The sequence below is a fragment of the Aquarana catesbeiana genome, linkage group LG01, assembly GCF_042186555.1.
Source record: "Aquarana catesbeiana isolate 2022-GZ linkage group LG01, ASM4218655v1, whole genome shotgun sequence".
NCBI lineage: Eukaryota > Metazoa > Chordata > Amphibia > Anura > Ranidae > Aquarana > Aquarana catesbeiana.
The window spans coordinates 866200779-866272867 of record NC_133324.1 but is presented as its reverse complement, the minus strand read 5'-3'; the positions used below and the strand labels follow the sequence as shown (position 1 = coordinate 866272867).

The 72089-nt window shown below is 43.8% G+C and overlaps 1 protein-coding gene across 2 annotated transcripts; it reads right to left on the bottom strand.

Moving 5' to 3' along the window:
• Window positions 1-18325: 18325 nt before the first annotated feature.
• Window positions 18326-61785, bottom strand: QDPR (quinoid dihydropteridine reductase). Of its 2 annotated transcripts, none has more exons than XM_073609618.1 (7): window positions 61702-61785; window positions 49776-49868; window positions 46971-47067; window positions 40900-41040; window positions 33740-33848; window positions 23722-23805; window positions 18326-18772 (listed from the first exon to the last, which is right to left on the bottom strand). In XM_073609618.1, the coding sequence occupies exons 1-7, from the start codon at window positions 61702-61704 to the stop codon at window positions 18667-18669; spliced, it is 633 nt and encodes a 210-aa protein (XP_073465719.1). In that variant the 5' UTR covers window positions 61705-61785; the 3' UTR covers window positions 18326-18666. The 2 variants fall into 2 exon arrangements, with proteins under 2 accessions (XP_073465719.1, XP_073465710.1); XM_073609609.1 differs by lacking the exon at window positions 61702-61785 and adding an exon at window positions 50040-50243.
• Window positions 61786-72089: the final 10304 nt, after the last annotated feature.

Below are 72089 nucleotides of genomic sequence, written 5' to 3'. Positions count from 1 at the left end.
GGAGGTGGGTGTTGCTAAGTAGCCAGTTCAGTGTAGAACTGTCTGCCTGGGCTATTAGGAGCATAGACATTTGATATCACTAGCTTCTTGGAACCTATTTGGATATGTGCCGTGATAAAACGTCCCTGGTTGTCTGATTTCACAGACAAGACTGTGCAGGGGAGGTTTTTGTGTATCAGCAGGAGAACACCCACTTTGCGTCCAACCGCATCCCAGCCTAAGACAGTGCCTACCCAAAGCTTCTTCATGCGATGAAAGTCTGGGGTTAGTAAGTGAGATTCCTGAAGTAAGGCTATGTCAGTTTTGATTCGTTTGAGATGTAGGAGAGTTTTCATCCTCTTGTGGGTGAATCTGAGACCTTCACTGTGTAAGTGATGTGATAAAGTCACAGCTATATCAGGAAGTAGGATATTGTTGACATGATGGGAATGTGGAGGAGAGAGGTATGGAGGTTTGCATGAGCCCCAGAGGAAAGGGAGAGGGGAGGGGGGGATATGTCAGGGGGGAAACCTGAAAACAAAACAAAACATTCAAACATGTGAACTTCTCTTTTTTCCGCATGGAGTCACTGTGTAGGTCAACTCCCAGGACAGGACCCTAATGATACGACCTTAGAGAGCCCATGGCTGGGTAGAGGGTTCCTGTGGGGCTTCTTTCGGGCCGTGTATAGGGGGAGGATGAGTTAAGCTGTACACAGTGAGGCCAGTAGGGTTTGTAGAGCATATTAGAAGACATTTGTAAAAGAGGATATTTGATAACTTAACAATGTAACATAGTAACATAGGACATATTGGTGTACATACCAAAGCCTATATAAAATAGTGATATGTAGCAGGTATAGGTGGTGAGGTGAGAGGAGGAAGAAAAAATAAAAAATAAAAGAAATAATGAGATAACGATAATAGTGTGAGTGCATGAGCACAGAGACAAGTCCTGAAGTGGTGCAGTATGAGCTACCTTAAAATAATGGTTATCCAAGAACGTAGTCCTTTTTCAGCGAGGGGAGAAGCGATGCTGATCCGGGACCGATGATCTGAACGATTGGGGGAGTCTTTGTGTGGGCTCCTTTGGTCCAGGGAGCGATTGATAGGAGCAGCTTTGGATGGGGTGTGCGGGTGAGGGTTTGTATGTAGAGACCGCAAGTAGGCTTCCGCTTCAGAGGGGTCTTGAAAGGATAGCTGATCGCCGCTTGGTGTCTTGAGACGGAGGGTGGCCGGGAAGGAGTGTGAATTTGATTTGTTGTTTAAAGAGTTCTGTGCAAACCTGCTGGAAGGCTTTTTGTTTCTTAGAGACCTCAATGGAGTAGTCGGCAAATATGAGAACCCTTATGCCATCAATCTGGAGTGAGCAGGTTTGTCTGTACTTTTGGAGGATAAGGGCCTTGTCAGAGTAGTTTAGGTATTTAGCAATTATAGGCCGAGAGTTCTTCTGTTCTGTGTTGTAGGACCCCATACGGTGGGCACGTTCCACTGTGCAAGAGCCTGGAAGGCCTAGCGCTTCCGGGATGCATTGTGAGCAAAATTCAGATAGAGCAGGTGCTTGTAGGGATTCAGGTATATCCACGAATAGCAGGTTGTTCCTTCTGGATCTGTTTTCCAAATCGTTGAGTTTTTGGATAATATACTGATTTGTCTTGTCCTGTGCTTGTTCTGTGGCCTGGGCCTGGTACATCTCCTCTTCCATGCTGGATAGGCGGTGTTCTAGCTCGTTCAGCCTAGTGGTGTGTTCTCCTAGCTGGGCCTTTATTTGCTTCATCCCCGCGTTTACTGCCTTTTTCCACTGAGGCAGAGATCATAGGGGACAGGAGGACTGCCACAGCCTGTGCTCTGTGCTGTGATCCCCATTATGCTGTGGAGCGGAGGCTTGTGGGGAGAAGGCCTGTAAGAGGGAGGCTTGTGGAGAGGAGACATGGGGAGGTTGTGGCTGAGTAGAGGAGGCATGTAGGAAGGTATGAGTGGCTGTGCAGCTGCTACCTCCATCTCCGCCATCTGTGAGCCTGTGTATGGCTCCGTGTAGGCCGAGACCGGGGCCTCGATTTGCGGCTGAGCCGGCGGCGCCGTCTGGGCCGTTTGTGTGCGGGAGCCAGTTTTCTCCACAAACCAGTCCATAGGCTGGCGGATGTCACCTGGAGGTAGCTGAGGGTGGATGAGGAGGCTCTAGGTAAATTTTACAGGCAGATTCGGTCCGTAGTGCGGGAGCTGAGGAGAGGAGCAGCTACTTCATGCCGCACCGGAACCGGAAGTGTCGCAATTTTTCTTATTAGTTGGCACTTATGTGTATTCAGCTTTAGCTATTGAGCTCCTAAAACAACAGGCTTCACATCAAAGAAGCAAATGGAAAGTTTGTAAAATTTGAAAAGGGGCATAAAGATCCACGTGCTGGCTCAGAATGAGAATTCAAATTTTTCATGTGCAATATTTCATTTCTACCTAACCTAAGGAAAAAAAAATTACTTTATTTAAAGTAGGTATATATATATTTATATATATATATATCTCTTTCTCTCTCTCTCTATATATATATATATATATATATATATATATATATATATATATATATATATATATACACACATACAATGTACATGTCTTGATTGCCTCAAATTGTGTAAATTACCCCTATTTACTGCCTGCTGATTTTACATTTTGCAAATGCTAATTTTCTGGCTGTCATATTGACTTTCTGGCTTTAACATTTTCTGCGTTAGTGACCCAAAACAAGTATGCAGACCAGGACAGTCAGAGCCAATTGAGAAGTCCATGCTTTCATTTTTCTGGGTAAGTGAGAAGAGTCAGCAAGCAATCAAGGCAACTAGTTTTATATATATATATATATATATATATATATATATATATATATATATATATATATATATATATACAGTGGGGCAAAAAAGTATTTAGTCAGCCACCAATTGTGCAAGTTCTCCCACTTAGAAAGATGAGAGAGGCCTGTAATTGTCATCATAGGTATACCTCAACTATGAGAGACAAAATGTGGAAACAAATCCAGACAATCACATTGTCTGATTTTTGAAAGAATTTATTTGCAAATTATGGTGGAAAATAAGTATTTGGTCACCTACAAACAAGCAAGATTTCTGGCTCCCACAGACCTGTATCTTCTTCTTTAACCACTTGACAACTGGGCACTTAAACCCCCTTCCTAACCAGACCAATTTTCAGCTTTTGGTGCTCTCACATTTTGAATGACAATTACTCAGTCATGCAACACTGTATCTTTATGAAATTTTTGTCCTTTTTTTCACACAAATAGAGCTTTCTTTTGGTGGTATTTAATCACTGCTGGGTTCTTTATTTTTTGCACCGTAAAAGAAAAAAGACCGAAAAATCTGTAAAAAAATACATTTTTCTTCATTTCTGTTATAATATTTTGCAAATTAGTAATTTTTCTTCATATATTTTGGCCAAAATTTATACCGCTACATATCTTTGGTAAAAATAACCCAAATCGGTGGATATTATTTGGTCTTTTTGAAAGTTATAGAGTCCAAAAGCTATGGTGCGCATATCTGAAAATTGATCACACCTGAATTACTGACGGCCTATCTAATTTCTTGAGACCCTAACATGCCAGAAAAGTACAAATACCCCCCAAATGACCCCTTTTTGGAAAGAAGACATTCCAAGGTATTTAGAAAGATGCATGGTGAGTTTTTTGAAGTTGTCATTTTTTCCCACAATTCTTTGCAAAATCAAGGTTTTTTTTTTACTTTTTTTTTTTTCCACAAAATTGTCATATTAGCAGGGTATTTCTCACAGACCGCATATGCATACCACAAATTACACCCCAAAACACATTCTGCTATTACTCCCGAGTATGGTGATACCACATGTGTGAGACTTTTACACAGCGTGGCCACATACAGAGGCCCAACATGCAGGGGAGCACCTTCAGGCGTTCTGGAGCAACCAGGCCGATTCTGACATTTCTCTCCTACATGTAAAAATCATCATTTATTAGCTAGAAAATTACTTAGAACCCCAAAACATTATATATGTTTTTTTAGCAAAGACCCTAGAGAATACAATGGCGGTCGTTGCAACTTTTTATCTCGCACGGTATTTGCGCAGCAATTTTTTTAACGCGTTTTTTTTGGAAAAAAAAAAGTTTTGTGCTTTACAAAAACCAAAACAGTAAAGTTAGCCCAATGTTTTTGCATAATGTGAAAGATGAAGTTACGCTGAGTAAATAGATATCCAACATGTCACCCTTCAAAATTGCACGCGCTTGTGGAATGGCGCCAAACTTTGCTACTCAAAAATCCCCATAGGCGACGCTTTAAAATTTTTTACTGGTTACATGTTTTGAGTTACAGAGGAGGTCTAGGGCCAAAATTATTGCTCTCGCTCTACCGATCGCAGCGATACCTCACATGTGTGGTTTGAACACCGTTTTCATATGTGGGCGGGACTTACGTATGTGTTCGCTTCTGCATGCGAGCACACAGGGACAGGGGCGCTTTAAAAATTTTTTTTTTTTTTTTTATTGTTCATTTTACTTTATTTATTTTAGTTTGATGCTTTTTTCCAAAAAAAAAAATTTTTGACCACTTTTATTCCTATTACAAGGAATATAAACATCCTTGTAATAGGAATATGGCATGACAGGTCCTCTTTACAGTGAGATATGGGGTCAATAAGACCCCACATCTCACCTCTAGGCTGGGAAGCCTGAAATTAAAAAAAAAAAAAAAAAAAAAAAGATCCTGGCTTCGATCGTAGCGGTGAGTCGGTAGAAGCACCGCAAGGCGGCGGGAAGGGGGGACGTCCCCTCTCGCCTCCCGTAAGAACGATCAAGCAGTGGAACAGCTGCTATGATCGTTCTCATGGTGTAGGGAATCGCCGGCTGAAAAAGCTGATATCTGAATGATGCCTGTAGCTGCAACCATCATTCAGATATCTCCGCACAAAGTCAAGGACGTTGTATGACGGCCGGCGGGCGGGAAGTGGTTAAAACGCTTTTTTTTTTTTTTAACACAAAGTTGTCCATTTATACAATATTTCTACCACATAACATGTACATGCCAAAAATAACACCTCAAAATAGATTCTCCTGCTCCTCCTGAGTACGGCGATACCCCATGTGTGAGACTTCCACAGCCTGGCCACATACAGAGGCCGAGTACAGCTGAGCATGGCTCAGCATGGCAGGGTATGGCGGGGTATTGCGGAGTATGGCGGGGTATTGCGGAGTATTGCGGGGTATTGCGGGGTATGGCGGAGTATGGCGGGGTATGGCGGGGTATGGCGGAGTATGGCAGGGTATTGCGGAGTATGGCGGGGTATTGCGGGGTATGGAGGAGTATGGCGGGGTATGGCGGGGTATGGCGGAGTATGGCAGGGTATGGCAGAGTATGGCGGAGTATGGCGGGGTATGGCAGGGTATTGCGGAGTATGGCGGGGTATTGCGGGGTATGGCGGAGTATGGCGGGGTATGGCAGGGTATTGCGGAGTATGGCGGGGTATTGCGGGGTATGGCGGAGTATGGCGGGGTATGGCGGAGTATGGCGGGGTATGGCGGAGTATGGCGGGGTATGACGGAGGCATTGCAGAGTATGGCGGGGGGCATTGCAGAGTATGGCGGGGGCATTGCAGAGTATTGTGGGGGCATTGCAGAGTATTGCACAGCATTGCAGAGTATTGTGGGGGCATTGCAGAGTATTGCACAGCATTGCAGAGTATTGTGGGGGTATTGCAGACTATTGCACAGCATTGCAGAGTATTGTGGGGGCATTGCAGAGTATTGCAGAGTATTGTGGGGGTATTGCAGAGTATTGTGGGGGTATTGCAGAGTATTGTGGGGGTATTGCAGAGTATTGCACAGCATTGCAGAGTATTGTGGGGGTATTGCAGAGTATTGTGGGGGTATTGCAGAGTATTGCACAGCATTGCAGAGTATTGTGCTGGTATTGCAGAGTATTGCACAGCATTAGTAGTGAGGGATGGCTGAGCATGGATGGATGGATGTCTCTGTGCAGCGCTGTGGGCACTACACATACAGCCCACAGCGCTGCAGACATCCATCCATCCCCCTCCCCGCTCACAGTGTACCGATCGGTACACAGGAGGGGAGGAGAGGAACCGGCGTCATCAGATGATGCCGGTCTGTTTACATGTGATCGCGCCGTCATTTGACGGCTCGATCACATGGTAAACGGCCGCGATCAGCGGCCATTTACCGGGATCCGTGATGCGCCGGGTCCCCTGGACCCGGTGGTCACGGATGTGTTCGGGTGCGCGCCCCAGGGGGCGCGCGAGAGGGGAATTCTGGGAGGACGTCATAGTACGCCCTCCCAGAGTTATCCAACCGCCCTGCAGCCGTCATTCGGCTATGGGCCGGTTGGTAAGTGGTTAAGAGGCTCCTCTATCCTCCACACATTACCTGTATTAATGGCACCTGTTTGAACTTGTTATCAGTATAAAAGACACCTGTCCACAACCTCAAACTGTCACACTCCAAACTCCACTATGGTGAAGACCAAAGAGCTGTTGAAGGACACCAGAAACAAGATTGTAGACCTGCACCAGGCTGTGAAGACTGAATCTGCAATAGGCAAGCAGCTTGGTGTGAAGAAATCAACTGTGGGAGCTATAATTAGAAAATCAAGACATACAAGACCACTGATAATCTCCCTCGATCTGGGGCTCCACGCAAGATCTCACTCCATGGGGTCAAAATGATCACAAGTACGGTGAGAAAAAATCCCAGAACCACACGGGGGGACCTAGTGAATGACCTGCAGAGATCTGGGACCAACATAACAAAGGCTACCATCAGTAACACACTACACCGCCAGGTACTCAGATCCTGCAGCGCCAGACGTGTCCCCCTGCTTAAGCCAGTACATGTCCGGGCCCGTCTGAGGTTTGCTATAGAGCATTTGGATGATCAGAAGAGGATTGGGAGAATGTCATATGGTCAGATGAAACCAAAGTAGAACTGTTTGGTAGAAACACAACTCGTCGTGTTTGGAGGAGAGAGAATGCTGAGTTGGAACCAAAGAACACCATACCTACTGTGAAGCAAGGGGGTGGCAACATCATGCTTTGGGGCTGTTTCTCTCCAAAGGAACAGGACGACTGATCCGTGTACATGAAAGAATGAATGGGGCCATGTATTGTGAGATTTTGAGTGCAAACCTCCTCCCATCAGCAAGGGCATTGAAGATGAAACGTGGCTGGGTCTTTCAGCATGACAATGATCCCAAACACACCGCCCGGGCAATGAAGGAGTGGCTTCGTAAGAAGCATTTCAAGGTCCTGGAGTGGCCTAGCCAGTCTCCAGATCTCAACCCCATAGAAAACCTTTGGAGGGAGTTGAAAGTCCGTGTTGCCCAGCGACAGCCCCAAAACATCACTGTTCTAGAGGAGATCTGCATGGAGGAATGGACCAACATACCAGCAACAGTGTGTGACAACCTTGTGAAGACTTACAGAAAACGTTTGACCTCTGTAATTGCCAACAGAGGATATATAACAAAGTATTGAGATGAATTTTTGATATTGACCAAATACCGTATTTATCGGCGTATAACACGCACTTTTTTCCCCTTAAAATAAGGGGAAAATCGTGGGTGCGTGTTATACGCCGATCCCCGCTATTTTGTGATCTGTCGGAGCGATCGCCGTGATCGCCGCCGACATTCACATAGCTTGTATTTTTAAACATGGCGCCGCGGAGTTCGGAGGGACTCGGGGGCGCTCGTTCAGCTGAACAAGCGCCGCCGAGGACACAGTGACTGGGCGGAGCCGAGATACACATAGCCGAGGGTTCTCGGCTTTTCTCGGCGCCGTTCACAGTCACGCCCAGTCCCGCCATTGGACCTCTGTTATGTCCATCATAGGGACTGGGTCCCTCCGAACTCCGCGGCGCCATGTTTAAAAATACAAACTAAACGTTTGTATGTCGGCGGCGACAAGGCTGCACGGACCACTGGGGACAAGGCTGCACTGGGGCAAAGCTGAACTGGGGCAAAGCTGCACTGGGGACAAGGCTGAACTGGGGCAAAGCTGCACTGGGGACAAGGCTGCACTGGGGCAAAGCTGCACTGGGGACAAGTCAGGATAACTTAACCACTTTGCGTCCGTGATTTTGCTATATGGTGGGTGGGAAGTAGTTAAAGTGGTAGAAAACTCTGCTTTGCTACTTTTACCTACAGGTAAGCTTATAATAAAGCTTACCTGTAGGTATAATAAATATCTCCTAAACGTTTAGGAGATATTTAACTGTTTTGCATCAGGTGATGTCACTGGTGCATGTGCACTGCACTCTAAATTGATGGCATATTGAATGTGCTGGCAATTCAGAGAGCTGTGCCCTGACTCCCATGCACATGCACGGGAGTGATGTCGTCATGGCTCGGCCAAACAGCCACAGTCCACAAACCCAGACAGAAGATGGGTGAAGATGGAAGCCCTTTCAGCATCAACAGTGCACCAATGGAAGGATCTGGTTTACAGGTAACTCTTTACATACTAGCCCATTATGCCATTACTTTGTGGGAACACCCACCATACTCCCACACTTATTAATTAAAGTGTATTCATCTATTAGGGTCCATGAACTCTGGACTTAAAAAATCGCCAGTTCACTTGGCAGAAAAAAACATTCACATAAAGCGTTTTTGTACAAGCATTTCGGAGTAACACAGTACTGTCCTGGAAAATGAACATACAAACTGAACAGAAAATAAGACACTCAACCTCTTCATAGCTCAGGGACAGAATCATAAAACTATCAATCATGGAATGTATGAGGTTGCAGGCTTCCATCTGAGAATGGTGGTCAGCTTGCTGTCTCTTGCATCAGGACTTTCTGAGCACTGATGTGGCATGGATGAGCATGAATGGGCCACGGCTGGGCCATGGATTGGCACGGATGAACCATGGATGGGGATGGTTGAGCATGGCTGGAGATGGATGGGCATGGCTGAGCATGTATGAACAGAGATCAGCGCTGTGGGCACTTCAGATCCAGAAAGACCCGGCCGTCATGGACATTCTCGGGTGCGTGATTCTGGGAGGACGTCATATGACGACCTGCCAGAGTTATCCGACCATGTTGTAGCCATCATTCGGCTATGGCCCGGTCAGCAACTGGTTAAAAACCGATTCTGAATGCGAGTGACTTTTTCATTATTTATCAGCTACATAGTTATATAGTAGGTGAGGTTGAAAAAAAGACAAAAGTCCATCAAGTCCAACCTGTGTGCGCTTTTATGTCAGTATTACATTGCATATCCCTGTATGTTGTGGTCATTCAGGTGCTTATCTAATAGTTTTTTTAAATTATCAATGCTCCCTGCTGAAACCACCTCATGTGGAAGAGAATTCCACCTCCTAACCGCTCTTACAGTAAAAAACCCTCTACGCAGTTTAAGGTTAAACAACTTCTCTTCTAACTTTAGTGAATGGCCCTGTCTTTTTAAATTCCCTTTCGCTGAAAAGTTCTATCCCTATTGCGGGGTCACCAGTATGGCATTTGTACATTGAAATCATATCCCCCTTTTAAGCGTTTGTTCTCCAGAAAGAATAAGTTCAGTGCTATTAACCTTTCCTCATAACTAATGTCCTCCAGTCTCTTTAATAGCTTTGTTGCCCTTCTCTGGACTCTCTCCATCCAGTTCCAGCACATCCTTCCTGAGGACTGGTGCCCAGAACTGGACGGCATACTCCAGGTGCAGCCGGACCAGAGTCTTGTAGAGTGGGAGAATGAATCATTTTATCTCTGGAGTTAATCCCCTTTTTAATGCATGCCAATATTCTGTTTGCTTTGCTTGCAGCAGCTTGGCATTGCATGCCACCGCTGAGCCAATCATCTACTAGGACCCCCAGGTCCTTCTCCGTCCTAGATTCTCCCAGGGGTTCGTCCGCAAATACTGAGATTGAGCTGTTTATCCCATCCTCCAGATCATTTATGAATAAATTAAATAGGATTGGTCCCCGGATAGAACCCTGGAAGACCCCGCTTTCCACACCGGACCATTCCGAGTACTCCCCATTTATCACCACTAGAGGTCGACCGATATATCGGCCGATATTTGGCGTTTTTTAATTAATCGGCATCAGCCGATTGTGCTGATAAAAAAAGCTGATTATAACTTCAGCGCGACTTGCAAATGACTTCTGTAATAGAAGTCAATGCAAGTTGCCTGAAGTCTTCGGTGGAGCGACTTCTCTCCTCTCTGGGCAGCCTGCCAAATCTGATAAAAGAAGCTAAAAAGATGCAATGTTTCTTACTTATCAATGGACTGAACTACATGTGTAGGATTTTTCAGTTTAACCATTTAAAGACTAAATCTTTTCTGACATTTGTTGCTTACAAGTAAAAATCCTGTATTTTCTGCTAGAATATCACTTAGAACCCCCAAAAATAGCAGCGACCCTAGGGAATAAAATAGAGGTTGCTGCAATATTTTATGTCACACGGTATTTGCGCAGCGGTCTTTCAAACGCAATTTTTTTGGGAAAAAATACACTAATGAATTGTTTTGATGAACCTGTTTTTTTTTTTTTTATCTAAATTATACATACAAGTGAACTGATTGGAGGTTTGTTTTGTTTAATAAATGTTTAAATGTAAGAAATTTTCCGTATAACTTATTACTTGAGGTTGCTTTCACACTGGAGCGGGCAGGCGTTGACGGTAAAACGCTGCTAGTTTTAGCAGCGTTTTACCATCATTTTAGCGGCGCTATTCGGTGGCTAGCGGGGTGCTTATAACCCAGCTAGCGCCCAAGGAAGGGATTAAATGCACCGTGAAGCGCCGCTGCCGAATCGCTTTGCAGATGCTTCAGCAGCGGTGCACATTCATTTCAATGGGCAGGAGTGGTGGAGGAGCGGTAAACACCGCTCCAAAGATGCTGCTTGCAGGACTTTTTTAACCTCCTGCCAGCGCATCGCCTACTGCAGGGTAGCTGTTTTGCAGGCACTTTACAGACACTATTTTTAGCCCAAAAGGGCCTGAAAAACGCCCCCATTGTGAAAGAGGTCTAACTGTTAGATTTTATGAGATGAAGGGAAAAAAAAATCGGCATCATATATCGGCCATCGCGATTTCTAAATATCGGCATCGGCCAGAGAAAAACCCATATCGGTCGACCTCTAATCACCTGCCTCTGAACTCGCCCCTGTAGCCATTTTTCAATCCATGTACTCAGCCTATAGTCCATGGACAAAACTCACATATATTGTAGTGGTGTTACATTCCACGAAAAATTTAAAAACAAACATAGACAGGACTGTGTCTCCGGACATGTAACACCACTACAATATATGTGAGTTTTCACATTTACGATGATTCTTCTCAAACCACTATATTGTAGATACACTATCAATCCTCTTATGAACCCCTAAATAAAGAGTTATCCAATACGCTGAAATGAGTCAGCTGAACCTAGAGAATTTCTATGACATCTATGTGGTGATTGTGTACAGTTACTGTAACCATTCCAGTATATATTATTGTTATACTATGTTCAAAAATTGTATATTTTTTCAATAAGACAATACATCAGTGCCTTTAAAGTCCTTTTAGGGGGTTTTCTCTTTTGTGTATATAACTGTTTTGGATGTTGGCACTCCATAGGAATTTGATCACTGATACAATCTTTCGGTGACTTATTAATGTTAAGTTTCAAGTCTATTTCTAATTCTGTCCTCTGTTAGCCATGAGGGTGCTTCCTGTGACATGTCATGAGGATAAACATTGCAGTTTTGGTTACCGAAGCCCCCTTTTCCCTCGTGAAGACTGAGGAGAAGAGTAAATTCAATACCTTTGCCATCTCTCCATCCTTAGTAACCAGATTCCCTTCATCATTCTTTATGGGACCAATATGATCTGACCTCCCTTTCTTACTATTTATATACTTAAAGAATTTCTTGGGATTTTTTTTACTCTCCTCCACTATGTGCCTTTCGTGTCCTATCTTACCCGCCCTGATTGCGCTCTTACATTTCTTGTTGCATTCTTTGTAAAGATGGAAAGCTGATGATGATCCCTCAGCCATGCATTTTTTGGAAGGCCTTCTCCTTTGCTTTTATATGCATTTTTACATTGGAGTTAAGCCTCCCAGGACTTTTATTAGCTCTTTTAAATTTATTTCCCATTGGTATGCACTGGCTAATACTCTTATTTAATATGCTCTTAAAGCATACCCATTTTTCCTCCGTGTTTTTTGTTCCTAAGATTTTATCCCTTCTAGCAAGGATCGTAGTTTAGGGAAGTTGGCTTTTTTTAAAGTGGTGTTCCGGCCAAAATTATACTTTTTAAATAAAAATACCCATATAATACACAAGCTTAATGTATTCTAGTAAAGTTAGTCTGTAAACTAAGTTCTGTTTTGTTCGTTTATAGCAGTAGTTTGTTATTTTATAAACTTACAGCAGGCCGTGGCCATCTTAAGTGTGGGCATCTGAAGCCAGACTGTATTTCTTCCTGGATCTCATCCTTGCAGATCTCGCACATGCTCAGTGCAGCACAAGCAGTGTAATAGGTTTCAGGTCAGGTTTCCATAGCAACGGCAGTGTCAGAGGAAGTTGCCACCCCTTCCCAGAAGGCATTGCAAACAGGAAATGATGCGATGAGCCATGGCTAGGGAGGAGGAAGTGAAAAATGAATACAGCAGATATACAGTAGGTGCTGAGAAAAAAAAATTAAAAATATCCAATTCATTTACAGTGCACAGTTTAGTGAGGGATGCTGAAGAGTTGTAAAAGTGGGTGGAACTCCACTTTAAATTCAGTGTCTTTGTATTCCCCTTACGTTTCCTATTTGTGTGATTTATACGGAAACTAATTGACCTATGATCGCTGTTTCCTAAATTGCCCTGTATTTCCACATCCGTAATAAGGTTTGTATTAGGGATGTCCCGATACCGATACTAGTATCGGTATCGGCACCGATACCGAGCATTTGCCCAAGTACTTGTACTCGGGCAAATGCTCCCGATGCTTCCACCGATACCTGGAAGTCAGCTGTGATCGGCGCATGGGGGAGATACAAAGATTCTCCCCCAGCGGCTTTCAGCTGCTTTAGTGACATACAGCTGTGATCGGTCACAGCTGACTGTCACTGCATCTTCCTCCGTGCCCCCTCCGTTCCTCTGTGCCTCTCCGCTGTCCCCTGCATTCCTCTCTCCTTATCTGTCCCTCTCAGCTGTCCCCTCCGTTCTGCTCTTCTTATCTGTCCCCTCCGTTCTGCTCTCCTTATCTGTCCCCTCCGTTCTCCCCCTCCGTTCCCCTCCTCCTCCTTCCTTTGTGTATGGAGAGAGTCAGCTGACTCTGTCCATTCACATAACTGAAACATTGTAATCTCCTGTGATTACAATGTGTCAGTTTATGAATGGAGAGAAGCCGCTGTCTCCTCTCCATTCATTCTCAGTGCAGCTGACGCTGTAGAGAAAGGGACTGGGGAATCTCTATCCTCTGTCTCTTTCTCTGTCTCAAGGGGGAGATATCAGAGGTCTGTTAAGACCCCTGATATCTCACCAAAGCCCCCCAAAAGGGCTGATTAAAAAAAAAAAAAAAAAAAAAAAACAATAAAGAATAAAAAAAAATTATTGTAAAAAAAAAAATTGTAAAAAAAAAAAAATAACACACACATACAACGTTCACCCCCTCCCCCTGACCCACCCCCCCCCCCCCCCAAAAAAAAGCAAGCACTGTTAAAAAAAAAAAAAAAAAAAAAAAAAAAAACTGTCACGTGACATTAAAAAAAAAGTATCGGTAATCGGTATCGGCGAGTACTTGAAAAAAAGTATCGGTACTTGTACTCGGTCCTAAAAAAGTGGTATCGGGACAACCCTAGTTTGTATTGTTGGTAATCAGTAGGTCTAGTAACGCTTTGTTTCTAGTTGGTGCATTTACCATCTGACCCATGAAATTGTCCTGCAAGACATTTAGGTAATGGCAAGCTTTAGATGAATTTGCAGTTCCTTCCACCCAGTCTGATTCTGGATAATTAAAATCCCCCATTATAATGACACTTCCCATCCTTGCCGCTAATCTAAATTGTGATAGGAGGTCCGCCTCCCTCTGATTAGGGGGCCTATAGCATACTCCCAGTATTACTTTCCCCTTAGTAGCTCTACCCATAGGGATTTCACCTCCTTCTTTAGTGATGTCATCTCTCGCATTCACTTGTACATCATTTTTGATATACGGGCATACCCCTCCCCCTTTTTTAACCCTGTGATATAGGGTATACCCTTGAATGGTTGCCAGCCAATCATGGGAGCTGTTGAAGCAGGTCTCTGAATTTCCTACAAATTCTAAATCCTCATTGTACAACAGCAGCTCTAGTTCTCCCATCTTGTCCGCCAGACTACTGGTATCGTCAAACATGCCACGTAGTTTAGACCGGTTGCATACTATCTCCTTAGTGGCTGTTCTGAGGTTGCAAAAATGACTTATTGCTGTACTTACCTTGGCTTTAGGTGGTTTAGTCAACCTATCACTAATGCCCCAAATATTACCCTCTGGAATTCGTTCCGCACTATCTCTACCTCTGGACCAACCCCCCCCCCGTCACCTAGTTTAAAAGCCCCTCTAACTTGTCAGCCATCTTCACTCCCAGCAGATCTGCACCCTCCTTATTTAGGTGCAGTCAGTCCATGCTATGGAGCTGGTAACTGACTGAGAAGTCAGCCCAGTTCTCCAGGAAACCAAAACCCTCCTTTCTACACCAGCTCCTCTGCCACTTTTTTACTACCCGAATCTCCCTCTGCCTTTCTGGTGTGGCTCGAGGTACCGGTAGTATTTCTGGGAATACTTGGAGGTCTTTTTCCTCAATTTAGCTCCTGAGTCCCTAAAAATCATTTTTAGGACACTCCATCTTCCTCTGACTTTGCCAATGTGCACCATGACAGCCAGGTCTTCCCCAGCCCCTCCCAGTAATCTGTCCACCAGATCCGTAATGTACCGAACCCGAGCGCCCAATAGGCAAAATACAGTTCGGCGCTTCAGGTCTTTGTGACAGATTGCCCTCTCTGTCCTTCTACGAATCAAGTCCCTACCACCAGAATCTGCCTTTCCTTTCCCTTGGCTTAACTCCCAACCTCACTGGAGGAGTTATTCCCCTGGCAGCTAGGGGAGTCACTCAGCTCCAGCAATGCTGTTCCCTGACTGGTTTCCCCAATGTCACGCAACGGGGCGTACTTATTGGGTTGTTCCAGCCCAGGAACGGCCTCCCTGGCAGTTTCCCCTTTACCCTTTCTGACTGTCACCCATCTACTCTGCCCCTCTTTATCTCCACCCACCTCTGTGCTGGCCCTACCGGGTAAGATCCCAACTCTCCTTTAGTATGAAGAGTCTTCTCAATGTTGACAGTTGCTTCCCTGGATTCAGAACCTGGGAAACAACGTGCTTACATTTTGCACAGCAGTATTCGCCCTTGATTGGATGATCAAGGAACGCATACATGCCGCAAGGTGTACACCGAGTCGCACCTCGTACAGACTAATTTAATGGGAATTGGCGATTATGCCCTGCCCAAATTAACTAACAACTAGCTTCCTAACACTAATACACAGGTACTCAACAATACAATATATACTTAATATACTTGCAGAGCTCCAATGAGGAATGCTGCAGGCAGCAAATTACATTTCTGAGGAAGATCTTTACAGTAACTGTGTAGAGAATGCCTCCAAAGGTGGCATATTGCATTGAATTTTACAGCACTGCAGAGCTGAAAGGAATGCCAATTTTTCAATTTGCTATATTTTAGTTACCATGAACTTATTTGACTCCTGCAAGTGTGCTTCCCCAGCCCCCCCCCCCCCCCCCAAAAAAAGTAAAGAAAATGTGTTGTGTTTACACCAGAACACAGTGTTTCACTGCATTTCAGAGATGTGCAGTATTATGCAACATGTTTGCATATCATCACAGACATCCTAACCTGCAAAAACTCATTTCAGGGAGGTGGGTGTGGCTTAAACCATGCTACATATTAAGCGTGGCTTAAATAGGGTGTGGTTTTATAGAGTCTGTGATTACTACATTCTGCAATATGTAAGTCGTGTTAAATAGGGAATGTACAGTGCGGCGTGTATGGTGGGTAGTATGTGCAGGAGAGGAGTACAATTAATTTGTTGTTTTGCACAATGATTGGGGGTAGTGGACAGTGTCAATAGAGCAGTGTCAGTAGTTTGTTTTTATTATTTTTTACAAATTTGTTGTTCATTATTTTCTTTAAATAATTTTTTTAAATATTTTTTTCAAAGTGCTTCTGGGGATGGGGTGGGGAGTATGTGGCGGTGATGGTGTCAGTAGTTTTTATTTTTACATATTGTTTATTTTTTTACTTTTTTTATAATTCATTTTTTTTATAATTTTTGTTTACAATTCCATTTAATATTTTTTGCATTTGTTTTTTAAATCAACCCTGTTTTTTTTTTTTTTTTTTGGGGGGGGGGGCTTTGGTGAGATATCAGGGGTCTAAACAGACCCCTGACATCTCCCCTGTGAGACAGAGAAAGCAGCTGAGGACACAGATTCCCCGGTCCCTTTCTCAGCATTGAAGATGAATGGACAGGGGACAGCAGCTCCTGTCCATTCATAAACAGTGCAGAGTAACACACAGGTTACTCTGCTCAGTTTTCACAGGACACAGGAGTGATCACGCTCACTGTGGCCAATTCAGAAAAGGAAGGGGCTGGTAAATGACCGGTCCCTTCCTCCGCTCTCCATCCTGACAGATCCCCACAGCCGGTGGGAGAGGAGAGGGAATCCGGCTTTGGGGGACGAGGGGGGGCAGAGGAGAAGGAGAAGATAGGGAGCTGGAGAAGAACGGGGGGGGGTGAAGGACACATAGGGGAGCTGGAGGAGGAGGGTACAGGGAACAGTACAGGATGATTGGGGCAGCAGGAGGGACAGTTGTGATCACCGATCTCCCTGTATAGCTTTTTAGCCGACAGCCACGGGAGGGAGAGAAGGAGAAGCGGATGTCAGCTATACAGGGATATCGGTGTTCACAGCTGTCCCTCCTGCTGCATTGATCATCCCCGACTGTGAATCAGGGGACCATCCAGGATTAGCAACGGGATATCGGGCAGCACTTGCGGTTTTCCCCCAAATGCAGGGGGCTCCCGCACCTCTCTGGAGGGCCCTGCATGTCACCGCACTGTGGTGCTTTGTGCATTTTACATAAAATTCAGACAAATAAAAAAAAAGAAGGGGAGAGCTGTGTGATGCAATTAAATACACATAACACTGCCCCCTACTGGCTGACAACTGCAGCTGGGACGGACAGCTGCTGCACACTAAACCACTGATATAGTGTACAGAACATTGTACATGGGCCTCAACATTTGATTTCATAATTTTCCATTCTAAGTCTTGGCATAGTTTAACTTTTCTTGAACTGAATAAAAAAGTTTAAAATCTGATTGATTAGTCTGGATTATTGCACTCACAATGAGTAAGACTAGTATTATAATTATGTCAAGATAGGAAAAAAAAAAAAAAGTGCTTTTTCCTGGATCCTATAATTCAGCGCATTATTATTAAATCAATAGCATAGTATCCATTTATGACTGTATATAACAGTCTGGCATTAGGCTGCCTTCACACTGTTCCATTTTCTAGATGCGACCTGCATACACTTGTAAAAACATGGACATGTGACAAAAAAAAAAAAAAAAGGCACTGTGCTTTTCATTAACTTCAATGGAGGAGGTGCATTTTTGGTGTGGTTTTGAAAAGCAAACCAAAGATGCAGCACTTTTCAAAACACACCGCACCCGCAGCATAGTAGAGTGAAGAGCCCCATAGGATTTAAAGGGAAATATTTTTCTTGCATGTTTAGCAAGGTAAAAACAAAACAAAAAACAAAAACACAGAATAAAAAGGATAGTGTAGCGCTGCACCTTCATTTAAAAGGAGAAGTATAGGAATTTTTTTCCCCCCACTCATACTTACCTAGGTGGATGCAGCATCGGTCTGATGTTGCATCCGTCGCCCGGCCCCTCTTCACTGAGAGCCGAGCGATCGAACATAGTCGATCATTTGGTTTTCAGAGCTCCGTAAGCAGAAAGCTGCAGACTGTCAGTCACAGCTCTTTGCTCTTCTCCCTCCTCGCTCACTGGAGCACTGAGCTGTGAAAGTGGGAGCAGAGCGGGCCGTCTCGGGCTCTCAAAGGCTCGCTGAGAGGCTGAGACGTCCATCAGTCCAGGTACCTGGCGGATCCAGACTTGATGATGTGGTGCCTGGACTGATATCCGTGACGTTAGCAGAGACCGGACTTCAGAACGCTCTCTGCTGAAAGTAAAATTTTCCAGAGAAAATAAAGCAAAATACACCTCAAAAGGCCAAAAAAGGAATGGTTTATTTGAAAACGAAGTTTAGATTGAATATCCAAATAATTCCATTGACAGCTTAAGTGGTATGAGCTAATAGAATACTTTAACAATGCATGATACAGGAAAAGGTCAATAAAAGCTTATTGTTTTATGTTATTGGTAGTACACATCATAAAAAGGAGGCTAAAATATACATTTTTTTAGCTTTTTTCTTTATATCCAGAATGGTAACGAATTATACTTAAAAAAAAAAAAAAAAAAAAAAAAGAAAACTAACTAACTATTAAAAGGACAACATTGACTAGTTCCTAGACAGACTCCCTTGTGGCAGAACTTCCTCTGTCTTACAGTTGTGCAGGAACAAGTTCTGTTTTTCCCTTTTCTGTGACCACCGTAATAAGGCTGCCAGACTTTGGCCTGCTATCCCCAGTGGTCCATTTATAAAATGTTCTGCAGAGGAGAAAAATAAATAATAAAAGGGTCAGTTATTGCATGATGATTAGACAAGAACAAACAGCAAGTTACATCAATACAGTAATACCAACAATAAATATAATTGAAATTAAAAAGAGCAATAAGTTATTCAGGCGTTACTGAGCTAATATATATATATATATATAAAAATAAATAAAAAAATAAATAAAAATCACATTGATAAAAGAAAATGTGTTAAAATGCATAAATATATGGTCAGCATTAGCCCTGCATATTTAATTATGTAACATGATCTATACTACACATTATTATTATTATTATTATTATTATTATTATTATTAGGTACACCTGGGTTGAACTCCCTTTTGCCTTCAGGTCTAACTTAAAGTTTATTGTAAAGTCTTTTTTTTTTTTTTCAATAAAAATAACAAACATCTTATACTTACCTGCTCTGTTGCAGTGGATTTGCACAGAACAGCCCAGATCCTCCTCTTCTCAGGTCCCTCTTCTGTGATCCTGGTCACTCCCTCCTGTTCAGTGCCCCCACAGCAAGCAGCTTGCTATGGGGGCATCCAAGCCAAGTCCCTGTATCCATTCAGACACGAAGCTGTGGCCCGGCCCTGCACCTTCTCTCTCCTGATTGGCTGACTGACTTTGATTGACAGCAGTGGAGCCAATGGCGCCGCTGTTGTGTCTCAGCCAATCAGGAGGAAAAGTCTCGGAGGGCCGAGGGACTCCTGACATTACTGGAAAAGATGGACAGAGATGGGGCTCAGGTAAGTATTAGGGGGGTGCTACACACAGAAGGCTTTTTATCTTAATGCATCAAGATAAAAAAACCTTCTGACTTTACAACCTTTAATTCTTCGTGGCAAGGTGTTGGAAACATTCCTCAGAGATTTTGGTCCATATTAACATTACTTGGTTTTTAGGATTTATGTCAAATGTTACATGAAAAATGTAAAATTACCCTTTTGCCATATCTTGTAATGTAATTTCCATCAATAAAATCTTTTTTTTTTTTTTTTTTTTTCAAAAAACACATGATAGCATCACGCAGTTGCTACAGATTTGTCGGTTGCACATCCATGATGCGAATCTCCCGTTCCACCACATCCCAAAGGTGCTCTATTGGATTGAGATCTGGCGACTGTGGAGGCCATTGGAGTACAATGATCTCATTGTCATCTTCAAGAAACCAGTGGTGAGAGGATTTGAGCTTTGTGACATGGTGCATTATCCTGCTGGAAGTAGCCATCAGAAGATGGGTACACTGTAGTCATAAAGGGATGGACATGGTCAGCAACAATACTCAGGTAGGCCATGGAATTTAAACAATGCTTAATTGGTACCAAGGGACCCAAAGTGTGCCAAGGAAATATCCCCAACACCATCACACAACCAGCCTGAACCGTTAATACAAGGCATGATGGATCCATGCTTTCATGTTGTTTACGCCAAATTCTGACCCTATAATCTGAATGTCGCAGCTGAAATCATAACTCACCAGACCAGGCAATGTTTTTCCAATCTTCTATTTTCCAATTTTGGGGATCCTGTGCGAATTGTGGTTTCAAGGTTCGATGTGTTGTGCATACCTTGGTCGCAACGATTGGTTATTTGAGTTATGCCGCGTACATGCGAGCAGACTCATCGACTGAGCTGGACCGAGTCCGGCGGACAATTTGACCGTGTGTGGGCTTTAGCGGACTTTTTCGGTCGAAAATCTGACGGACTTTAGATTTGGAACAGGTTTCAAATCTTTCTGACAGACTTGAGTCCGGTCGAAAAGTCCGCTCGTCTGTATGCTAGTCCGACGGACGAAAATCGACGCTAGGGCAGCTATTGGCTACTGGCTATCAACTTCCTTATTTTAGTCCGGTCATACGTCATTACGTACGAATCCGTCGGACTTTGGTGTGATCTTGTGTAGGCAAGTCCGTTGGGAAAATCCGCTGAAAGTCCGTCGGATAGACAGTCGGACCAGTCTGCTCGAAAAGTCTGCTCGTGTATACGCGGCATTACTGTTGCCTTTTTATCATCTCAAACCAGTCTGCCCATTCTCCTCTGACATCAACCAGGCATTTTCCTCCACACAACTGCCACTCACTGGATATTTTCTCTTTTTCGGACCATTCTCTGTAAACTCTAGAGATGGTTGTGCGTGAAAATCCCAGTAGATCAGCAGTTTTTGAAATACTCAGACCAGCCCGTCTGGTCCCAACAAGCATGCAACGTTCAAAGTCACTTAAATCCCCTTTCTTGCTCATTCTGATGCTTGGTTTGAACTTCAGCAAGTAGTCTTCGGCACGTCTAGATGCCTAAATGCATCGAGTTGCTGCCATGTGATTAGCAATTTGTGTTACGAAGCAATTGACCAGGTGTACCTAATAAAGTGGCTGGTAAGTGTATAAATCCCATATTTAGGTGTATGTAAAAGGCAAAAAACATTCTTTTGTTAATTTTAGATATAGTGGTTTAAGTTGGCCATAGATGGTCTAATGATCAACTTCTTTCGAACTGGAATGTTGGAAAACTTTTTTCGTCAGCAGCTGCAGCCACTGATCAGTGTATTCCGACAGCTGAGGAGTCCCGCTGTCAGAATCCTCCGTCCATCTCCCTTGTGTGAATGATGGATTCTGTTTGAAAACACCACGATCCATCTATGGCCAACCTTAAACTTCTTTTTTTCCAATCCAATTTTTGCAGTGTCACCAAAAGCAAGTGGAAAAAAAGGTAAATCTTCCAAAAGAAGACCAAAAAAAAAAAAAAAAAAAGAGAATATTCCTTATTAGGGACATCTCCTCATGTCTCCAAAACAGGAAGTGGAGGAAAATCTCCCAAGCAGGTGAGACACCAAAAAAATAACCCAATACAGTATTTTGCAATTCACTTTCTATATCTAAAACAATCTCTCTGCTGATGTCACAGATATCAGTCTGAGCACCGCATAATCCCGACAATGGAAGTCGGGATTTGCCAGGTGCCTGGACTGACACCCATCTCAGCAAGCTGCTGAGAGACTGAGCCGGCCGCCCCCACCCCTCCACAGCTCAGCACTCTAGTGAATAAGGAGGGAGAAGAGCAGAGAGCTGTGACTGACAGTCTGCAGTTCTCTGCTCACAGAGCTCTGAAAACCGAGTGATCGGAGATGTTTGATCGCTCAGTTTTCAGTGCAGAGGCGCCGGGGGACAGATGCAACATCAGACCCATGCTGCATCCACCTAGGCAAGTAAAAATCAAAAAAAAAAAAAAAAAAAAAGTGTAAGGAAGGAGGATTCCTTTACTTCTCTTTTAATGTATATCTGCTCTGACAATTACGATTTTGCTGCTCAACCCTATTGAAAAAAAAAAAAAGACAACACTAGCATGTCCAAAGGATAAATCTCATATGTTCCATATGTAGCCTAATGATGGCTACTGTATACATTATCCATAGGATAGCAGATAGTCACACAATATCAGTGGGGATCTCTGCCAATTGACACTGCATTATAGACCACAACTACCATATTCACTCATGTAATGGAGGTCTCTACATGTATTCTGGCATTTGATAAAACTATTGAATTGGTCATACAAGTACAGGCAGTCCCTGAGTTACAAACATACGATTACATCCGACTTTCATACATCTCATATTAACAAGTGGAGGGAGACAACAGGAAGGGAGAGGAAATCTACCCCTAGGAAGAGTGTCTTCACTGAAATTTTATCACCAATCTTTTTTTCCATGACAAAACCCAACTCATTTTCAAAATCCAATTGTCACAGGGGCAGAAAATGAGGTGAAATCTTCTGAACGGGGAACAGACAGAAAAACAAATATTACAGGGGTGTTAACTCTTCCCTATGCTATACAAAAAAAAAAAAAAAAAAAAGTACCCCTTCCAACTTGCATAAAAAGTCAACCCAAAAGTGAAAGCACTGCTTACATGACTCCTCAACCCCCCCTCCGGCGCCACATTCACATTGGGCACCTTTCAGGGAGAGCGGTACCTGTCCCCACTTTCGGGAGATCACTCAGAAGTTCGGCCCCCATCCTCTTTCCCCTGCCGGGCCATTCAGAAAGTGCAGCACGGTTCGAGCATGTGCAGTATGGACACGGCCGGATTCCATTACTACGAATGGCAATGGCAGCACCCGAGAGCAAATGGAAACATGGGCTGGGGTGCTGACATCGTTGGATTTCAGAACAGGCAAGTATTCTGATATTTAAAGTCAGCAGCTACAGTATGTAGTCATTTTTTGCTGGGGGGGGGGGACCTCCTCTTTTAGAACAAACCTAGAGAACCAATCTTGTTTGTAATCCCAGGGACTGCCTGTGCAAGAAATTATAAAAAAATAATAACTGTGCCCACATTTTAGATTGGTTTCACGCTGCTAGGCTGCAGTTTGGCCACAGCGCAGTGTTCCCACAGTTTTCGTGCAAGTTACCTGCAATTTCCTATAGACTTATTTGATCGCACATTTTTTGGTGCATTGTCTGAAAGTGCACCAAAAGTCTTCTATGCTGTATCTTAGGGGTGCTTTTAGTAAACGCACCAAAAATGCACATTCTGATAGAAATCTTATGGGAAACCGTGGATAATCTGTATGAAATCCATGGGTACACAACACTGCACCCGCGCTGAGGCCAAACCGCACCACAGCAGTGTGAAACTACCCAGTGTTTAAGGTGCCTTAACTACTTTCAGTAAAACTGCAGAAATATATGTGATAATTGGAAGTGGTACAGCAGAGCATGTGTAATGTTCATACATGCTAAGAGAGTATGTAAAAGGAATATATTACACACCTTATCTACATACTGGCACTTTACAGTGCAAGGGAAATACTGTCACTGCATACAACATCCGACAGTAATTGTGCCAACCGGAACATTACAAGGTAAACAATATAATGAGAAGAACATAGTCTGGGGCGAGAGGCTGGCAGCTGATAAGAGGATACTGTGTACTCACTCCGCGATAAAGTCTAATGGTGTCCAAGAACTGAAGTCTGCATCAGGCATTGAGGCTCTGTTGGCTGGCGTATCCAAGGTAACGCTGGCAATGGAGAAAGATAACGATTATTAAAACACACACTGTACACCTAAAAGCAGCATTGTATGTTAACCCTTCTCGGCATCTCCAACACAGTGGCCAATATATTTATAAATGTTTTTTTTTTGGTTTGCTTTCATTTGAATGCTTTGAGCTTACATTATGCTTTAGGCAAGCCTGCCAAGCGTATACTATTGCAAAATCAACATCATTCCCTAAAAAGTAAAAGAAAAAAAATAAAAGAAAAAGAAAGAAGGAAGAAGCTTGCAACTACTTTGGGTTCTCACACTCCTTTAACGAACCGTGGCTTCAGCTACCACCAACCACCTCCTCCAACGCCTTGCTATTTGAGAGACAACTGTGTTGGCTGCTGATAATCCTCCAATTGGAGTTAAGTTGGGGAGGGAAGGATGCCAAAAGTTGAATTCCAGGCCCAGAGTTTGGGGACTTGTCAACTGGCTGAGAACTCCAGTGGCCTTGTGGTGGATGTTTTTGTACATTTTTTTTTTTTTTAAAGGCCAAAACATATATTTTTCTAGATAAATACAATAGAAGAAACATTTTAGCTGCATTTCTGATTTAAAGCGGTTGTAAGGGTTTACATTTTTTTCCCTAAATTAATAAAACCAGTTATAGTTACTGAAAAGATGACCTGTTGGGGCGCCTTGAGGACTGGAGTTGAGAAACACTGAGTTATAGATTTCTCTGGTGATCCCCTTCTTGGACGTGGTATGAAGCGGTAACCTGGAACTCCTGGGAGAAAGGATATCATTTCTTAGCAACCACGGGACACCGACCAAGAGGACGGCATTGGGATCTTAAAGTGTCTATCACCCCTGCAGGGGTACTGGGAGCTGGTGAGTGGGGAGCCAAAAGGGGAGCACAGAAGTCACGGATATTCACCTTTGTGGGCACTACAGTCACTAAAGCTCTTGGAACTTTTTTACAATTTGGGACGTACCACCTTTGAACAAACTTTTTGCGATTTGGTTTTTTCTTTTATTCCATATAATTTTTCGTTTTATTTTTTGGATTTGATTGGATTTGTCATCCACTTTTATAACACACTGTATTCATCACATTAGCTGCATAGTGTATATAGCAGCAGCACCTAGTGGTCACTTTTTGCCACTACCTTACATTTGTTATACATGTGTATGCAATATATATAAGGGTTCTTCATCACATGTTTTTTGGTTCACACTTCCTAATAATGTTTTAGGGTAATCCATTATGAGTTATTGCACTCTTCACCCTTTGTGTATGTCACATACTATATATTAATTCATTCAATTTTCTTCAGCACTTACTGTATCACATATACTTTATTCACTCATACCCCTCACAAGGGAGCGCCATACCCCCACTTACATTCCTTTACAGTGGCCAATATATTTATAAATGTTTTTTTTTTGGTTTGCTTTAATTTGAATGCTTTGAGCTTACATTATGCTTTAGGCAAGCCTGCCAAGCGTATACTATTGCAAAATCAACATCAATCCCTAAAAAGTAAAAGAAAAAAAATAAAAGAAAAAGAAAGAAGGAAGAAGCTTGCAACTACTTTGGGTTCTCACACTCCTTTAACGAACCGTGGCTTCAGCTACCACTAACCACCTCCTCCAACGCCTTGCTATTTGAGAGACAACTGTGTTGGCTGCTGATAATCCTCCAATTGGAGTTAAGTTGGGGAGGGAAGGATGCCAAAAGTTGAATTCCAGGCCCAGAGTTTGGGGACTTGTCAACTGGCTGAGAACTCCAGTGGCCTTGTGGTGGATGTTTTTGTACATTTTTTTTTTTTTTTAAAGGCCAAAACATTATATATTTTTCTAGATAAATACAATAGAAGAAACATTTTAGCTGCATTTCTGATTTAAAGCGGTTGTAAGGGTTTACATTTTTTTCCCTAAATTAATAAAACCAGTTATAGTTACCTGCTCTGTGCCATGCAATCGCACAGCGTGTCCCTGAACCTCCTATTCTGGTGCCCCCCACCGGCACTCTGAGCTCCTCCTCTTCTGTGTCTGCCACCATAGCAAGCAGTTTGCTATGACGGTAGATGTGCAAGCTTGCAAGCCAGGTTGTGTGCATCCATAGACACACAGTGCTCCTAAGCCCTATCCCCCCACTCCCTCCTCACAGGATTTGATTGGCTCCTGCTACTGTCTGTTCTGTGAATGCAGGGAGAGAGCTGCTGCAGATGGGCATAGCGCTGGGTTGAGTATTTAGGGGTACTGCTAGTGGGACTTTTTTTTTTTACCTTACCTGGGTTCACACTATTGCACACACAGACATCGCATGTGATTCGCACCTGCACTGCTGTGCAGATCACATGTGATGTTTGTGCAATGCGAGTTCAACCATAGAACACTGAACTCGAATTGGATTCGCTTAAAAAAGGTGCAGGGACTTTTGTCCCACACTGGAATTGGATAGTATGGGCGTAGACATGCGACACTTGTCTGAATCCCCAGTTCGCACTGTGATCTGTGGACCAATCTGAGGGTGTCATTAACATTGTATTGATACCTGCAGTGGTTCGCAGAGGGCAGTGTGAACTGCCTGCAGGAGAAAGGCGATGTGGGAACCAGCGCTGGTTCCTGCATTGCTATAGTGTGAACCCAGGCTAATAAAGGGAATGCAAGAAGGTAAAAAATGTCTACCCTTTGTAACCACTTTAACTGTAGTTTATAATAGAACATTCTTGTCGATTATTAATATGCAGACAATTAAATCATTAGCAGGGGACCTCTGAGCCAACAGCATACCTCCCAAATTTTGAACTTCAGAATGAGGAACACCGGAGGAGTAAAAAGACCTGTAGACTGGAGACATAGTACATGACATTACAGATAAGTGTCTGCAGGGGACCAATCAGCCATACATAAAGGGGAATGGGCTACATGTGGCCCTGGGCACTAAGCACTGCACTGTACATTTGAAGGGAAGTGCACATTCTTTTTTTCCCCAAAACCCCAAGAGCTAGCTCTCTTCTCCAGCTCTGGCAACACTGTCAGGATGCTTGCTATGAATGAAATACAATCTATTACAGGGAATATGGCGGTAGGGGGGCGATTTGTCGGGCGAATGGCTGGTGTAACAAAAAAAAAAAAACAAAAAAACAAAAAAACAAAAAAAAAAAGATAAACAGCCAAGACTCGGTTGAAATAGTTCTTAAAGCAGTTAGATTAACAATTAGCAATGACAAGTAAATGATACCAACATATACAGTGATAAACAGTAATAGGAGGAGTTCCTCAAACAAACTATTGATTGCTGTAGGTATTACTACTGCTGAAGGGGAACCCTAGGATGGCCTATAGTACCTTAAAACCCAATAAGGAATAAAATATAGAAAATAAGTAAACTGTCCCCTTTAAGAGCAACGACAATGATGTTCTAGGAGCAAGGCCTTGCACCATCTTCACCGGCAAGTTGGAGCTCATAAACAAGAATTCCTTAGTGTGGTAAAGTGATAATGAACAAGACAAGATAGATGATTCTGTGTTATAGCAATCCTCTGTGTGATCCAGGTACAAGTTGTCTGTGCAGTGTTCAACATGTGATGTGCATGAAAAGGTAGAATCTAATAGAATCTGTGGGCAAAGGCCCCCTCACCAATCCTGACAACAGTCGACAGTTTCCCACGGGGGAACGATCAACTATTCTCCTTGCTACAGAGGGACAGAAATGGTGATCGGTCTGCTGTCTCAGTGAACCAGCCGCTTCCACTGTGTTCAGCACTGCTGCAGACTGTCCTTCAGGAAGCAGGCGACGTCTGGACCCTCTAGGGCTGGAGCTGTGGGCTGTAATCCCCTCACACAGCGGCGAGATGGTGCCCATGTGATGGGATTTAGAAAGCAAGAGAGGGTGGGACCCAGTCCGCAGTCCATTTTATAGTCTCTCCCATAATTCTCCTCTCCTTCTGCAATGCAGACTGGGCTTTGTAGTCCCGCCCATTTTTTTTTTTAAGTCAGGGGGGCCGCTCGTGCTGGGACTTCAAGTCCCATGGTCCTCTGCTGCCTCTTTCTCCCTGCCAATAGACTTACAGGGGAGAGCGCAGAGCGGACAGATGTCTGTGTGTGAGCACTGCTCGCATTATATTCCAGTCAGGAGGAGAGGGAGGGGGGAGATCCCCCTTGCAGATACTGCCAGATGCGCTCTCCCTATGCAAGCCTTTAGCCCAGCAGCTGCAGGCAGGGACACAGGTGATAAAGTGGCCCCTGCTACATACATTTGTTAGGCATCTCCTATTCCAGCCTGGCTACATATGTTTGACATCATCTGTTGCACAACAGAGAAAACAGATGTGCACGGTCTTCACTCTCCTCCATCATACACACCTATGCAAACCATCCTTTTCCTTATTTTCACCCTGTCCTCCAAACTTTCCATAATCGCTTTGCACAGGTCTGATCCACATGCAGTCTTTTGAACCTCTGGCAATCAGTTTTCACACATCTAAACCTTGCACTATCCTCCGAATGGCTTGCAACCACTTTGTACACATCTGATCTCAAAGCGATCCTCTGAACCTTCTGCAATCCCTTTACTAAGTCAACCCCAATATTTAAATCTGATATGTGTAAAGGCAAATAGGCTGTTCACTTTGAAAATACGTTTGCACCCAAATATGTTACATTTCCTGGAGGTGATTGGCAGATTATTCTATTAAAAATACAACTTTGGTAGTATACTACTGCATCCCTTGATAATGTTCGTTTGAATAAAATGCATCGGAAGCTACAGCAGTTACATTATTGTATCTGGGTTCCTGTATGTGATTTACTGCACTATATGCAATTGTATCCATGCCTGTTTGTAAGTAGTTTTAACCTTCATTAAAAAGCTTTGAACTTTGAGTTACTACACTGAGTTTCTCCTTGTCTTTCCCTTTGACTGAGCTCACCGATGATCTTCTTTGTATGAGACAACCCACCCTGGAATCCCAGCTCATGCTATCCATACATCCCATGAGGTTATTGGGATAAGGTCTCCCATCCTGGAGGCAAATTGTCTGGGAAGCAGCTTGTGAGTGGGGTGTATTAATGAACTGTTCTGCACACAAGCATATCAGTGACCTTATTGCATCTAATGTATCTGGGTGCCTGCATGCGATTTACTGCACTAGATGCAATTTTATCCCTGCCATTTTGTATCTTTAATGGACGTTTTGGGAATTTATATGAACGCTCTCTAATTTAAAGTAATTGATTCAATTTTGCACATATGGATTATGTATACTGATTTTTCACTTGATTGGATGTTTTGTTATGAATTTATGCACTATTTATAGAGAGCGCAACACTTTCAGTTTGAATAGTTTAGTTATTGTTTATGTGGACATATTGTGAGTGCAGCCATCACTGAGTTATTTCTGTTCTACAAAGTATTGACCCAGGGGGGCTAAATACAAATGCATGCCACACTTTTCACATATTTATTGGTAAAACAATTTAAAAATTATGTATCATTTTCCTTCCACTTCACAATTATGTGCCACTTTGTGTTGGTCTATCACATAAAATCCCAATAAAATACATTTGGGTTTTTGGTTGTAACATGACAAAAGGTGGACAATTTCAAGGGGTATGAATACTCAAGGCATGGTATATACGTTTGCACCCAAGCTTAGTGAATATGCATCAAGTGCAAGCAAAAAAAAAAAAAGTGCTTTCTCTTGATTGATGATGGAAGTCTGCAAAGTTTCTCCTCATTCTCTATGCTTTTGCAAAGTTAACAGCCCATTTGCCTTTAGTAAATCAACCCCGCTGTCCCCTAAATCTCCCACAATTCAACTTCACACTACTGCCCCCATTCCGTTCTCTGAACATCTGCTTATCACTTTGCACACATCCAATCCTCACTCTGTGCTCTGAACAGCCATGCCGGATGTGGAAGGTTGCTGCAGGTAATTCTATTGTAGAGCTGATAAAAAGAAATGTTTGGATGCTATGATCGATGTGGAGGGGTACTGAAAACAAAAAAACCCTGTTTAGTTAGAAGTTATCACCCCACCCTGACCAGGCTGTACTTTGTGCTTCTTGCACCACCCAAAACACTGTATATGCAGATAAGCAAGCCTGGCCATTTAACTTGGGGTGCACTTTGGAATCTTGTGTGCCAGGAGACCTTTTCCGCCACTGCAAGTTGATCTTCCTATACTCTTCACAAGTCCTTCAAATTGCATTTGTACTTCTCTGCTTTTTATATATATATTCACGCTGCTCTACTTCACTCCTAAACTCCATCCACAACATCTAAGCCACCTCCTTTGGTCTCTTATGCTTTCCAGGATTATTTAGAGGCACTCAAGCTCATTCTTGACAGACATGCTTTACAAAGTATTGAAGTTATACTGCTGCAGTTTTTCCTAGAAGGACATACTGTATACTGTATGATCATAACAGCTGGCCATTGGGTTGCCACCTGTCTGGGATTCACCCAGATAAATCCGGCTTGGGTTCCCCCTCCACCTACCTTTCCTCTCTACCCCCCCCCCCCCCCCGACGTCTTCATTTTAATTATAACTGTCCATTTATAAGCAGTGTACTGTTCAATCATATATGTTGATTTTTCTGCAGGTTTTTGTTTAAAAAAAAAAAATTGTATTTTTTTCAAAAAAGGAGTGTATGGTAACAAAGCATCATGCATTTTGGTGCAGCACAATTTTTAAAATGGTTATACAGGTTTTACATATATTTGTACTACATTTTGTTACATGTAGCAGGGAGCTGGCCATCTTACTTGCAGTATCAGAAGACACTCTTGCAACATAGTTGCAGTGAGACCGTTTCCCTCTAATGCCAGCAAAGGCTCTGTCATCACATCCTGCCAGCAGCGATTACCACCAGGGAGCAAAGCATACAGGGAATTGTAGTCCCAGGACTCAAGTTTCACATTCAGATTGAACTGTATGGAACTACAAGAGCCTGCATGCTCTGGATAAAAGGAACCAAAGACTCCATCTTGTTTGTCTGAGGAAATTCAGTTCCCACGAGGCAGGGGAAGGGACTGGACTTAGGGGAGAAGTGCTGCCTCCGGGTCAGTCCACTGCATTGTTTTGGGCATCCACAGCCAGTCGGGGACATTCAGCCTGAGAGAGGGGGGATCCCAGGTGCATATTCAGACGCACCTGCACTGACGGTGTGAAGTGTTCCAGTGTGAAGTGACCAGTCAGGTCACTAGAAGAGCCTGCCTTTTCCAGGACATTCGTTTGGGCCTTAACTGCAGGATTTGGTGAAAGGGCTTTTGCCCATTTGCAGGAAACAAAGCACACTGCACACAGAGAGAGCTGAATGGACACTATACACGGACATCATTGCCATCCCTTGTAGTCTGCCTCTTTCAGTGCCTGGGCTGGTGACATCACTTCCCTTCGGCACAGGAAGGGCTCAGCTCTGCTCCCTCCCTCTTGTCAATCATCTGGGACCCATTACAGGTCCCAGATGACTGAGCGGACAATCACGGCACGTGGCGCCGCTTGCGCATGCCCGGCTGTGCCACAGCCCGGCGCCCACAGTTGCAATGCCGGCGCCGCCGAACGGAGGGGGAGACGAGCGGGTCTTTGATCCCCCGCATCGCTGGACCCTGGGACAGGTAAGTGTCCGATTAAAAGTCGGCAGCTGCAGTATTTGTAGCTGCTGACTTTTAAATGGGAACCCCACTTTAAAGCGGCTCCTCCAGGGGTAGCGTTACATGTATACTACAAAAAAAAAAAAAAAAAAAATTGCCACGCATCTCGTGTACGAGTTAGGCTTGAAGAAAAGGTGGCAGCCCTAGCTGGTCTTAAAAAAAATGTATAAATACTAGGAATCTATTTCTTGTTTGTGATCAGACATATGATGCTTATATTACATATTAGAGCTGCACGATTCTGGCTAAAATGAGAATCACATTTTTTTGGCTTAGAAGATAGATCACGATTCTCTCAAGATTCTCGCGCATAAAAAAAAATTGGGCTAACGTTACCGTTTCTTTTTTTTTTCTTCATTGAAGTGTATTTTTTCCCAAAAAATTGCATTTGAAAGACCGCTGGGCAAATACAGTGTGACATCAAATATTGCAGCAATTGACATTTTATTCCCTAGGGTCTCAGCTAAATATATATACACGTATGTATGTATGTATGTATGTATGTATGTATGTATGTATGTATGTATATATATATATATATATATATATATATATATATATATATAAAAAAAAGAGTTAGACTTTAAGTGGTTAAACTTCCCACATTTACACGTTGTTTAAAAACTTGGCAGACTGCCTGGATTTACACCCAAAAGTTTCCATTTGATCTAAGAAGGAAGTTAGTTACAATGTTTCATTTTAAAAACTTGGCAGACTGCCCAGATGTTTTCTTTTGACAGCTGAGTGAGCAGATAAATCTCTCCACTTGTTATATAAAAGAAAAATCGGCAAACTCTGCAATAGAGATGGTCAGAGGGGTTGAATTGAGATCACGATTTTTTAACGATTAATTGTGCAGCTCTATTATATATGTGCATGCATGTGCAATGGTAGGAAGTAGATCCTTTGTAACAGTTACAGGCTTTAAAGTGAGAAACATTAATGGTTTCATTGGCACCTGAAAGTTAGTGGGAAACATGTTGTACATGTATCCCACTAACAAATGTAAGGATTTGAGCAACTTTGAAAAGAGCCAAACTAATGGCTAGATGACCGGGCCAGAGTATCTCCAAACCTGCAGCTCTTGTGGGATGTTCCTGGGCTGTAGTGGTCAGAACTTACGAAAAGCAAATTGGTCACAGTGTCATGGGTGGCCAAGGCTCAGTAATGTATATGGGAAAGAAAGGCTAGCCTGTGCAGTTTGATCCAATAGAAGAGCTACTGTAGATCAAATTGCCGAAAAAAAAAATGCTGCTGCTTCCTATAGATAAGTGTCAGAACACACAGTGCATTTTTGTTTGTTGGATATGGGAGCAAGTAGCCGCAGACCAGCCAGGGTGTTGACCCGTGTCCCCAGCCAAACAACGGGCACATGAGCATCAGAACGATGGAAGAAGGTGGCCTGTTCTGATGAATCACATTTTCTTTTACATCAAGTGGATGGCCGGGTGCCTAGGAGTCTTCTACCTGAAGAAAGAAACAGAGGGCACCAGGATGCTCTATGGGAAGAAGGCAAAATGATAGAGGCAGATATCACAGGATTGAAAAAGTTAATTTCATCACAGGATATCTTCAGGGGTCTAGTGGAGTCCATGCCTCAATGGGTTGGGGTCGTTTTGGCGGCAAAAGGGGGATCTACTCAGTATTAACTGGATGGTCATAATGCTATAGCTGATCAGTGAATATGTTGAGGGTTGACATCAAAAATTTAAATATGATAATCAAAAGTCTCACTGGCCACCCAATGCATTAGGCCTTCCAAGTTTAAATCCCCTTTTACTGCTACCTTGGCCCCCCAAACTTATTACATCATTCCTTGCACTCTCCTGCAGTGTGATAATCTGTACGGTTCTCAGGGACCAGCACATGCATCATGTCTCTTTGATACAATTTGTAGCAGGTGCTGGCCCCTGGATCAGGGTCATCCCTTCTATTGTCAATGAATCCAAACATTCTAATCTAGGCCTATTACAATTTCCTGAGAACAGACATACAAATCTAAATGACATTTTATTGAAAGGAAATTCTCTGTTGAATGAAATACAGGATATGCAGGGGAGGTTAATAGCTTGAATTATTTGTATACGAACACACGCAGAAATATAACAACTTGTTTCACAGTAAAGTCAGGTTTCCCTACTCCATACAATATCAGAAATGGTTTATTTTCACATGATCAATAAGACCGGCGGCTTGGCAAGTGTATGAACAGTAACAGCATCCTCACGCTGCCGCGCAGTCAGTCTAAAAACACATTCATATTCAGTGTGGATCGAAATCTGTAACAAATAAATAGAAGACTTACGGGAGTACGGCTACGGCAGCAGAATTTGCTGGCAGTCCACTCTTCTCACCGCCAAGACTCTGACACAGCTGGTGAACGGCTGCCTTTGCCATGCCATAAGCAATCATACCTAGGTCCAAGAAAGAGAAAAGCATGCAATCAGGTTAAAGTGCAAATCCTGGCAATTTTTACTTTTTAGTTTTGGATAGGTGTGTCATATTTTTTATTGATGCAAGTAGGGATATTTCCCCTCACTTGCTGTCCTTGTGGTGTTGATACCAGCTAGTAATTTACTGGCCTGGGTTGTAAAAATGGGATTTATAATACCTTTCCTATTAATAAAACAGGTAAAAATGAGGTTGGTATCTAAAAGGATAAGGCTTATGTCCCAGTGGCACTGTTGCCATTTATGACAGGTATTTTATACACATGACATATACTCAGTGCTTTACTTAAAATGTGAAAAAAAAGAGGATTCCTCCATCCACGTAAACAAGATAGATGGCATGGATGGGAGAATCCCCCTCCCCCCAGAAGGACAATGTTTCTAGATTGTAAGCTCTAACGAGCAGGGCCTTCTTATGCCTCTTTTATTGTAACTGTACTGTCTGCCCTCATGTTGTAAAGCGCTGCACAAACTATTGGTGCTATACAAATCCTGTATTATTATTATTATTATAAATTCTGACAGAAGCTCCCGCTGCTCTAAGAATTATTTAATTAAAGGAAAGTTTTCACAACTTTTTTCATGCGACAGAAGTTGATTTAACAGAGAGGGCCACAAGCCGATTGAAAGTTGTTCATTCCTCGCTTAAGGCCCTGTTCAGACCGGAGCGTTTTTCAGCTTGTAAAATGTTCAGCTCTCAAGCTCCAAAACACCCAACAAGCAAAATTCCATTTGTTTCAATGGCCCCTGTTCACATCTGAGCGTTCTGTCGCCTGAAGCTCCAAAAAAAACACATGAGCTTCTTTTTGGCAGATTACAAGCGCTGTACTTTAATATTGGCTTAACAAAAATGCTTGAAGCTGTAAACACTTGTAATACACTTCTAAAACGCTTTAGAAAAACCTTGTAAAAAGCTGCAAAAAAAATAAAAAAATAAAAGGATGGCCGAAAAACACCAGTAGATCAATACGCTCAGATGTGAATGGAGCCTAACCATCTGAATTTCCACCCGTCTATAGCCAGCTATACTGTACAAGTCACGTCAGTACCTGCCCTATAAGCACACACATACTAGGGCCAATTTAGTTGGGAGCCAAATAACCTACCAGTAGGTCTTTGGTGTGTGGAAGAAAACCGTTGCAAGCCCAGGGAGGAGAATAGACAAACACCATGCAGAGTCCTGATTGGAATTCTAAGAAGGGATCCAGGTGCTGCAAGAAATGGGTGCTTACCACTTCGATGTTCCATAGGACAGGAAGTGAGAGGTAATTCCCAACAGCAACACATACAGGAATAAATAGTTGATGAGGATTCTAGCCTACCACCAGTTTACTAAGAGGATTGTTTTCTCTTCTCGTGTCCCCGAAAAATAGATTTTCCCACCCCTACCTCCAATGTTGTACTGGGTCAGGAATTGAGAGATGACCTTCTCAACAGGGTTCGAGGAAAAAAAAAAAAAACCCACACAACAAACACCACCACACACCTCTCTCCAATAGATACAGAATATTTTTAATTAGGCTATATTTACACTGTTTAATAAAAAATGAAATTTAGGATTTGACAAGAAGCAATCTGTTTTGCATGCCAGCAGATCAAGGGCAAGTGGATTTTTAACGTCCTCTGCAATAAATATTATGGTAGTTAGAGAAGAGAGCAGATTATTTTTGATTACCCTAAATCACAGGCTTTCATATCTTACATAGATCCCCTTTAGTGGGCCTGTTCCAGAAATGCCCATCCTGTAAACCCAAAAATACACTGCAGGGGCGTTTAGACTTTAAAATAAGGCAATGTAAAATTCACAGTTCAGGAAACCAAAGGAAAAGATTTACCTTTCCCCCGTACAGAGCATCAATTATAATGTAATCTTATGGGTGCCAAATGGGAGCAATGGGTTCATTGCACTTTGCAAATAGTTCTTTGCTTTACTAATCTGTTCAGATCATACTGTCAGTTTTTCTGTGTATTGGTGTAAAGCAAGTAAAGATATCAGAGGAATAAACAGACCCCAGTGTTTCTGTTGTGCTTAGCATACAGAACCCTAATGTTTCTGTTGGCTTCTACTGGATTCAGAACACCGACAGTGAACCCAGACGTGCTCAAGACCATCAATGTAGAAGTCCCAGCACCTGTATGGTGAGAGAGCTTTCTTCTTTACATTGAATGTAATCGCATCGGCATGTATTCATTGCAGGCGTCCTCCAGGTTGATTACAAGCGTCAGTTGTAAACCAAAAGAAAATCCAAAAGGCATTGATTATACCGCAGTGGCAATTTGGAACACGTGCCTTAAAAAAGGCCTGGGCAGTGGAAGGGAAAATAGGCAGTTTATAAAATATCTGCAAATATTTTTTAAGTGTAGTTAGTTATGGAAAGAGGCAGGTAGAGAGAGAGAGAGAGAGAGTCAAGCTGAAAAGCTGAAGGAATTAAAAGGATGCTTTTAACATGTACCTAGCTCCACATACCTAGCTGGAATCAGCAGCAATATCATTTAACCACATAGCTACCAAGGCTTTTTTTTTTTTTACACATATGGTAAAATCAGATTTTTGTTTTTTTTTTGCCAGAGATTACTTTAAACCCCCAAAACAATATATTTATTCAGAGACTATGGGGATAACAAAAAGTGGCACTTGCAGTGTTTTATGACACACACTATTTGTGCAGCCATTTATCAAATGCACATTTTCATTTTAGTGCAAACACATACAATATTATACCTTTTTTTGTAAAGTATAAAAGATGGGGTGGCAGCAAGAATACAGATTAAAAAAAAGAAATATAATGCCTTAAAATTGCAACCATTGTACCCAAATTTCTCTATAGGCCACACAAGCCTATCCAGGTTATGGCTGATGGTCATGGCAATGTCTCGCATTTGTGGCAGAATTTATGGGTACACATGCACACCTACACTGTGCTTTTGCAATAGGGGTGTGTAAAAAGGCAATTCTAAATTTTCTTTCTTATTTTTACTCAATTTAAACACTTTTTTTTTCTTTATTTAACTTTATGCTATCACAGGGATGCCAACACGCCAACTATGTGATGGCATGGGCTGGTGACAAAATCTCTTTATATCTCTCTTTAAAGGCACAGATTGTGCTTGACTAGCTTCTACCCTAACTACAGAGGGCAGGCAATGACAGTTCTGAAAATGCAAATGATGGAATACACACATCCTGTAAAGATGATTGGGTAGCTGTAGAGCCACCTTGATCCCTTTTACCTAAAAGCTCTTTACCTGTGCTAAAAAAAAAAAAAAAAAAAAAATCAGTACCAAGCTCATGGCTGCAGTAGCAGCCGCCATAAGATTGCTTTATCCTCCTAAAGAGGACATTTATAAACATACCTTGGTAGACAAGGAGTTAATAATTAACAGCGGACACAAATTGGTGTAGAAGACTAGAGCTGGCTATCCATGGACCAATATTTGCTCAGTGGTTGGCCCTGTCAACTGCCTCCCACCCAACATCCCTCAATGGAAAATAAATAATTGGAGTTGAGAGAAAAATATACAGCTAATCTGCACCTGTATCCAATCAGATGCAGGCACTGTCCAGGTAATTAGAAAGTGGGCAGGGCCGCTTATCAAAATATATTAGCTGTGGCAGGGGATTAATCAATTTGCACTGTGTAGCATAGATGGAGAAATCTATTAGTTGGAAAAAAAAAAAAAAAAATCTGTGTATGATCACCATAAGGCTGATTTACTAAAGGCTCTGTGAATGTGCAGAATAAATAAGTAAACAGGGATTTTCTTTTCACATGATTGCATTATTGAAGTGAATCTTCATACATTGTATTAGGTGAACACTCTCGAATCCTTCAGTAAATCATCCTCAATGTGTACACACGTTTGTCTTCTCACCAACAGCTCGTCTTTCTGCAGGCTTTGTTAAATAAGCCAGATCATCCCAAGTAAGAGGTTTCCCAATCCTTGTTTTGCAATACTCCTCTAGTCTATATAATGTAAGGCACATGTCTGCCAAATAAAAGGCATTCCTACAAAACAAGCGCCTTATATGTGGTTATTATGATGCAACAACATACTATAGAGTTCCTGGTAATTTGTAAGATCAGAGGTCAGCAGATGTAATATAATAAGCCCCATATAAAAACATACAGCACTGCGTGTAATTTTTCTTTTTCGTGGAGTTCCGAATGAGACTAATCATATCTCTCCAGGATCAAAGGACAAATATTGCAGAACATCTCTCAAAACAGCAAAGGGATAAATGTCATAAGGCAAAGGTCTTCTGTACAATCTGATTCTTTTACAGTGTGAGTAAATCTAAAGCAGCAGTGATCAAACATGTAGGTCTATGGTCATAGCACATGAGAGATGACAGCTAGATCGTTTAAAAAGGGGGGGCGTCATTATTTCTTAGCATTCAGTACTCCCTGTTCTATATCAGGACTCATTCCCAGCACCTGTAGCTGCAGTCCCGCATTCATCTAAGCTGTCAGTGATGCCTCATATGGGGAGGAGAGGGGGAGATGATTGCTGCCAAAAAGAATAAATTCATATGAACCAGACTGTAGTGTTATATACAGTCATGGATTCACTGAGCACTTTTGTGTTCTCAGCCAACGGGCACAACAAATATTTTCTAGCTTGATCATTAGTTATGGTGACACCAGCATCTTCAGGGTCTTAAAGTCTGCACAAGCAGTCTTGGTCCCCATGCAAACTGGTCATTTAGCGCTGCTGCCTAGGGCACTGGGCTGCAGGTGTTGTGCACAGTTTACCCGTGCAGCCCCGCTGTCAGCACCCCGTCAAAGAAGTCTGCATTCCAGGTGTTCGCCCCTAGACACATACTGCCCTAAAATGTTTATACTGCTAGGTGCCCTATCCAGCTGCAGCAGCTGTCAACCTCTCAGAGCTTGGCATACATCCTGTTCTCTCTGCCCCCCCCAGCAGCGAATTGGCAGAGCACCATGCACCGGGGCTAAACGCTGCCTTTGCGGACCTATGCTTCAGAAAAGTTGTGATAATCCAGTTATTTTAATACATTGAGTCAATGACACAGAAGTATTCAGTCTAGGAGTGCTGACTTTTCTTGCTGCATGCTTATTCTAGTGGAGTGGCTCAAAGGGTACTGCAAGTGGTATTAAACCGAAAAACAATACAGCTTACCGATTCTTAGATGTGGTAGCTGCATTAGTTTTCTTTTCCTTTTTTAACCGATGATTCAGCTAGTGTTATTTTTCAACATTCTTAGGGACCAAGCAGTCCACCAAAAACGGCAGTTAGAGGCCCGAGACCCATTGGAAGGGGTGCTTAAAATAATCAGCCTTTATTTATGCAAAACTTTTATCCCAAAAAAGTAAATAAAAAATAAATAAATAAATAAAAACCCTGTTGTTGTAACTGATAAGTGTAAGCTGGAGTTTAGCTTTAAATTGGTTAGTAAGGTCCATCTACAACTACCCTCTCCCCAGATTTACAATCCTACTGTTCAAGAGTGGCGCTGTTGCTCCTCCATCCAGAGTGGAGACACCCCAAGGCTGCATTCACACTTGTAAGACTCCAAAGTTGCGCTGACTTTGTAGTGAAACTTTGGTTGGGTGCAACTTGGATAGGACTTTGGCTTTGACCAGTGTTAATGGACAACTGGTGCATTGTATAACATTAAGGTACGACTTTCATGCAACTTTTGAGGGTTAACATTGAAGTCTATGGCCCTCAAATTGCATGAATGTCAGATTAAAGTAGTGCATGAACTACTTTGAAGTGGCTGCGACTTTAAGTCGCACATATATGAATGGTTATCATTGGAAAACATGGGGTACGACTTGTCATGTGACTTTGATGTCCAACGTTGCATGACAGGTCGCACAAGTGTGAATGGAACCTAAGACATGAAGTGTGTTACTGGCTGGGTCACCAGGTGCAAAAAAAAAAAAAAACTAAAAAAGAAGACATAGCATTTAAGGCTTGGCAAGCTTCAATTAAATTTGTTTTATTATAGGGTTTAATACCACTTGACATCAGTACCATTCAGGCACCCAATACTGCATTGTGGCAGATGGGGAGTCATTTTCATTTTGCTGCAACAGGAAGCTGTAGTGGTGGTCAGGAAGGAGATAAAATACATATGTTGTGTTGCTGACACATGTTTCTGTAACTGCTAGTGACCTGGCCACCACATTACTTTAACTTTATTTTTAGTCAACCATTTTTTTCTTCTTTATTTTTAGCCACCATTCCAGAACAAGCATACTGATTAGGAGTTCTAACTTCTCTATGATTTGCAGCATGCTTCTTCAAAGCGTTGAAGTCAGAGACAATCAGTAAATATTCTTCTGCAAGAACTGATACACAATTTCTTCCTCTTGCTGTACCTTTGTTAATGAACATTAACGCTGGTGCTCCCCTTTAATAAGTAAATGGGAAAGGGTTGCTCCACTCCACTAGGCAATGTCTATGAAATATAGACCACTAAAGAAGAATTCTACTAAGAACTCTAAAAAAGGTCCACATAATTCTATTCCAGTTTTAGAAGAACCACAACCTGTTTGTTGACTTACCAATGGGCAAATCTCATAGCCAACAACAACAACAACAACATGTGTCCATCTGTTTCCAGGCTTAGAATTTTAATGATCAACCCATTGGATGCAACCTTAAGAGTCAATGAGTAGATACTTTTAGGTCTCATATCTGAGCTAGTAGCCATTTTTCAATGGCTCCCCAAAAGAGGATTATATGGCACAGTTCCAATTAAAAAAAATAAAAAAATAAAAGAGAAGGAAGAACAAAGGGAGGGCCAGCAACATCTAAAGTTCACCCCACATGTTACAGTCTATCCAATGCAATCATTGCACAACCAGACTAGGCAGACCCTCAAATTACATAGTTTTGCTAGATCTAATGGTTGATTGTAATAGAATAGTCTTGTCAAATGTTGAAATGTATGGGATGACCAAGTCTTCACATTATATACATATGTCAGATTGTCAAAAAAAAAAACAAAACATTTTTTTAAATTTGCTGTGAAAAGGTATACCTGGGGTAGCAGATAACCCAGCATTTGCACCAGACAAGGTGAGAAGACCTCCATCGTTAAGATGCTTTGTGGCAAGATGGCTGGAAATGATCGAGGTCCAAACACTCTGTTTCCACATCAGGTCGCAGTTCTTGTAAAATGCTATCAAAATTAAAAAAGCAAAATTTAAAATCAAACAAAAAACATACAGATCTAAAATAGAAATGGTATTCTGATAATGCAATATTTTGATCATTTTTGAAAGCTATATGGGCCCTGTCACGCGGACGTGTCTATGTACGGGCTCCGCTTTGCTCAGAGGGGGATCGCTCCATCGATCCCTTCTGAGCAGGCAGATGACAGGTCGGTCTCTGCACACTGTGCAGGGACCGACCTGTCAGAGCGCCGCTCTTCTCTATGGGGGATCGGATGAAGACGGACCATATTGTCTGTTTTCATCCAATCCGATGACGGATGGAAAAGTAGGGTTTTCCTCCGTCGCACTTTAGCTGATCGCATGTCAGCAGACATGTCACTGCTGACATCCGTCGCTCCATAGACCTGTATGGAGCATCTGTTCAGGTCCGCCAAAAAAAACTGACAGGCGGACCTAAACGGTCTGCCCATGTGAAAGGGGCCATAGACAGCTGAAGCCTTTACCTTTTACATAACTTTTTTTTTTTTTTAGTGCAAAGTCGATAAAATTCTGTCTATACAGGGGAAAATAATTTTTAAATTTAGGTTGAAGATCCAATGGAATACGTTTGAGGTACATAGGCAGTGTGCTGGCTATTTCTTGTAACAAGTTTATCCAGCAACCAGTCTGTCTTTGTTCATTTGCAAGGCTAGCCATATATGGCTTGAATTTCAGTCAATTCCTGCTGAACTGAAAAATCAAAAGGGAAATTGAGTGGAAAACTGTCAGCCAAACAGCAACTGCATCCAATCAGATCATTGCTTGGGATATTCAACCAGCTGCATGTGTTGTGGCAGTCCAAACAGAATAGTTGGAAGGGACATTCCTCTTTCCAAGCTGTTTTTGTTGTAGTTGCTCTAGTTTAGCCCTCGGAGCTGAACAAAAGAAATTTACTAAGTATGAAAAACCTCTCTTTGTGGGATTTTTGAGGCAATAAACAATATTAATGAAAAAAAAATATTTTATTATTATGATACAATATCCCTGATGAAGATTCTAATTATCATGACCAATTGAAACGCGTTGGGTCAAAGTATCACTGTATCTCATTTCAATATACAATGTTTTAAATATTTGTATGCAATATATTTAATTATAGCAATTTTTCTATTTACATAATAAAATATTTTTCTCATTAATATTGTTTATTGCTTCAAAAATCCCACAAACAGAGGTTTTTCATACTTTTGCAAGTCACAAGGGATGATGGCAATCACATGCCCAATCATATGAGTCGCATTGAATTTTTAGAAATTTACTAATGTACAGCTTTTCTAATGTTGGCCACTCACTAAGAAAATGTCATTCAAAAAATATATTTGTCTGAATTCCATTTATTAGTCATTAGTGGTGTCAAATCAACGATTACATTCGAGAATAGCGACGAGAAAATTTGAATCAAAATTTTTTCTAGAATGAGCCAATTTATTACAGTGCTCATTCAGGAAATTCCATTCAAACAAAGAAAATAAAACAATGGTTAAAAGCAAAACTAAATGTTACTTTTAAATGCCATTCATCAAGTCTGTTTGCATTATCAGAGGTAATGACCAGATTTTTAATATGTTTGTTCGGAAAACCTAGCCAGCTTTAGGTTCTATCTATAAAATCGTAAAAGTTGGCATGCGATAGGCAAAGCATGCAAGAAATAGTCACATTTTGGTAAAGAAAAATCTTATCTTTTCTACTACTGAAATTATATAGAATATACTGTGCATCATTTCATTTTAAAATGCATGGGGGGGGGGGGGGAGAGAAAAACCCCCACACATTTAAAATACATTTTAAAACACAAAATGTTATTTTGATCTTTCAGATCAGTAAAAGGCAGCCAAGATAAACAGTGGCAATCGTTATCTTGTCGTGATCAGAAATCATTAACCAGTGGAAATACTGACCTACCAGAAAACTCAGGTAAACAGACAAAAGAAAAAGAAAACCCCACACACTAAATGCACCACCGCACAAAACAAGAATCAGTGGAATGTTTGTTAATAGTTTAAAATTTAAAGCCGTTTTCCCATTTTATTTATTTTTTTTAACAACCCTTGAAAATAACTTTCTGTTCTCAGGGAACCCCTGATAATTTCTACAGCTACAGTCCATGGTACATTAGTGTGATGGTCAAAAGGAAGAATGCTCCTTACATTTAAAGCTGGCCATAAACAGTTAAAATCTCTGGTAATTCAGCAGAAGCCTGCCGAGATTCGAACCATGCATGGGTAGGCTGAATATACCAAACTGATCGATCAACTTGGGTACAACCAGCCTGCCGGATTTTACATGCAATTATTGCAAGCAGCTGGTATAGCCGCTAGCAATAATCACTGGCAAGACAATGGCTCAGCAGGAGGGATTCCCCTGTCAATACTGTCTGCTGATGGCGAAATCGAGCGAGTTTCTTTCCTGCAACCTTGCAAGAAAGAAATTCCCTCTGTCTATGGCCGGCCTTAGGCTCAGTAGGAAGAACCCCCCTTTAAAAAGATCACTGGTGTCAGTGGCTACTCATCCAAGAGGCATCTCATTGCTCAAGGAACCCCCTGGCAACCCCTGGTTGACAAAGGCTGCTTTAGGTATCTTGCACACTGCTGCCTTTTTAGAGATACGGGCATTTTTTTTTGTACTGACCTAAATATAACCCTCCCCATATGTCTGTACACACAGACCCATAAAGATATGTAGATGAGCATGATAAAGAACAAAAAAAAAAAAAAAAAAAAAAAAAAAAAACACCACCTGAAATCTAAGTTGCCATTCAGTATTTTGCTCTCAAATATGTACGTAAAATTGTTTTGCAAGGTTAAAATCCCATTCTGAGAGCATGCAAATAAGTGCAAAATTAAAAAAAAAAACAAAACAAAAAAACACCACACAAGAAATTTTGTTCAGGAATTCGGAGGTCACGCCTTGTATTAAAAATACAGATAAAATTATTTGGCCTAGAAATAAAAAGCGTAGTAATTAGCAAATCTGATATTTAAACTGCTTTTAGAAATCACAAATTATTATAAAGCATAGCTAATCTTCCCTCCCTAAAAACAAGACATCAGTGTTTTTATGATTTTCTCCAGTTATTTACCCTGAAACCTGAACATCAGAGAAATCCAGTTTCTTGACAACCAAATAACAAAAACAATAAGTCTTTATAGAACCTCTGCAACTTCAAACGTGATTAAAAGCAACTTGAGCAGTTTACATATGGAGTATATTAGAGGTAATCTTGTAGATCGCTACCAGACATACAGATGGCTAAAAAGGCTGACTCACTCTGAATCTGTCTTTTGTGAGCCATCCTCTATGGAGATGGGAAACTGCCCCCTGATGTGACGCACAAAACACGTTCAGGCTTGTATATCCACATTCCCACCTGAGCAGAGCGTATTCCTGGTGATTTTGAAGTCGCCCCCCCCCCCCAAGGGTTTTTGCACAAGTACTATATCAAGCTTCAGGAGTCTGGGCAAGGGGGAGAGAGGAATTCTTCAGCTGTAAAAATGTGCACTTATGGCGCATTTACAGGCATTCCCATTGAAGTATACAAGATCAAAAACGCGTGAATATGCCAAAAAAGAGCTCATGTGCTTTTTGTGCATAGAGCGACTGAGTGTACAAATGTGAACAGATACAATTAGAAAGAATGGGATGCTGCACAGTCAGGCATAGGGAAACGAGCAGAAAAAAGCTCAAACATTGCTGAAAGTGGCGAAAGGCACCGAAGATGGTCTTTCCCAAGTTGTTGCGGTAGAATCACATGCACAAATGTAGCACAATATAAATCTCCACCAATTAATTTGAATCTAATTATTTTATTGCACTTTTCACTATATTTATTTACTACTCCACTTGTGGTTGGAGGAAAGAAATTTGCACAGTCTATGGCCTGCCTAAGTAAAGCTAGCCATATACAGTGCCACCGATAAGGGGGTACCGCTAGTTCACCTGTATGGAGCCCGGGCCCCATTCAGGGGGGGGGGGGGGGGTCAAGGACCTACAGGGGATCGGTTAATCTTCACCCCTTCCTGTTCAGGATCCCCTTCCTTCTAAGGCAGAAGGTAGAGTGATGAGGTCATCTTTTTTCACTCATTGTCAGCACATGTGTATACAGCTGAGCATGACTGGCTCAAAGTACTGTCACTCTCATAGTCTAAGTTGTACTGTACAAGAAATTAAAAGATGCTGACATCAAATATGTGCGTCAGTTGAGTTTTATTGAATGTGTACCTCGCATATATTTTTTTATGTGTTTGAAATTCAGCTTTAAGACCCCTTTCACACTAAAAAAAAAAAAAAAAAAAAAAAAAAAAAAAAAAAAAAAGCACCTCTCTCCATTAAAATGAATGGAAAGCTCTTCAAAAGTGCTCAGTGTTTTACTGGCAGTTTAGAAGCGCCTCAGTGTGAAAGGATCCTAAAATAGCAAAGTGCAAGTTTAAAGGCCAAGGTCACCTTTAAAATGCTAGTGGCAAAGGACTAGCTGAGACACCTTTGCCAACAGTACTTCATTTGGGCTGTAGGCTGGACCTATTATTTTGACTTGTTCTGATATGTTGTATTGCGGTAAAGACTAGGAATTGTCTTTATGATATCTATCTTAGGCGGACGTGCCACTGTATGTACTACGTTATATTCTATAATAAAATAATTTATGGGAGAAAAAATAAATAAAATGCTTTTTTTACCTGCAAAAAGATGTGCATTTATTTATTTATTTTACTCTGCAGCCTCTAAAGCATTGCACCCATGATCTGCAAACTCTCAGTACACTCCTTCGATATGGGCAGACAGTTACTGAATGGCATGAAGAGTCAATGGACTATGAGAACGCTAATCAGCACCCTCACAGTTCATTGAGAGCTACAAGCCATTGACTGCAAAGGCTGATGGTATTTGCAGTTCATTCATTCACAGAATTAATGACGTTGCTGTGCGAGCGGAGCCCACAGCCATGCAGTTTTTAAATTCTGACAGTGGCTGATGGAAGAAGATCCCCTGTCCACTATAACCAAGGGGGATGGAGTGGAGGCAGGAGCTGGGACATGTTACATGTTTCACCCTAAGTGCGGGTGGAACATGTAACATGTTCCAAAGGTGAACTTATCCTTTAACTCAGACATCAGTTTGTAAAGTATAGTAATGAATGCAACCTACCTTAAGAGCCCTTTCACACTGGGGCGGTTTGCAGGCGCTATTGCGCTAATAATAGCGCCTGCAAACCGACCCGAAAGTGCCGCTGCTTGCATTCCAGTGTGAAAGCCCCGAGGGCTTTCACACTGGAGCGATGCGCTGGCAGGACGGTTAAAAAAGTCCTGCCAGCAGCATCTTCGGAGCGGTGAAGGAGCGGTGTGTATACCGCTCCTTTACCGCTCCTGCCCATTGAAATCAATGGGATGGCACGGCTATACCGCCGGCAAAGCACCTCTGCAGAGGCGCTTTGCGGTGGTATTTAACCCTTTCTCGGCCGCTAGCGGGGGTAAAACCGTCCCGCTAGCGGCCGCATACCGACGGTAAAACGCCGCTAATAATAGCGGCGTTTTACCGCCGACGCTGCCCCCCGCCCCAGTGTGAAAGGGCTCTTACATCCTTCACTTACTGTTATCTTTGACGCTTTGTCTAATTTTGCTGTTTTTTATGGGTTATCTACATGGACCAAACTGCTGGTGAGCCCAGCATCCCTTTGAAACTTGTAGGCTTGCATAGTCCATAGCTCACCGTACCTTAGCAGACATTTTGTACAATACAAACTATTCATACATGGGACTCATGGAGGAGGTTTTTTTTTTTGTTTGTTTCTCTTAATTACAAAGTTGAACTTCTATTTCAAATTTAAGACGTGAAACATTTTGTGGTCTATGTAATACATTCATCCGGTAGAATACATTGGTTTTGCAAAGTGGAGACTCACATTTGGCTTTTGCAGAACCTCCAGCCCAGCCTCCAGCTACGCACAGGATGGCATCCACCTTTTTTCCATCAAGGAGCTGGTCTACTGCAGATGTGACCTGATGAGCAGTAAAGAAAAACACAAAATTAAAATGCTGACTAATTTAGATCCTGAGAACAATTACTATGAGCTCATCAACTAAATTCCCATATAACTATAGCTTGGCTGGTCACATTATGTGATTTTGGGAGGTAACAGATTAAAGATTAAAGTACACACGGGTGGACTTTTCGACCGGACTGGTCCGATGGACTTCCGGCGGACTTTTTAACGAACGGACTTGCCTACACGCGATCACACCAAAGTCCGACGGATTCATTCGTGATGACGTACACCTGACTAAAATAAGGAAGTTGAAAGCCAATAGCTGCCCTAGCGTGGGTTTTTGTCCGTCGGACTAGCATACAGACGAGCGGATTTCTGGGTCCGGCGGAGTTACGACGTAAAGATTTGAAGCATGTTCCAAATCTAAAGTCCGTCAGATTTTCGACTGGAAAAGTCCGCTGAAGGTCCGATGAAGCCCACCTACGATCGGATTGTCCACCGGACCCGGTCCGTCGAACCAGTCCGGTAGAAAAGTCGGCTCGTGTGTACACTGCTTTAGGGTCCAGCAGATCCAAATGGAGAGACCATTGTCCCAGAATGTCTAACTGCTACAACCCAAAACCCCAGAGCTGCAAGCAAGAGTGCCAACTACACAGTCATGCTAAGCTCAGAGATAAGCTCATACACATAAAGACCTGTTATAAAAAAGGAAAAATCAGATCACTTTTAAAAGAAATTCTAGTTTGCTTTTAATAGCAGTCAAGACTCAATGGGGGGAGGTTTACTAAAAACAGTGTAGCTGTGCATGGTAACCATTTGGCTTCTAAGTATAACTAAAGGCAAAACTTTTTGTGCACAAAGCGAGGTCCATAAAGACATGGATGAGGGAGCTTGGGGTGAAGGAACTTGACTGGCCTGCACAAAGTCCTCACCTCAACCCGATAGAACACCTTTGGGATGAATTAGAGCAGAGAATGCAAGCCAGGCCTTCTCGTCCAACATCAGTGCCTGACTTCACAAATGCGCTTCTGGAAGAATGATCAAACATCCCCATAGACACACTCCTAAATCTTGTGGACAGCCTTCCCAGAAGAGTTGAAGGTGTTATAGCTGCAAAGGGTGAGCCAACTCAATATTGAACCCTACAGACTAAGACTGGGATGACATTAAAGTTCAGAGGGTCAACAATGCCCATTTGCAGCCTCACTGTGCCCATTTGCAGCCATAGGTCCCCCGAACTTCAAATTCGATAGTTAAGGGTTCTTAGATGCCCCCTTAGAAGCAGCCAAAATTTGTGATCTTTGAACCCAAAGGATCCCGAAATGACATTGCTGCAGATGGACACAGTTGACCGACTTTGGGGCCCCGTATCTCAGGGCCACTTGGTGCTAGAAACCCCAAATTTGGTGTGCAAACCCAGTGGAAGTAGCACTACAGCATATCCATATAGCTGGGGTTCCTAGCACCAAGTGGCCCCGAGATACAGGGCCCCAAATTCGGTTCGGAAAATGTCAAGCACTTTTCTGCAGCAGAGAATGACATTTTCCAAACTGACTTTGGGGCCCCGTATCTCGGGGCCACTTGGTACTAGGAACCCCAGCTTTGGCTACTATGTAGTAGTGCTAGTTCCACTGGGTTTGCACACCAAATTTGGGGTTCCGAGATAAGTGGCCCCTAAGTCGGTTCGGAAAATGTCATTCTCTGCTGCAGAAAAGTGCTTGACTCGAGTATAAGCCGAGGGGGGAATTTTCAGCACAAAAAAAAAAAAAAAAAGAGGAGAGAGATTGTATAGTGTTTGGTCAGTTTTTTTTTTTTTTTTTTTTTTTTTTAAGAGAAAACAAGGACTGGTCAAGCAGATTGAGGAAGTACATAAGTAACACAGCCTCTTCTGCAACCCCCTGCAGTCTGATGGGTCCCCACTGCAAAGGCAATTTTTATTTTTTTGGGGGTTGAGCTCAGAGTTGAATTTAAAAAAGGTGGGTAAGAGAAAAATACTTTTTAAAAGAAAGTTAGCAATAAGCTATAGCTATGTACTCTCATATTCTCAATATAGAAAGAAAACCACCAAATGATAATGATAACCAAAAACACAATGATAATCGCTGAGCAAGTAATACGGATGAGCTGTCCAGGGTACAGTGAATGACTGCACACCGATTGATTAGTCTTCTATAGGCTGACAGTGACCAATCAGGCTTCAATATACAGACAGTCAGTAATTGATCAGGCTTCGACATACAGACAGAGATCGATCAGGCTTCGACATACAGACAGAGATCGATCAGGCTTCGACATACAGACAGAGATCGATCAGGCTTCGACATACAGACAGAGATCGATCAGGCTTCGACATACAGACAGAGATCGATCAGGCTTCGACATACAGACAGAGATCGATCAGGCTTCGACATACAGACAGCGACTGATCAGGCTTCGACATACAGACAGCGACTGATCAGGCTTCGACATACAGACAGCGACTGATCAGGCTTCGACATACAGACAGCGACTGATCAGGCTTCGACATACAGACAGAGATTGATCAAGCTTCAATATACAGACAGCGATCGATCAGGCTTCAATATACAGACAGCGATCGATCAGGCTTCAATATACAGACAGCGATCGATCAGGCTTCAATATACAGACAGCGATCGATCAGGCTTCAATATACAGACAGCGATCGATCAGGCTTCAATATACAGACAGACAGGGACTCACCTCTTCAGACTGTTGTGTGAATGAATCTGACAATTTCACTACAACATTGGCACTGGCAGCTGCATTTTCCGTCACATCGATGGATGCCACCCACTGAGCAATAACACAAAAAAACAAATTATTATTGAAATCTACATATTGCATGTAATACAGCTAAACAGGACAAAGTTACACTTCGGCTGACCCCCAATCAGCGTCATTACTCTGATCACTGTGTCATCAGCCTATCAGCAATCAGAGTGAACTTCATGTGAATGCAGTTACCCAGTTTTTGGATGTGAAGTAATCCACACACTTGGAGCCCAGGGCCCCCCTGCCCCCATACACCAGCACTCTCCGGACCTCAGCAGCCATGCTGTACAATGTACACAGTGTGGAGGGTAAAGAGCTCTCCTAATCTACTCTGTCTGTGTGTCTGCTGTCAGAGCAAAGGGCTCAATCCCGCCCCTGTTGACGTCACCGCCCCGCCCATTCCCATTCGCCCTCCGATCTTCCAGCTACTGACGTCTCATGTTACCATTGAGGCTCGCCTGGTGGTCACGTGGTGCCCGGCTTTATTTCGGGTACAATGTATCACGTCAATGGTGTGCGGATCAGAGACAATGAGAGGGGGCGGGGCCGTGATCTGTCAGTGTGTGTGTGTGATACATTGTATACAGAACATGAAGACTGCAAATAATCACAGTACAGGAAGTGCTTCCAAATCCCAAACCAATAATATCAACATCTATCAATATCTATGATATATAAAAATGTCCTAAAATCTCTTATGGATGTGCCCAGGTTTAGTTTATTCAATCACCTCACATAGCGATGCGGGTGCGATGGTGCGTACGCGTATGTAGCTTGCGATTAGGGCAGCCCATTCATTTCGATCCGCTCACATACACACAAATAATTGCACAAAAGAAGCGTGTGGCCGTTCTTTTTTTGAATCGTGCAGCAACAAGTTGGGTACCGTGTATTTTGGTGAGCGCATAAACGTGCGTGGTTGCAGGATGTGTTGGGGTGCCATTGGGCATTAATGGTATATCACATGTCTGCAACAAGGATGTTTACTTTTGTGTGCATTCCTGCAACGCACAAATGTGAACCCAGGCTCAAAGAATAACTAAGGACAGAACTTTTTATTTTTATTTTGGATGGAGTGGAGAGGGATTAGAACACCTGTACATGTAGTTTTATGGTTTACGAGGGCAAAGATAGTCACGTAGAGCCGACAAACTGCCCTGACTACATAGGAAGCGCTGGCAAGATAGTGTGGGACTTGGTGTCACCCTTATTTGGAAAGGGGTACCATTTATATGTGGACAATTATTACACGAGCGTGCCACTTTTTAGTCACCTTTTTGATCAGCAGATTGGAGCATGTGGCACCGTGCAATCTAATCGCAGGGGCTTTCCCCAGCGGCTTGTAGATTCCCGTCTTAGGCTGGGGGAGAGAGCCTGCTTGCAGTGTAATAATTTGCTCGCTATGAAGTGGAGGGATAATAAGAATGTTTTCGTTCTTACCTCCCTTCATGCAGACACGACGGTCCAAATTACTACGGCGACTGGTGTTGTGGAGAAACCCCTCTGTGTCCACGAATATAACCTTAACATGGGAGAGGTGGACCTCAACGACCAGTTGTTGGCACCGTATCTAGTTGCTCGTAAGGCCAGATGCTGGTACAAGAAAGTGTCGGTATACTTATTTCAATTGGCTTTGCTGAACGCTCATGTGCTATACAGAGCTTCAGGACGGACTGGATCCGTCCTTAAAGCGGAGTTCCACACAAAAATGGAACTTCCGCTTTTTGGAACCCTCCCCCCCTCTGGTGTCACATTTGGCACCTTTCAGGGGGGAGGGGGGTGCAGATACCTGTCTAAGACAGGTATTTGCACCCACTTCCGGCATAGACTCCCATGGGAGTCTACGCCTCTTCCCGTCCCCACCACGCTGTCTCCTGGGAAACACACAGCTCCCAGGAGAGAGCGGAGACCACTTACGATGCGCAGCGGGACTCGCGCATGCGCAGTAGGGAACCGGGAAGTGAAGCCGCAAGGCTTCACTTCCTGATTCCCTCACCTAGGATGATGGCGGCAGCTGCCGAGAACCGAGCGGGTTCTCGGCGTCGCCTGCCGACATCGCTGGATCCTGGGACAGGTAAGTGGCCATGTATGTAGTATTTGTAGCTGCTGGCTTTTAATATTTTTTTTTTTTTTGGCGGTGTGGGTGGACCCCCGCTTTAAAGTAGGGTTCCACCCAAAAAAACAAAAATACCTGAAAAAAAAAAAAAAAACCATTTGGATATTTTTTTTTTTTTTACTTACCTCTAAATGCCTGTTGCTAGGTGGTCCCTCGTAGTCTGCCTCTTCCTTTGCCTGGGCTGGTGACATCACTTCCCCCTCGGCACAGGAAGGGCTCGGCTCTGCTCCCTCCCTCCTGTCAATCATTTGGGACCCATTACAGGTCCCAGGTGATTGAGCGGCCAATCACGGCGCGCGGCGCCGCTCGCGCATGCGCAGTGGGTGCCAGGCTGTGAAGCCACAGCCTGGCGCCCACAGTTGAAATGCCGGCGCTGACGAGCGGAGGGGGGGACAAGCGGGGCTTCGATCCCCCGCATCGCGGGACCCTGGGATAGGTAAGTGTCCAATTAAAAGTCAGCAGCTGCAGTATTTGTAGCTGCTGACTTTTAATTTTTTTTTTTTTTTAATGGACCCCCTGGGTGGAACTCCTCTTTAAATTCCAGGAAGAGATCGTCAGAGCCCTTCTGTTTCCAGACGGTGCTCCACCTCACCTTTCCCAACCAAATGCAGTAAGCCGGCTGCATGAGAGGCATTTTCCTTATGTCCTCCCGAGTACCCCTACCCAACGAGCCCCCCAAAGAAAATGTTGTGTCTGCAGCAAGCGCGGATATAGGTGTGACACCCGCTATTATTGTCCCTCCTGTCCTGACAATCCTGGTCTTTGCATTGGTGAATGTTTTGAACGCTACCATACACTAGTTGAGTTTTAGCATAGGGTACAGCATTGCACAGACTAGGACACACTTTCACAGGGTCTCCCAAGATGCCATCGCATTTTGAGAGACCCAAACCTGGTACCAGTTACAAAATTTACAGTTACAAAAAAAAAAGTGTAAAAAAAAAAAAAAAAAAAAAACACAAAAAAATATATAAAATAAAAAAAACAAAAATAGTTGTTGTTTTAGTGTTCTCTCTCTCTCTCTATTCTCTCTCTATTGTTCTGCTCTTTTTTACTGTATTCTATTCTGCAATGTTTTATTGTTAATATGTTTTATCATGTTTGCTTTTCAGATATGCAATTTTTTTATACTTTACTGTTTACTGTGTTTTATTGTTAACCATTTTTTTGTTTTCAGGTACGCAATTCAGCTGCAGCGCGGATTTATTTATCTTGGCAGTGACAGCGTTTCTTCCCACGATACATAAAGCTGTGACTCCAGCGCTGTCGGAGGTGATTTCACCACCACAGTTACATACTTCAGCATATATGCTGAAGCATGGGGGCAGCAGGGGCAGAGGAGCGATTTGCTCCTACCTTTTGTGGGAGGATGCCCCCATGCTTCGGCATATATATATTTTAGGCACAGGTTGCGTTAAAAAATGTTTTATTTTTTACTATGTTTTTTTTGTTAGAATTAGAATTAGAATTGCTGTCTATGCCACTGTTAACCCATACCTCCCAACTTTTTTAAAATGGAAATGAGGGACATCTATCAGCAAAAGTAAGCAGGCATAGGACACACCCCTTGCCACGCCCCCTTAAATGAGAATTGTACACAAAAAACAAGATTAAACCCATAGGTCCTTTTTTTTTTTACCACTACTATTCCTTTATATTGGCTTTTGAAATTGACAAGTGCAGCAATTTAGAATTTGGATGAAAGGTTTAGCACTGAGAAACACTTTTTGATAGATAAAAAGTGCATTTTATATACAACTATATAGATCAGACCAAAATGAGGGACAAATGAGGAGCAAAGAGGGACATTGTTCCAAATCAGGGACAGTTCCTCGAAATCAGGGACAGTTGGGAGCTATGTTAACCCCTTGCAGTCTCCTCCTGGCCCTTTAAGTGGTTTAGGAGGCAGGGCAGGGTTTATGCTCATGTGACCGCATGGCTGTCCTGGCGGTCACATGATCGGGAGCTTTCCATTTGCAGGGTGCGTGCAGGGAGCACACTCTGTACAGATGTTTTTGCACTAATGCACGCAAATATGCAGCCACTCGGCGCCAAGGCCCATCTGCCAAAAGGCCACATATTTGCATGCGGCCGGTGCCAAGAGGTTAAAGTGGTTGTAAACCGAATACAAAAAAAAACAAAAAAACAAAACCTGCAAGACAAGGGCATAATGAGCTAGTATGCATAGCATACTAGCTCATTATGTATTACTTACCTTAGATAGAAGCCCCCGCAGAAGTCATCGTTCACCGCTCTGGATTTGGAGGGGATCCCTACGCCAAAATAAAAAAAAAAAAACGGCGTTGTCAGAAAACCAGAAAACAATACTTTTCACTGCTTTTTTGGTGAATCGGTACCCGATACCCATTCACATAGGGAGGGGGCCGGGATCTGGGGGTCCCCTTGTTAAAGGGGGCTTCCAGATTCCGATAAGCCCCCCGACCGCAGACCCCGACAACCACCGGGCAAGGGTTGTCGGGAACAGGCCCTTTTCCTTATCAACATAGGGGCAAGATGCTTTGTGGTGGGGGGGCCAGAGCCCCCCTGCTCCAAAGCACCCGTACCCTCCCATGTTAAGGGCATGCAGCCTGGTATGATTCAGGGGGAGGGGGGGCGCTCGCTCGTCCCCCCCTTTCCTGACCTGTCAGGCGGCATGCTCGGATAAGGGTCTGGTATGGATGTTGGGGGGACCCCACGCCATTTTTTTTTTCAATTTTGGCCTGGGGCTCCCTGTTCTGTCCGCCAGATGTCTTGCTGATGTTTTATACTGGTTATTTGTACCTGTGTTGTTAAATTTACATGCAAATGTGTAATTTACTTAAGACAATCATATGTGGTGTGCAGGCTCCATCTAGCGTTCCTTTTTGGTATTGCTGCAGCTCTGTTTATTTGTTTAATGTATGTGTAATAAAGGAAGTTGTCAGCGAGCAGGGAATTCTGGGTAGAATCTTAACAGGAAGTGAACCATCCACCATTCTTTTCAACACATTGCAGGAAGCAAGTCATGTCTTTCACAATCTATCGCCATCACCCCTTAGAGAACTTAAAAAGTAAGTTTTTATTATATCATCTTGTACTGTATATCGTTGCTTATGCAATGTATGCTGTATTGTATGTGATATTGTACTTATTGAAGTCTACTTCTGTTATTTGTAGTTTCACCTGACTTGTTCTAATAAAACTGAGATCAAAGAAATATGGTATGTACAGTTATTGGGATAAGAAGGTTTAGCTAGCTGTCCCAGAGACAGAACAGTCCCCTCCGAATCCATACTAGACCCAAAGGGCCTGGTATGGACCTGGGGGAGAACCCCACACCGTTTTTTTTGCAATTTTTTTTTTTTTACGTTAGGCTTTCAGCAGGGAACCCTGCTGACAGCTGATGACTCATCGGTTGCTAAGGACGCAGCGGCCGGCTTCCCGGCCCCCTGCTTTGCAACCAGCTGCATACAGTGGTAAAATAAGAACCGTAAAATGCAAAACACATCAAAAATCGGATCACAAACTCACCATTTGCGTTTCGGGTGCAGCTCCATTGAAATCTATTAGCCGCAAATTGAGGGAAAAAGTCCCCGACTCTTTCCAAAAATGCACCGGCCACAAAACACGTAGATTTGAACTAGCACCATAGGAAACCATGTTAAATGGACTGTAGTGCATTTCTGCAAACTGCAAAACTCACTAAAAAAAACACATAGGTGTGAACGTAGGGTAAAAGTGCCCTCTATTCAGGCATGAATATTTGGAATCAGACAGACTCAGGACACAGCTACCTGCTGACTGGTTCCCATTGTTATTCTGGTATTCATCCTAAAGTGTATTTAATCCCCAAAACAAAAATGTAATATGTTGCAGATTACCAGCCCTTGAATGTGGTGGCTGCATTAGTTTTGTTTTCATAAATCTTTTTCTTTATTTTCATCTGGTGATTCTTCCAGTAACACACATCATGTCCTATTATAACTATGCTTACTATCTCTTTTGTATCAGGACAAAAATATATCAGAAACCAGAAACAAGATAGGACTACAAAATCTCACCCCACACACTTTCTCTATAATAGAGGGGGGTGGTTCTGTAGTCCTCCGAGATAGCTGTCAGCACAGGCAGAGAAAAAAAAGTTATCAGCTGACAAGATTTCAGACCGGATCAATAAGTATAAACTTATCAAACATACAAATGGAAACACTTTCAAATGGCATATCTAAAAGATCAAAATGGACCAAAAAAGAGAAGTTAAAAAAAACAATAACTGTGACAATCACCAAACATTCACTTGTGGTAAATCAATCACTGTCATGTAAAATGTATGACCGAGGAAGATTTACCTGCAGTAAATGTTATTCTAAAAAATTTGTATCTCCACAGAGTGGTACTGTGGATACGACACTCTGATAGTTAATGCCACGTCCCGATAGTTGAAATCATTGGAATGAGTTTGGAACGATGGACTTTATAGGCATAACACAGAAAAGTTTTTTTAAAAAGTACAAAAATTAAAACTAAAGAACACATACATAGACTTACATAAATTCACAGATAATACCCATGAGCATGTTAAACACACCATCTACATGATTGATAAATATTGAACAAAATTCGGATAACCGAGCAGTTCACTTTTACAAATAATAACAGATTTCGAGAAGACAGTGTATCGTAAAACACTCAGCTCAGCTTGCTCAAATGTTAAGTGAATGTCAGATTCACTTCTGTATAAATGCTTTATAAATATGCCCTCTTAAGTACCTGTCCACTTGCAAAATTCTTGAAGTTGCCTGTGTCTTCATTTTTAAAATTAGCACAGTAAACCGGAAGTTCGGGACCCCGAAATGAATTGACCTCATACCTCCCAACATTTTGAGATGGGAATGAGGGAAATGTATGTAGGCATAGGACACACCCCCTTAAAGGAGAATTAACCAAAAAACAAAAGGATAATTAAATCCACCAGGGCATTTTTTACCACTACTATTCCTTTATATTGGCTGTTAAAATTTACAAATGCAGCAATTTGAAAGGTTTAGCACTGGGAAACACTTTTTGAAAGATAAAAATAGGATTTTCTGTAATCACCGTAAAATCCTTTTCTCTGAAGTTCTCTGGCTATAACCCCTCAGCCTGCTTCCTGCCGCTCAGTACGTCAACAAGCAGTATAACGTAAAAAAATAGGAGGGGTGGGTGCTGTGTCCGTCAATGAACTTCAGAGAAAAGGATTTTACGGTGAGTACAAAAAATCCTATTTTCTCTTTTGCTCATTGACGTACACAGCTCCATTAAATCTTGACCGTAGGGACGTCCCCAAGCAGTGCCAAAACAAGGGATGGAAACAGCAAAACATAACTTCACCCATAGCCAGAGGCGTTCCTCAACAGAGGAGTTGCCATCTGAACCGGTCGCATCAGAACTTGCGGCCAACGTATGCATCAAAATGCGTTTACAACCAAAATGTAACTTTCTCTTACAAGAAGAAAGAGTGCAAATTGCAATGATTACACGGCCGCCTGTAAAACTTTGCGGCCAAAGCAAGCATCTCAAGATGCACTCACATCAACTTTGTAGAACTTTGTGAAAGTGTGAACGGACGACCAAGTCGCCGCCTTGCACACCTGGGAGACAGACGCTTGATGTCGGAAAGCCCAGGATGTCCCAATTGCCCTGGTGAAATGGGCCGTGACAGGAAAGGGGGGCACCTGCCCCTTCAAGGCGTAAGCCTGGACCACGATCTGTCTGATCCACCGTGAAATGGTGGTCGACGAGACCGCCAGCCCCTTTTTCGGACCAGCCACTGAAACAAAAAGAGAGTCTGACTTCCGTAAGGGAGCCGTGACAGACAGATATACCCTTAGGGCCCAGACTACATCCAGGGAATGGAGGGCCACCTCCTTAGGGTGTGTAAGCTTAGGACACAGAGATGGTAACAGAATGTCCTCATTGAGATGGAAAGCTGAAACCACCTTTGGAAGAAAGGAAGGTTGCGGAAGCAGCACCACCTTATCTTTCTGGAAAACCAGATAGGGCGACTTGCAAGACAAGGCCGCCAACTCAGAAACCCTCCTGGCAGATGTAATAGCTACTAGAAAGACCACTTTCTGAGAAAGAGTCAACAAGGAAATTTCCCTGATGTTCTCAAACGGGGGTTTCTGAAGCGCTGATAGCACCAGGTTCAGATCCCACGGAAGAATGGGTGGTCGCACCGGAGGGACTACATGCCGAACCCCCTGCACAAAGGTGCTTACCAATGAGTGAGACGCCAGGGGTCACTGGAAAAAGATGGCCAAGGTTGATATCTGTCCCTTAATGGTGCTTAAATCCAGTTCCTGGTCCACTCCATGCTGTAAGAACAGCAGGATCCTGGAAACGGAACAGGTGCCACCCCATCTCCTCACACATGGAGATAAAAGCCTTCCACGTATGATGGTATATCTTCAGAGAAGAAGATTTTCGTGCCCTCAGTATAGTGGAGATTACCGAGTCCGACAGACCTTGGTTCCTTAGCACCTGGCTTTCAACAGCCATGCCGTTAAAACTAGCGACGGTAAAGCAGGATGGAGTATTGGACCTTGCGATAGAAGGTCTTCTCGCATCGGCAACCGCCAAGGAGCAACCGCCACCAAGCATACCAGGTCGGCGTACCAAGGACGCCGAGGCCAATCTGGGGCGATCAGTATCACTGGAATCCCCTCGGTCTCCACTCTGCGAAGCAGACGAGGCAACAGTTTGAGCGGAGGGAAAGTGTAAATCAGCCAATACTGCTCCCATGGAGCCACCAACGCGTCTGACGCGTCCGCCCAAGGATCTCTTGTCCTGGACACGAACCTCCGCACCTTACGATTGAGCCAAGAGGCCAGGAAATCCACATTTGGTGTGCCCCACTGCAGGCACAAAAGCCTGAACACCTCCGGATGCAACAACCACTCTCCTGGGTCCAGCATCTGGCGACTTAAGTAGTCCACCTGCCAGTTTCCTACTCCCGGGATGTATATGGCCGACAGGGTCGGTACATGTTGCTCTGCCCACCGGAGGATGTGAGCGACCTCTCGTGCTGCAGCCGAGCTCCTTGTTCCTCCTTGATGGTTGACATATGCCACCGCCGTGGCGTTGTCTGACTGGATCCTGATCGGACGCCCTCGTAGCCTCAATGACCATGTGGGGAGACATGGCCTGATCGCTCGAAGCTCGAGCACATTGATCGGTAACTGGGATTCCTCCCGCGACCAGAGGCCCTGGGTCGACTGGACCCCCAGCACTCCACCCCGGCCGGTCAGGCTGGCGTCCGTTGGGATCACCGTCCAATGAAGAGGCAAGAACGATTTCCCGGACCAAAGGGCAGGAGACCTCAGCCACCAGAGAAGAGAAGTCCCTGACTGACTGGCTCACCCGAATCTGCCGATCCAGGGATAACGGAGATTTGTCCCATTTGGACAGTTTCTCCCTCTGCAAGACTCTGGTGTGAAATTGGGCGTAGGGTACCGCCTCGAAGGAGGCTACCATGAGGCCCAGAACTCGCATGCAGAAGCGCAGCGGCGACCACCTGCAGTTAATCAACAACTTCACCGTGGCACGGAGAGTCTGCAGTTTGTCTGAAAGGAGAAACACTCTCGCTTCCACGGAGTCCAGTAGTAAACCCTGGTACTCCGGGCGCTGAGTCGGCACTAGTACCGACTTCTTGAGGTTCAACACCCACCCAAACTCCTGTAGAGTTTGCATGGTGATCGCCACATCCTCCCTTAATTCTGAGGCGGAAGCTGCCCTCAGAAGGAGGTCATCTAGGTAACCCACGATTGCGCAACCCATGTTGTCGCAACAATGCCAAAATTGGAGCCAATACTTTGGTAAAGACTCAGGGTGCTGATGCCAGACCAAAGGGGAGAGCCACAAACTGGTAGTGCTCTTCCCCCACTGCAAACAGCAGAAACCTCTGGTGCCCGAGGCATATGGGTATATGCAAGTACGCATCCTGGATATCCAGAGATGCCAGGGTGTCCCCCTAATGGAGTGCAGCGAATATGGAGCAAACTGATTCCATTCTGAACCTTTGTACTTTCACAAAGCAGTTGAGGGCTTTTAGGTCCAGAATCGGACGTACCCCTTACTTTTTGGGGACTACAAACAGATTGGAGTAGAATCCCTGAAACCTCTCCAGTTTCGGAACAGGTACTATCACCCCGCGTTTGGGCAGGTCCCTTACTGTCCCACACAGGGCCTCCCGGCGAGTCAGGAGTAAGAGTATGCTGGAGGGAAAAAATCAGTTTGGTGGCCAAGAGAGGAACTCTATCTTGTAGCCCGATGAAATCAGTTCACAGACCCATTGGTCGGACAGCCGGAAGGCCCACGAGCTGCAAACTCCCGAAGGCAACCCCCCACCCGAGTGTCGGGCGGGGGCAACCCTTCATGCGGTAGTACTTTTGCTCTCAGGCTTGCTGGGTTTGCGAGACCAGGGATGCTTTTGTCCCTCAGCAGTCGCCCTATCGGACTGGGAGCGCTTACCTGACGTCCCGGGCGGACGAAAAGCCTCTTTTGAGCAGGAAAGGAGGGCCCTTGCCTGCGACGTGGCTCCTTACCCTTCTTGGACTGTGGGAGCAATGTGCTTATTCCACCTGTGACATTCTTAATGTCATCCAGCGAAGCTCCAAATAGCCGCTCACCAAGGAAGGGCAAATCCGTCAAAGCTTTTTTAGATGCCTGGTCCGCAGACCAGCATTTCAACCAGATCAGGCGCCGTAGCACCACTGCTGATACCGATGATCTGGAGAGCAGGGGAAGTGCATCCAGGGCCACATCACAAACATACTTAAGGTCGTGCACCAGCTGGTCTGCTAGTTCTATGCAGACTGGAGGAGACTGTTGCTTCCCCAATTCACGGTGCAATAGTTTTGCCCACTCAGTAAGGGTCTGCGAAACCAACGCCGTGGCCAATACCGGTCGTAGCGCTGACACCACTACCGTAAACATGGACCGGGCCACTGCCTTGGCTCTCCTGTCGGTAAGGTCCTTAAATGCAGGAGCCCCCTCTACCGGAATCGTGGTTACTTTATTTAACCTGGATACTGGGGGGTCAACGACCGGGGGAGCCGACCATTTCTTAAGGAGGCTCTCTTCAAAGGGGTAATGCACCGCCATCCTTTTTGGAACTGAAAAGGTCTGCTGCGGGCTTCCCCATTCCTTGTATATGAACTTATCAAAATAAGTCAGATATGGAAACACCTTAGGTGTATGGGCAGGCTTACAGGACCCAAAGGGGACCGATACCTCAGCAGAGGATCCTGCTGCATCCTGTATTTTCAGGGTATCCCGCACCGCGGTGATAAGTGCTCCAACTAGCGCTTTTTTCCTGCGCGGACCCCGGACACAGAATCATCCTCACTGTCCGAATGGTCCTGGTCAGCATCCTCTGACACATCAGAACAGGGGCCGCCAGTCACCGCGGGGCCCGAGTCTGAATCGGAGCTCTCCCCGGAGGACAGGGGGGCAGGGGACATTTTCTACCCCCCTTGCGCCCACACGCCGCCTCGACCCTGGCAATGAACGTTTTCAGGACCGCCGACAAAGCGTCCAAAGGCACTGCACTATTTGCAGGCAAGCCGGTTGCAATTGCAGGGAGATCTGGGGAAGAAATGCCAGCTTCTGACGCCATGCTGACCCACCCTGTCTGCCACCCTTGGGGACTTAGGACAAGGTGCTCAATCCCACCCTCCTAGCTACTAAAAGACAGAGGGGCCCCACCGCAGGACTCACCATCCTGACCGAGTGCTATGCCGTGCTGCTGCTGATCACTGTGTCCTGTGTCAGTCACAAGTGTCCAGGAGAAAAAAACGTGCTGTTCTGAGGCACAGGAACCAGCGCTGGGTAGAGAAATGCACTGAGGCTACAAGAAAATGGCCGCCGGACATTTTTGAATAGGAAAAAACACTAGGAAAATGGCCGACACCCATGCTTCTCACAGAGAGTAACAAAGTGTAGCACATGCAGAGCCCACAGACACCAGCAGAGAGGCAGATGACAGCACATGGACACAGACAGCCAACGCAGCCCCCAGCTAAGGGTCAGAGCCCCCCGGAGGACCCCCAGCCCAGGTACATACACCGCACTACAGGCCAGCCATGCAGCGTCCCCCGCGGGGGGGGACACAGGGACAGGGAGAGAGGAAAGGGAGAAGAGGGACCCCCTAATCGACCTCCTAGGGAATGCCCAGCTGCTCTGTCCTGCCGAGACAGGGAGAGCTGTACTTACAGTCCGGACGAGCTGGGGGCATACCATCACAGACCCACACCCGAGCAGTACGGGATGACTGCTGGCCACGACACACTGTGACAAAGACATCCGTAGTCCGGTCATATGTGTGCCCCGGAGCATGAAGCTCACCGGCCGCACCTGGACCCTGAGGGGCATGTCGTGGCCGGCCCAGCGCGTAGCTAGGGCCTGCTCACGCTCGATGGCCGGGCTGCGGGACTACAAGGATCTATATTTATCCAGCCTGTCACCCAGCCGGCTGTTGATAGAAGATCACAGGATCAATATCTAGGCAAAAATTCCAGAAAAAAAAGGAAAAGAAATCCCCAGGACCGATGGTCCCGGCAGGGAGCCTAGGTCCTTCTCCTTCACTAGGCAGAGAAAAACTGAGCTGCAGGAAGCAGGCAGAGGGGTTATAGCCAGGGGGACTGCCCCCTGGGCAGAGCTGTACATTTCTGTTGTCTTCACATGTATTACATGTTCTGCCTAGTCCTCTCCTGAAGGTGGCGTGATAACCCTACGGTCAAGATTTAATGGAGCTGTGTCCATCAATGAACGAAAGAGAAAAGTGCATGTTATATACCACTATATAGATCAGACTAAAATGAGGGACAAATGAGGGGGAAAGAGGGACAGAGGGGTATTGCTCCAAATCAGGGACAATCCCTTGAAATCAGAGACAGTTGGGAGCTATGGGTACCAGAATGGTCCTGAACTTTTGGTTTACTGTACTACGGCCTTGGAACGCACGCTGACCCACGAGCACAGGGCGGCTGACAATCCCATGCCAAGTACTACATGAGAGAGTGTCCTTAGTGCCGGGAGAAGGCACTTTTAAATTTAAGCAGCCGCTTGGCATCTGTTTTTGTGTGTTATTTTTAAATAAACGGTTTTTGGCCTAAACTGCTGAAGAAATTCGATTTTTTAAATGTTTTTTATTGTATGTGTTTTATAGCAGAAAGTAAAAAATATAGTTTTTTTTTTTCAAAACTGTCGGTCCTTTTTTGTTTATAGCGCAAAAAATAAAAAACACAGAGGTGATCAAATACCACCAAAAGAAAGCTCTATTTGTGGGAAAAAAAGGACATCAAATCTATTTGGGTACAGCTTCGCACGACCGCACAATTGTCAGTTATAGTAATGCAGTGCCGTATTGCAAAAAATGGCCTGGTCAGGAAGGGGGTAAAACCTTCCCGAGCTGATGTAGTTAAATTGGAATGTTAGTCAGAAAATTAAGCCTTGCTAGAGGACTTCAGGCTGATCCCTTTGGCAGGTATAGTTTTGCAAAACATTAAAAAAAAAAAAAGCCTATACTTTTTAAAATACAGTAATACACTGTCTCACCCTGTTCTGCACATGCTCAGTTGCTCTCGATTTTTAGGCACTGCTGAATTTGTAGAGGCCAATCTGTTGACAGCCTTAAAGCAGAATTAAAACCTCTTATCCTTTATGGAAGCTGCTCCTGTTTGATCTGCAACTGCCATGATGCTGCACATGTGATCAGTTATGACACCAGCCATTTGATGGTTTGACAGTTTGGTTGAGGACACAAGAAAATGTGACATTGAGCAATCACCTTATTCCAGGAATGTAATTTTTATGAAACTGTTAAACTGCGGGTTTACTTCCCCTTTATGATTTACTTCTGCTTGGGGGGCTCTGAGCTTCAGCAAAATGGCAGCCTCCAGCAAGAATAAACAGGAGCAATGCTGGAGGCAATTTACAGCACACACTCATTTTGGTAGCATAATTATTAATGTGAAATGTATGTTCCTTGCTAAAGAACATTGTATTTCATCAAGTTGTTATGGGTAAAGTTCCACTTTAAAAGGGACCTGGACCATAAGGATGGGATCATTTAAAATGAAAATGCTTTAAATATGTAATGTTAGGTGTAGTTCGGCATTTTACATTTTTTAGATGTGTTTTGCTTTGTGTTGAGATATTTTTCTATTATACATGACAGAGTTTTGGGGTCTTCCATGTCTTTGCCACTGTTTGTTTAGCAGCAGTGGTAATCTGCAAAAGTAATTTAAATTGTGTTTTCATGAACTCTACTGTGTTTTTCTTGAGTAGGATCAGGAACACATATGAATTACACAGGTTCTGTGGGTGATTGAGGTGATAATTAAACTCACTTGGTGCCTTATCTGCATTAAATTAGCCTCAGAACCTGTGTAATTCATATGTGTTCGGGTTTAAAGGAATGAGGTGGCAACCCTAGGAGAGAGGGCTTTACCAAATAGCGCTGACATCATCCCAAACACTACCACCCAATAAGTCCATATTATTGGGCACAACCACGAAATATGTGCCCAATGCCCACCTCTCCACAGCCTCGAAAACAGGCCGAGGAATAATTCAGTACAAATTTGGCTTTTATGGGCTGGTACTAGATTAGAATTGCCACCTCATCCCTTTAAACCCGAACACATTAATTCCACAGGTTCTGTGGCTGATTAAGGGGGTAATTAAACTCACTTGTTGCCTTGTATGCATTTAACTAGCCTCAGAACCTGTGTAATTCATATGTGTTCAGGTTTAAAGGGATGAGGTGGCAACTCTAGACTAGATACCATTGGGAGAGCACTTTAACCACCTCAATACAGTGCATTTTCACCCCCTTCCTGCCCAAGCCATTTTTCAGCTTTCAGCACTGTCACATTTTGAATGACAATTGCGCAGTCATGGAACACTGTACCCAGGTGAAATTGTTATCAATTTTTCCCCACATATAGAGCTTTCTTTTGGTGGTATTTGATCATCTCTGCAGTTTTTATTTTTTGAGCTATAAACAAAAGAAGAGGGACAAGTTTGAAAAAAACACAATATTTCTCAAGTCATCTTCCAGGACGGCACACCTGAGAGATGAGAGGCTCCTCCCCACAGGAAACACAATCAATCAACAGCTGTTTTAAGTCCACACCCTTCCCCCTGATCCTCAGTTTTTGATTGTGTTTCTCCCTACACGGCGAAACTGTTTGTTTTTTTCCAAATGACCGAAGCCTGGGGCTGGTGGTCTCCCCCTGGGAGCCGGACCAAATGCCTGGGAAGCCTCTGGGTCTGGCGGGATATATTTATCCTTCCCGGGGGGTTCCCCTATCCTTTCCTCAGGGGGGCAGCAGAAACTGGGAAAGCCCCCCTGAGAGCTGAAGGCCCCTGGGTACAGTGGTGTCCCCAGAACTTCAGGGGCCTTTATCCTGTCTCCCCCCCCTTACCTGTCCGGAAGTCCTTTCAGACGGGGGTGCTGGCCGTCGGTTCTTTCCAGGGGGATCGTATCCCCTGACTCCTGGGTCCCTGGTAGCTCGCGTGGGCTGCTGGGGAGGGCACGTCCTGAACGACCCGCGTTCTTACCCAGAAGGGAAGGCTGAGAGTCAGCAGGAGCAGGCGCCCACATCCTCCTTTCGAGGAGGCACCAGTTTACTATGGTGAATGTCTGCCTAAACCACCTCATGGGAATGAGGAACATACGGCATTGCCCCCCCCCCCCCCATGTGTATATACTGACTGGACAGAGCAGGACACAGCCTAACCTTGCAGCTCCCTAAAGGGACAGCAGTTGTGGGGGGGGGCACTGTGGCGACTATCCTCCTTGCGTGTGGACCATAAGGATGGAAAAGCAAGCCCGGTGGCTGTGGAAAAAGGGGAAGACAACGGTGAGTCAAAAATCCCCAATCCCAGCCAGATGGTTTCTGGGCATTTGAGATAATCTCCCCTGGGGTCTGGATTCAAATAGCCCAGAAGCTTTTGCTAAAGACACCAGCCACAGCTCCCTCCTACATCAGAGATGCTGTATGGTGGACAAGTGGTGCAGAGGAGCGAGTGTGCCTAAACCACCTCAGATGGGAAAGAGGTAGGTAAGGCATTTTTTCCCCTTCCACCTGTGTTTACTGAGTGGTGCAGTGCAGGACCTGGGGTCTCCATAACAAAATAGCCCAGAAGCTACTGCTAAAAACCACCAGCCACAGCTTCCTCTTATAGCAGAGACACTGTGGTTATCACAACAGTAGGTTGCCAGCCTCTCCCTACATACCTGGTTGTGGTACATTAGTAGGGGTGAATACAGCAAAGAGGGTGACCTGGTAGAACAAAGATTTCCTTACTGGCCAGGTATACCACTGAACAAGTTATTAATGGTGCAATGGTTGAAGGATTCAGGAGTAAGCTCCCTTGCTCAGCAGGTGCACTAGGTTATCTGGCCCTATTAGCCCAGCTGCTAGGAATCTGCTTAAAGTTGCTCCAAGATGCTTAAAAGCTGACCTAACTTTCAACAATGTGACAGGGACCAAGCTTCTGTGTGGCACAGTAGGGATTCCCTTGTGACAGTTCCTCCTTTTGGGGGTTGCTTGCTATGGGTAACTCTTCATAAGCTCCAACCTCCCACTCCACTCTTACATTGTGGTTATATTTTAAAGCAGGGGGTAAGAAAAACCTTTTTGTTGGTTTGGGCTACAGTCCACTCAGTGACAGATCTAAAAGCGATTTACCATAAATCGTTTTTCCTATATCCTTTGATTAAGGATTTTCTGTGCAAACATATGCAAGAGCTAGATGGCTATATGATTGCTTCTTTAAGGGCTGCAGGTGGCTATTTACCTCCAGGCTAAATTGGTAACCACCCTTTTTAGAGGTCTTATATTGGTCTCTAGGGCTGGGCTCATTGAGACTTTAGTTACTGATCAGCCCCACCCGTGTATGAGCTGGCTAGCGTTTGCGCAATCTACGGAGGTAAGGTAGGACAACAGCTACTATAGTAAGGTGTCCAACCATTTTAGGATTGGTTCCTTCACTGGTGGTGAAGGATTAGTATCTACAGCCCAGGCTATGCCTATGAAATAATTTGCTCCTGTTTGGTTATTTCATAAAGGGATACACCATGACTCCTTGTTGGCTGCTCACCAGTAGACCTCAGTAGTGAAGGTTTGTCCTTGCTGGGGTGTTTGGTGGCACAACTAAAGTACACATTGAGATTTGTGACATCTCTGCTGAAGCTTGTTGGGTATCCTTTATATCCTAAAGGTACTGCTTTGTTTGGCTACAGATCAGAAAATGCAACAGGGAAGGTGGTCTGTACTTTCTGGTTTTGTGCCGCATGCCAGAAACGCACATCATTGAGTCTGGTGATGACATTTCTGCTCATAATTGTTATATTGCTGCACCTCAGACCTACACAAGATTGGGGTCTGTCTGTGGGGTTTTTGTGTCCTGTATTACTGCCTTATTGGTTGCTTATCAGAAAGGCAGCAGGAAAGATTGATGGCAGGGGTAGTACATATACTGCCTTTGGTAATCGGTACAGCACCACAAGGTGGCGTCGTGCTGATTCAGACAGTGCTATTAACGGCAATAGCTGCCGATTTTAGGCATGCGATTTGACATGTGAGTCGCATGCCAAATCGCTTCAATATGGATGTGCTATCTCTATTCAGAATTGTTAGATTGTTGCACATTAGAGATATACACGATTGAAGTTTGTCTGTGGGTCCTGTATTACTGCCTTATTGGTTGCTTATCAGAAAGGTAGCAGTGAAGATGGATGGTCCTGATTTTGTTGGAAAATACAAATTGAACCTGTGCCATGGATAGTACACATACTGCCATTTGTAATCGGTGCAGCACCACAAAGTGACGTGCTGATTCAGACAGCGCTATTAACAGCAATGGCTGCCGATTTTAGGCATGCGACTTTGACATGTTGAGTTGCATGCCAAATCACTTCAATATGGATGTGCTATCTCTATTCAGAACTGTTCTATTATTGCACATCAGACATATACAAGATTGAGGTCTGTCTGTGGGTCCTGTATTACTGCCTTATTGGTTGCTTATCAGAAAGGCAGCAGTGATGACGGATGGTCCTGATTTTGTTGGAAAATACAAAATTGAACCTGTGCCAGGGGTAGTACACATACTGCCATTGGTAATCAGTGCAGCACCACAAAGTGGCCCGGGCTGATTCAGACAGTGCTATTAACGGCAATGGCTGCCAATTTTAGGCATGCGATTTGACATGTTGAGTCACATGCCAAATCACTTGAATATGGATGTGCTATCTCTATTCAAGATTGTTGTTGCACATCAGACACATACAAAATTGAAGGTTTACTGCCTTATTGGCTACATATCAGAAAGGACACAACAGTGAAGGTTGTTTGTCTTTTTCTGATTTGTTTTTGCTGCTCAGCAGGGAGACACATTGAGGGTAATGACATCTCTGCTCAGTATTGGTATATGCTACACATCAGACATACACAAAGATTGAACATTGTTTGTGTCCTGTATGTCCTATATTTACTGACTTATCGTCCGTATATCAGAAAGGCACAGCAGTAAGTGGTGTTTCTCATTGATCTTCCTTGCTGTTTCTTAGGTATACACAGTAGGGGGTTGTTGGCTGCACTCCTCCAGGGAGCCACAGCATGGGGACCCCTTGTTTGTTCGACCCGAAAACTGCTTTTCCTGCGACCTGTGTAATCTTGAGGTCTGTGGTTCCGTAAGCAGGGACTGCTGGATACGCTGCGACCTGGAGTCGCACAGTCACGAATGATACCCTTTGGAAGCCATAGTATGACTTCTCATGCGTCTTGCAGTCCCAAGTGGCAGGTTGGGTCGCACGGGTGTGGGAACCCTAAGCTTATCTGTCCCTTCTGGTTCAGGTTTTGCAATGCTGCAGGAATACTCATTGTGGAGTTATTGCCTTATTTTGCAGTAGACCAGAAAGATCGCAGCTGTAAAGGCTGTCTGTTGTTTGTTTGTTTTTATGTTGCTGCACAGCAGAAGTACTCAACATTGAAGCTTGTTGGTGCTTTCTGTTTCATATTGCCTTACCTTATGGCACTTCAGAAAAACACAATGCTGTAGGTTGCTTGTGTTCTTTCTCTGTTGGTTCTATGTAACTGCACTACAGAACTGCATAACAGGAAGGATTGTCTTATAACGGTACTTGGTGGTTCGTCATAAATACGCAACATAGAAGTTTGGGTCTTTCTGTCTTCTCTTTATAGCCTTGTTTTGCTGTACATCAGTAAAACACCACTGTAAAAGGGGGTTCCCGTCCTTTCTGTATTTACCAGTTATGACCTAGCTAGCTGCACTTCAGAAATGCGCAGCATTTAAGGTGTGTTTGTGTCTTAATGCTTACATATTGGCCGCACATCAGAAAACCAGACTGTGAGGTTCAGATTTGGGTCTCTTCCCATATTTGATATTTTGGTTTAGCTAGTCACACTCAGATACACAACATTGATGTCTATGCTTGTGTCCTTTCTGTCTAAATCTATTGTGCTATGTCCACAATCTATGATTTTTTTTATTTGTGATATTAATAATACATGTATCACCTTTTTGTATTTCAGCCTTCTCTTCCGTGAAAGGGCCAGGAGTTCTGGTGCAGATGTCACATGTCAGAAAGCCTCGACCCCTTACATTCAGGGATGCCAGAGCCATTTCCTAGGGTTGAAGCCCAGTAGATTTATGGGTCACTGGAGGAAGGCGATAATGAATCGCCCTGTTTAATAAGAACTTAGGAAGTTCGGTTCAGAGGAGTTTTATGGCCTGAAGATGAAGTATAAACATGTATACCCGACCAAATAGGTTACAGCTTGGTGCATGGCCTTCATTTTGCCCTTCTAGCAAAACTAGATGTAGCAGTATGAGTGGTGTTCTCCTGCTATAGATGTTAATCTCCTGAGTAGGCTCTCAAGCGTAAGTAAAACTATAGATTGGGCATGCCTTAAACCCAGGGGTTAAGTTTTTGTTAATCTATTTCCCTTAAGTAGGTTTCCCTTCAGTCTTTGCTGACGTAAAGCTAAAAATGAACAAAAAGGGGTTGTCTGTCAGGGGCCCCCCTTTTTTGGCAGTTTTATTTCCCTGGACAGGGTTGTGTTAAGACAGGCCCCCTTATGGATCAATGTAGTGTCCTTGTCTTACAACACAGGTCTCCAATTAATCTTTTTAGTGGTTCTAAACAGCACCTATAGGCAGAATAGGCCATTGTTGGTAGATGTGTGACAGGCAACATTGATAACCTACAAGTTTAACATGTTTTCTGATTCCATCTTTAAGAGCCCACTCCACCTAGATCCTGCATCCGAAACAGAGAAGGCAGGGACACCGGTGGAGTAGACCGGCAGATCAGCCGCATGATCCAGCTAAGATACCTTCATCAAGCATATGGAGTAAAGGTAAAGCTTACTGCAGAACCGAGGTTCGCCAAGAGTCTTGCAGTGGTCCCACCCTAAGGTAGGCCTGAGGTACTTGATTATCCTCTCAGGTGTGCCGTCCTGGAAGATGACTTGAGAAAAGTACTAGTTACTTACCGGTAACTATCTTTCTGGGAAATCTTCCAGGACGGCAGGCCTACTTCCCACCCGTTGGAGGAGGGAAAATTTTAGAACACTAGAAGGTGAGTGCCTATGAGGAATGATTTCCCTTGTGAACCAGGTTCAGGAGTTACTTCTTTACAAACTGAGGATCAGGGGGAAGGGTGTGGACTTAAAACAGCTGTTGATTGATTGTGTTTCCTGTGGGGAGGAGCCTCTCATCTCTCAGGTGTGCCGTCCTGGAAGATTTCCCAGAAAGACAGTTACCGGTAAGTAACTAGTACTTTTTTTACTGTTTGCTATAATAAATATCCAATTTTTTTTTTTCTTTAAAACAAAATTTTTCCTCAGTTTAGGCCGACATGTATTCTACTACATGTTTTTGGTAAAAAAAAAATCACAATAAGCGTACATTGATTGGTTTGCGCAAAAGTTATAGCGTCTACAAAATAGGGGATAGATTTATAGCATTTTTATTATTTTTTTTTTTTTTACTAGTAATGGCGGCGATCTGCGATTTTTATCGTGACCGCGATATTGTGGCGGACATATCGGACTCTTTTGACACATTTTTGGGACCATTCACATTTATACAGCGATCCGTGCTATAAAAATGCATTGATTACTGTATAAATGTGACTGGCAGGGAAGGGGTTAACACTAGGGGGTGATCAAGGGATTAATTATGTTCCCTTGGAGTGATTCTAACTGTAGGGGGAGGGGACTCACAAGGGGAGGAGACCGATTGGTGTTCCTCTGTAGTGAGAACACATCATCGGTCTCCTCTAACCTGACAGGATGTGGATCTGTGTGTTTATACACACAGATCCACGATCCTGCTCGGTTACCGGGCAATCACGGGTGCCCGGTGGACATCTCGGGCACGCGCACCGAGTCCTCAGTGACACGCGCGACCCCTGGTGGGCTGGGAAAGTGAGAGCGTCATATGACTCTTAGATTGTAAGCTCTAAGGAGAAGGGCCCTCTGATTCCTACTGTATTAAAGTGTATTGTATTTGTATTGTCTACCCTCAAGTTGTAAAGCGCTACGTAAACTGTTGGCACGATATAAATCCTGTATAATAATAATAATAATAAGACGCCCTCCTGCAACGAGAGCTGCGCCGCCTGGCCGTCAATTGCCAGGCGGCGGTCGGCAAGCAGTTAAACAAGGTTTCCAGGGCTGCTGTGTAGATTTAGTAGCCTACCAGATGTCTTTCCACTCCTCTGATTCTATTGTGACATTGAGGTCAGATGTCCATTTGTGTGTGGACTGAGGATATAGAATGGTTAATACAGGGATCTTCAAACTACGGCCCTCCAGCTGTTGCAGAACTACAAGTCCCATGAGGCATAGCAAGACTCTGACATTCACAGACATGACTAGGCATGATGGGAACTGTAGTTCCTGAACGACTGGAGGACCGTAGTTTGAGGGCCCCTGGATTAATATATGGGAGAACAAATGGAAAATGAGGCCCGCTGAGTTCATACATTAGGGTTGCCACCTCATCCCTTTAAACCCAAACACATATGAATTATACAGGTTCTGATGCTAATTTAATGCAGATAA

What these genes read in the sequence shown, in the direction of transcription:
- QDPR (XM_073609609.1), bottom strand. Translation starts at nt 50,129, where the DNA reads ATGGCTGCTGAGGTCCGGAGAGTGCTGGTGTATGGGGGCAGGGGGGCC. An exon ending in AGGTTCTGCAAAAGCCAAAT is followed by an intron (nt 41,041 to 46,970) that starts GTGAGTCTCCAC and finishes TAATTTTGATAG; the next exon opens with CATTTTACAAGAACTGCGAC. An exon ending in CCATTAGACTTTATCGCGGA is followed by an intron (nt 18,773 to 23,721) that starts GTGAGTACACAG and finishes TCTCCTCTGCAG; the next exon opens with AACATTTTATAAATGGACCA.